The following is a 70,453-nucleotide window of genomic DNA, read 5'->3' on the forward strand; positions in this document are numbered from 1 at the left end:
CTTTATACTTCTAGATGATTCATTATGTTTAGTGTGCGTGTACTTCAGGTAAATGATTAATCAGAAATTTAAATTGGGCTCATCCACTGACCCGTGAGCAGTAAAACCATCGCTGTACAGCCAGGTTATTTAGCAGAGAGAGCTCAATGTGGGCTCACTCAGGCTGTCATATTTATAGCATAAAGTGGTTGACTCGTAGTCAAATTGCAGACAGTGGGAAAGGTCTGTATGAGACTTGTGCACCCACAAGTTGTCAGTGTTCAGTTGCTATTCTGCTTCCTTGTGGTTTTTCTAAAAGGACTTATTGGCCTGGCTGCACCTCAGGCCTTTACCTCCTTTAGAGCCTGGGCCAAACTGCTGCTGGTTTGGCTAGAGGGAATTGGAGTGAATCTGCCACAAGAGGAGAAAGAAAAGTTACAGTACTTCTTAACATGAACTGCAACGGCTGAAGATCAAGCAGGGGATAAGACAATGAAACCAGTTTTAAGGTGTCTCCATCTCGAGATAAGACTAAACCAGATATTGTTGCAGAGGACAGATGTTCCTGTGGTTATTACTAGTGCTCAAGATGAACAAATGACTGATATGTCAATACAAAAGTTCATGTGTGTGCTGCTTGCACTTTACCAGACAGTGGAGCTTCCCATGCATTGACAAGAAGAAGATACTGCCTTCACCTACTGCGGTATGAGAATATTGAATACCATGTGTGCATAAATGATGTCTGGAATGGACAGAAAACATTATATCACAGGATCTTCCCCTGCAGATCCCTGGGGGCACAGGGGAAGCAGTGCTGCCAGGGCACAGCTCAGGGCCCCTTCCCACAAGCTCAGCCTTGCACAGACACATCCCCTCCCTCCCCAGGGTTCTTGCACAGCCAAGGAAGCTCCCTGCACCAGGGTGTCTTGCACAGCACAGAGGTACAAGGCACTGTCAGAGACCTTGACTTCCTCCACCCGCAGGACGCTGTATTTCCCTGTGGTGTTCAGAGATGTGCTGAAACGGTCGCTGCGCTTGAGGCCAGATCCTACATGATATGAGATGAGCTGGGGAGCTTGGTCTTTCCTCTGCTGGTACCAGAGCAAACCTTGAAAGGTGGGGGTCTGGTATGTGCAGGTTGTGTGGAAGGTGTCTCTCTGCTTCACTGTGACTTGTCCTTCTTGCTGGGCGACAGTGATCTGCCCCATGGTGCCTGGAAGAAAGTGAAGGTCAGCAGCTCTGCAGGGAAGGGCTCTGGAAAGCAAACTAGGAATGGCTGCAAAACCCAGCTGGAGAAGGTTCCTTGTCCCTCGCCCTTCAGGAAAACCCTTATGCCTGGGGACAATGAGGTAGAGAGTAGTTCTGGGCAGGAGTTTGGAGCTCACAGGTGAGTGTGGATTCAGAGGAGAGCTGTGCTGTGTCCCTGCTCCTGCTCCTGCTGCCCAGAGGACCAGGGAATAGCCTGTCATGCCTGACCTTCATGTCCGGGGACCAGCACCCCTCCAGCAGGCTGAGCCATTCATGGAGCTATAGAAAAAAATTCATCTTTCTTCCCCACACTTCCCATGTCAGAGGGCTCCTGGCTCCCTGAGTGTATAGAATTCTGAGCTTGAAATAAAGGAAGCCTGACTGTGACAACAACTAGGAGAAAACTGGAAGCCATGGCTGATGTGCCAGCCAGGAGGCAGAATGGCACACCCTATTAATCTCAATTGCATGAGAGCTTTATAGTCCCTGGGGCAGCTTTGACTAATCTGCTAATTTCTGTTGAAAACAGAGAAATGTGAGAGTGTAGAGACAGCTGGGATCTCCCATGAAGACAGCATATGGATCGGAGGAGAGAGACAGACAGAGATGGATTGAAGGCAATAGAAAAGCAGGAGAAGAGGTCTGAGATCTCCTCTCCCCTTTTGAACAGTAAGAGCATCTTGAGAGAACCAGTGTAAAAATACAAATGTGAGCTGACGTGTCCCAATGTTTCCTGTAATTCAATAATATTTTCCCATATGGACATGATAAGGCTGGTGAGGGTTTCCACAGGAGAAGAAAGAACATGTTGAGGAAAATCCAGGACTTACCCAGAAGTTGCCCCAGAAAGGCAGTGAGGACAAGATACCCGAGGTGCATGCTGAGACCAACTTGCCTGTTGAGTGAGAGAGAGTCAGAAAAGCACCTCCCAGCCCTGAGATACCAGAGCTGCCGGAAACCACTCTGGTGGGGGAGCAAATGTAGAAGTGGGGAAGGGAAGTGATCTGTTCTTCCTGTGCCTGAAATGCTCCTTCTGGGTTTCTCCCTCCTCCAGCAGCAACACCTGTGGCTCCCTCAGCCAAAAGCTTTGGTCAGCATTTCTACAATGAGGGGCCCTGGTCACCCTGGGAGCCCCATCATGGGAAGGGGCTGTTCCCAGTCAGGTCACAGTGGAGTCCTCACGGCCCCAGTTGGAATCGTCTGCTCTTCTGCACAACCACTGCTGGGCCATTTGGGAGGTCAGAGTTTTCTTTCCCCATGGAGGTTTCACATCTTCCTCTGGGGTCCTCAGCTTTCTGCAGACACTGTTATTTCCTTTGGGAAGAGAAGTCTCTTCTGTTTCTCTCTCTTCTCCCATTTATTTCCTCAGCTACCTGGGAACAACACGTCTCCCTCAAATCCTCCAAACCAGGAGTTTAATTTGCTGTGGAGCAGCCCAGGGGTTCTGGCTGTGTCCTGTTCCTGCTGGGAAAACCCACAGTGTGAGAGGAACCTGGCTCCAGTGGAGGTGTTGGGTGCCACAAACCCAGAGGTGACAAGGACAACATACTCCTAGTATAGGGAGAAGGGTGAAGGATCATCAGGGAACAGGATGAGGGACCAGTGGGTCACTCCCTACTCCCAGGGAGCACATGGGGCACCCATCAGAGTGCTGCACTGTGAGGGCTGGGGATAGGGTAGCCCTGCACCCCAGAGCTGAAAGGGCATGTGAAGGGATGGGGGTACTGCAGGTGGGGACCCCTACTCCCATTCACTTTCTGGAATGATACCAGGCACCAGTAATGGCAGAGGTAACAAACTGTTCGTTACTGTTAAGTTAACCTGATCTGAGCAGGCACAGACCTGTGTCGTGCTGAGCTGTATAGATCACCTGACGAACTTGACAATGTTGCCACAAACACGTCCTTGTGTTGATCTGGGAGTGAAGCACGGGTCTTTCATATAAATGTCCTTTCACTCAACACTAGAAATTAGAAGTGGTGTATTTCCAAGAACGTCCCATGAAAACTGAAAATATGACAATACCAGCAAATCTTGGTGCATCAACTTAAATTCAGAAAGAACACCAAAAACCACTGAGATCCCTCCAGTCACCACTTCTTTGACTTCTCACACGTACATGTGTGATGTTGTCCCTCCAGTTGCTGACACAGAGACTGACAGACCCTGTGAGCAGAGGTCTCTTCTCCAGCTGCTGGTTGGAGACCTTGCCACACACAGCACAGTCCATCCAGTTACTGGCACCCAGATCTCTCTTTCACACCACTCTCCCCAACTACTGGCACTCAAACATGGGAAGAAGGATGGTTAAGAAAGGATTTAATAAGAAGGCAGGGGGACTGTAGTGGTCAGGCATAGGGCTCATCCCAACAAATGCACTGACCAGTCCCGCCTCAGGTGCAGGTACCGCCTTCTATATTCTTCCTGCTTTCTGTTCCGTCCGCTTGCTCCTTCCCAGTCTCCTCTTTCCCCCCACCTTTGACCCTTCCCCTACACATGCCTTAAGAAGTGTTCTCTAGTCCTGCAAAACCCCCTCAAACATCCAGAATCCTCATGTTCCTCTTGTCACTCCCTGTCACTTACAAAGCTCAGCCTGTCCCACTTCAAATCCACACCTGCAGTTTCCCAATGGCCCATCAATTAGGGACTGCAGAGCTGTAGTCTCCCTCCTTTCCACCCTTACCGCTTATTGTGAGATTAGTATCATTGTGTGCTTTGTTTATTGCTTTCCCTTTTCCTTGTTCTTCCCTTTGAAATGAAAAGGGACTTGATCAGCCAGCCTTAGTGAACCAGCTGCTCTCACATTCCACACGCCCTTACAGGGGCCTCTGCTGAACTTGCTCAGGTGAGTGAGTTTCTCAAAATGCTGGAAGTTTCCTGTTCCCAGAGCAAATAAGATCTCAGAAAGACACATCCCAGAAGTACAGCCATCAGCAGTTTTCTGTTGGGCAGAGAACCCACACGGACACAGAGACTCCACCCCAGCCCCCAGCAAAGCACTGGTGAGTCCCTAAGCTGGAGGAGACACATGAAGAGCAGGGAGACAATTCAAAGTGTTCAACAGAAACTCTTGTCCAGTGCCTGGCTGACAAGTCTTGTTCACATGTTGAGGCTTTCACTGATCCCCAGATGCAGGGCTAGGAGGACGCTTTATCTCTTTATGGATTTTTTGGCAAGGAGGTAAAACCACAGGAGGAGTCACATCTCCTACCAAGAGACCTCTTTTCCAACAGTGGTCATTGGTGCATGCTGAGAGAAGAGTAAGAGCGGGACAAGCAGCTGGGATACTTCTCCTGAATACTCACTGCTGTGTCCCACTCAGTTTCAGCAGCTCTGGGATGTTCCTGTGCCTGCCGTGGCAATGGACCCTCATGGCAAGGAAGACCAACAGCAGCCTGGGCTGCAGTAGGAAGGGCATCTCCAGCAGAACAGGGGACCTGATCCTTCCTCTCTACTCAGTGCTGGTGAGGCCAACTCTGGAGCTCTGGCTCCACTCCTGGGCTCCCCAGTACAAGAAAGATACTGGAGTGAGACCAGCCAAATGGTGCAGGGACTGGAGCATCTTTCCTATGAGGATATGCTGAGAAGGCTGGCAGTGTTCAGCCTGGGGAAGAGAGAGCTCAGGAAGGACATTGGCAATGTGTGTAAAAAGGTGATGGGAGGGAATGAAGAAGAGAGTCTTCTCAGTTGGGTGTCCTTTGGACTCCCCACCTCTGCCATGAGGAGGCTGTGTGGAGAGATCAACTACAGCTTTTTCCTCCTCCTGGAGATCACACCAAGTCCAACCAGCCCCCAGCAAGGGAGAACTGTCCATGGTGAACTTCTCCTGCCATCCAGAAGGGTGAGAAGACCATTATATAGACTTGTCAGTGTTTCTGACTACAGCAGTATCAGACCTCATTATGGGATGCAGTGGAAAAGCATTTGGTGATTACACAAGCCTGGGGATGTTTACCGGAAGGAGCTGAGAGCAGGAAAGGTAGTTTTGCCTGGAGCAAGTGTGGGAAGACAGAAGGAGGCAGTGAGAAGAGGGGTCAATACCATGTGAGCATGTGACAGATCTGTGTGCTGGACTGGCCATGTATACTGCTGTGCCTTATTTGTCCACCTGCCGGTAGTTCCCTGGAAACACAGTTAGGAAGTCCAGCTGTGACAGGGAGCGGGGCTGCTCCTTTATTCTGTGCCTCTGAAGCCTCTGACCATGGGCTGTGAACAGCTCTGTCAGCTACTCGAGCCACACAGAGCTCCTGGGGACCGGCTGGAGCCCACAGTCTCTTCCCAGAGGTCTCCTGCCAGCTCTTGCTCACCTCAGACCTCCAGCCACTCAGGGCAACGTAGCCAATGTCTTTCTGTCTCACTCTTCAAGTAGAAACCTGGCATCACTTGGGTCTGTGGTCAGTATGACCAGTGCAAGCTTTGCGCTGTCTCCTGGGCCTCAACTGCAAAGCTTCTGAATCCTGTCACACAAGCTCATGGTCTCAATAATGAGCCACTGTGGGGAGTGCTTGAAGGTGCCTGTGACCTTGACATCCCCTGTTCCTGGTTGGTATGTAGCTTGAACTCCTGAACTCCATGCAATGACCTTGTAACACTAGCAGGAAATATTTGAAATCTCCCTGAAAGCGTGTAGCTGGAGGACAGAGTTTTAAATTGCATATCTGGGATTTAACGAAGTAGCAACACATGAAACAGCTTCTGATTGTTCTTATCTAAGTCAAATTTTGCATTAGCACTTTAGCACGGGAGTCCCTGTGTTTACAGAGAAGAGGAAAGCACCTGCTCAGGGGTCCCTTGGCTGTGCTGGTGGGGAAAGCCAGGAGCCCAAGAAGAGGCCCCATCTGTTCCATGGGAGCAGTGGCCGGTCGGTGCGGCAGGAGCGAGGGCTGTGCGGCTGCCCGTGGGCAGGATGATCTCTGCTGCCCACCTCCCTGTGCAAAGCAGAAAGTCGCTGCTCCTCGCAGGGAGCCGGTGGGGCCGGTGGCTGCAATTGCTCTTTCCCGGGCACGGCCAGACACCGGCACCGCTCCGGTCGCGATTCCTCCTTGCTGTCACGGGGTATTTCTGTCTCCGTCCCGCTGGGGATGCCAACGGAAATGTCAACGGCAATGCCGGTGTTGATGCTGAAAGCGGTGCCGGTGCCGCTCGGGCGGGGCAACCGCCCCTGGGCCGGGCGGGGTGAGGCAGCCACGGCGGGCGGAGCGGCAGCACCCCCTGGCGGATCTGGCCGGGGCTATTCACTCGCTCCCCCCCACACTCGCCCGGCCCCGCCCGCGGCGGTTCGTGTCGGGCCGCAGCCCCGGCTCCTCTCCCCGTGTCTCCCACGGCGCAGTAATACACCGCCGCGTCCCCGCGCCGGGGCCGGGCGAGCCACAGGGCGCTGGACCGGCGGTCTGCCGCCACCGACAGCCACCCCGGCGGGTCCGACAGCGCTTTGGAGCCTCTAATACTGGTCACGAGGAATTCGGGACCTTGGCCCGGTAGCTGACGGTACCAGTAGATGTAGTCATATGATTGTATGTTGAGGTGTGAGCAGTTGATGCTGATTTTGGTGCCCTCGGAGGTCTCTGCCGACGGCTCCTGCTGCACCTGCGCTCTGCATGCAGTCACTGCATAGAAAGAAGGAAAAAAAATCTAAGATCGTCAAAGGTCTCCCAGCTTGGATTTTCCCCAAGAAATTGTTAGGTAGAATGGCAGTGAGAAGGCGTTGGACCAGAAAGGATGGAAAGATCTGCCCATGAACAGGGGTGGAGAGTGGTCATGCACTGGCTGTGTGTGGACTGAGAGAAGAAGTCTGGGGAGATTTTGGAATGGATGTACCCTGACACAGAAAGAAAGTCAGATTTATGGATAGATGGATGAAGAGGGCATGAGGAGAGAGGAGAATGGATGTTTGTTACAGTGAAGTATGGAGGGCTGAGTTCAGAAAAAAATAATATATGCTGAAAGCATAAGGGGATTAGATTATGCATTTGATTAATGGAGAGGTGCAGGAAAGCAAACTTGCTCCTACAAATATGAAGGAAGCAGAGGGAGAGAACACAAGGGTCTCAGAGAGTAGAAAGAGTGGTTACTGACAGAAGTGGCCTGGAGAGATAGGCAGAAAGAGGAGGGGAGAGATGAATGAAGGCAGGGAGAGTGGAGAGCAAGAATGAGTGTTACAATGAAAGTGGGCTGAAATCAGGTAAACAAGAACTGTTGAATTTACAGAGAAAATAGTGTGTGTATGGGAAGGCAGCTGTACCTGCAAGTGGTCTTGTAATCATAGAGACAACGGAAAAAGGGATACTACCCAGAGGCGACTCAAAAGAGCTGTTCAAGGGGAACGAGAGAGGACAGAGACATAAAAGGGAAGGAAGAGTTTGTGGTGAGTCCCAAGGGAATACACCAGGCAAAGCCCCGGCGCCCATCCAGCCCCACCAGCCCCACGCACCCAGGAGCACCGCGGCCAGTACCGCCAGCCCTGCGCCCCGGCACCGCCGCATCCCGCCGCTCCGCCGCCCGTGCCTCGCTGCCCCCCGCCAGCCCCGGCTCTCCTCTCCTCTCCTCTCCTCTCCTCTCCTCTCCTCTCCTCTCCTCTCCTCTCCTCTCCTCTCCTCTCCTCTCCCCTCCCCTCCCCTCCCCTCCCCTCCCCAACCAGCTCCGCCCCGGGGCTGAGTCCTGCGCCGCCGCTCGGGGTCTCGCCCGGGCTCACAGGGCTCCGGGGCTCTGCACGGCCACAACTTTGGCTCCCGGGAAATGGACTCTGCCCCTCCTCCAGCAAGGACTCCTCAATCAAGAAGACCGCATAGCACCAGTTGCAGCCTGGGGAACAACAGGGCCCTGACCCAGGAGATGGACCAGCTTCACAAAGCTGTCTCTGAGCTCAGGGGCTGGAAAGAGCAGTCACTGATTTCCTGTGGTTGGCAGTGAGGAGGCTGAGAGCCTCCCTTCAGCTGCCTCTGTGTAGACCTAGTACAATGCCTGAAAGTTGTGTTGTGACATAGGGCATGTTAGGACAAATGTGGGTGTGCAGGAGTCAGGGAGAACAGGGGTGAGGTGGGAGTTATACAGTGAGAATGTAGGTGATAAGGGACTTCTAGAGGTCACCTAGGTTGGCACCCTGGTTGAAGAGGTTCCTTTAGACCAGATTGTTCAAGACCACATTTGTTCCAGCCTTGAACACCTCCAAGGAGAGAGATTGCACAACATCACTGGGAATCCTGTTCCAGTTCTTTTTTCTTTTAGCCTATTGCTTAGTCACACTTCTTCAAGTCTCATTTACTGGTCCATTGCCTCTACTACTCTTGCTGAGCACTTCTGAGTCTTGGTCCATCTTCTCTCCATCTTCTGATGAAGCAGTTGTAGAGAGCAAGAAGGTCTTCCATGAGACATCTCCAAGATGGGCAGACCCAGTTCTCTCAGCCTCTCCTCAGTTGTGAGGTTTGGCAGCACACTAAGCCCCTTGGTGGCCTCTTTTGGACTCCCTTCTGTATGTCGATAACCTTCTTTGACTGGGAAGCCCCAGCCTGGCAGCAGTACTCCAGATGTTATCTCAAATGGACAGAGGGGCAGGGACAGTTTCCTGCACTTCCTGCCAACACTTTGGCTGTCAGACCTCAGGATGTGGTTGGTCGTCTTGGCTGCAAGGGCACACTGCTGTCTTGTGTTCAGCTAAGTGTCTCCTAAAAACACACATCATCTTCTGTGGATCTGCTTCTTAGCAGTGACACCCCAACATCTGTTACTGCATGGTCTGATTTCTACCCCAACACAAAACCTTCCCTTGCTCTTTTTGAGCTTCACAAGGTGCCAGACAGCCACATTCTTCATGTTAACTCAGCTTACCAGCCCCTTAATGAAGCCATTCATCATCTGCATGTACAGAAGAGAGTGTCAAAGGTCCTTTCAAACTGCAGGTACACACCTCCTCTGTCCTCCCCTTCTCCACAGTGTCGGTTACATCATGAGAAAGCAATGAGGTTGGCTCTTGGCTACACTAGATCTTCAGCTCAGAAGCAGCTCCAAAGAGAGGAGAATCAGCCCTGGCTCTCCCAGCAGAGCTCACTGGCACTGGTCTCACGGTTGTCACTAAAGGGAAGGAGGAAAGCTCTTGACTACACTGTCTCCAAGTTGGACCTTAACTCAGGCAAATATTCAGGAGGGGAGATGGGCTCACAAGCTTTATTCGCTATTCAGAGCCCTTCTTGGAAAGAGGGTCTCTTCTGTACGCCCCTGTGGGACAGCATCAGGCTTTGGAGGATGTGTGCTCAAATCCAAAGTCTCTTCCCTCCCGTGGGCAGTTGCTGGGCACTCAGACTGAGATTCCAGTGTGGGACATGATGGTGCTGGGGGCTGAAGTCCAAAGCAGTTATCAGTTCTTTGGCTATCCCTGTGGAAGCCACAGGGTCTGTCCTTCCACTCACAGCACAGTGACATTAGACTCCATGTTCTCTTCATTCGATAGCTGTCTCATCCAAGGTCATAGTCCCTGCGTGGCACAGCACCTGACCTGTGGGCTGCACAAGTACATTTGACATGGTCTTGGACACAAGCATGGGTTCTGTCCCATCCCAGACACATTCAACAGTACGTTGGAAGCACATCCACTCAGGGACGGCCAGCACATGGTTGTGCAGGATTCCTCAGTCTTTCTCCCTGCCCATAAAGCAATCTCCATCCTTCTCAGCTGTCTTGTAGCTGTGCCCTCACCTGGAGGGAGAGGTAGAGGCAACTGCCTGCCATGCTGAGGCACTTCAAATACTGTTACTTCTAGTTAAATGAAGGATCTAAACTAGAGTGAAACCATCATTGTGGCTGGAAATCAACAGTAGAGGAGGGAAAGTTTGAAGGGGCAGGAAAAGAAGGGCTCAGGAGGCAGGGGCTGCATTTCAGCGCCTCTTGCACGGTCAGATCTCTAGCAGTTTCATGCCATTGAAGTGCACTTGGGCTCCTTCTGACCCTGGGCACATGTTTCTCATGAACAAAACAATAGTGTCCCTGCTGTGAGCAGCACATTTCTTCCTGATGAAGGACACACAAGGATACACCCACTCAGGCTCATACACACAGGTATGGAATCATGCACAAATTTGTGCTCTCAAGTGAATTCACACAAACACAGCTGCTCACAATAGCACACTGGACAAGAACACATGTAGGAACACAGCAAACTGTAGACTCTATTGAGGACACCTGGGGGGAACCACAGCAGGGCTAGAGCATTCTGGGGAAGGACAAAGCCCCAGGCAAGCCCATGGCGTTGTTTGTGTACTCACAGACTGCACAGAGAGGAGACCAGTCAAAACAGTCAAATAATTTTTCATGAGGGCAGTGCTAGGCAGGATGCGTCAAAACCAGTAGCATAATGCACACACCTGGGGAGGGAAAAAGTGACCATTGGAGGTGAGCTGAGGAGGGAGGGAAAGAGATGGACATGGCACATCCTCATGCACAGGAGCATGTGGGGATCCAGCTGAGGATCCCTGGAGCTTCTTCCTGAGAGCTACACTTCAGCCCCAACAGAGTGTCCTGGGTGACTTCATATGCCTCCTTCAGACAAATCCAGCACTTGAGCTGAGTATTCTGCCTGCACTGCTTCATTACTGCCCTAGAAATCCTGGGGCTTTTCATCCCAGGGATTAGAATAAGCCTTCATTGGGGAATGGGCATAGCACAAACCTGAAAATGAAAAGGCAGCAGTGCAGGAAACCAAAGAACCACCCATCTCATTAGCTGTGATGGTTTGCGTTGAAGATGAGCTTGTCAGAAAATTGTTACCCCCGTGAAGGGTGCCTCTGGTCCTGCGGCAATGAAGGGCAGGTATAAAAGGCAGCCAAGTCTCTGCCTGCTCTCTCATCCACTTCTCTTGCCTCCTTCTACTTGGGTACCAGGTGAGTCTGAAGTCTCTTCTCCTTTTCCAAAGTCAGATCTCTCCTCAATACACCTCTTAGCTGATGTTGGCTTTGTTCACTTCTCGGCCCTGGAGCTCCTTGCCATGGGAGAGGCAAGTGTGGAGAATGTCTACTAAAGAGCCTGGAGCTTTTGGTTTATTCACTAGAAGAGAGGTTCCCTGCTCTTTCTAGAGGCCTAGCAGGCTGAATCAATGAAGACTCTGTGTCTCCTGGTACAGCCTCCATGTCCCCTTCCAGTAGTGGCCTTGGTTCCTTTGTGACAGTGTAACCATGCTGCTCTTCACCCACCCTTGTGCTTTGCTTTGGCCTTGCATCTCTCCCAGACGCACATCCAGAGCCTTAGAGCATGTCCTGCTATGACCCGTGACTGCCCTGCCAGCCGTGCAGCCCAACCCTGCTGGCCAACAGCTGCAATGAGCCCTGTGTCAGGCAGTGCTAAAGCTACTGGACATGGCCCTTGGGAAGGCTCCCCAGGAAGTACAGACATAGTGCTGGACAAAGAATGAATCTTTGGGACATTGATTTCACAAGAATTCTCCATCCTCAATTCCTCTTGCAAATGATGACAGGAAGAATCCAGTCTGTGTTGAGGTGAAAACATGGATTGTGTTTCCTTATCCATTTTTCTACTTTTCTCTCTTTCTCTCTCTCTTTCTCTCTCTCTTTCTCTTTCTTTCTTCCTTTCTCTTTCTCTCTTTCTTTCTCTCTTTCTCTCTCTCTCTTTCTCTCTTTCTCTCTTTCTCTCTTTCTCTCTTTCTCTCTTTCTCTCTCTCTTTCTCTCTTTCTCTCTTTCTTTCTCTCTTTCTTTCTCTTTCTTTCTCTCTTTCTTTCTCTCTTTCTTTCTTTCTCTCTTTCTCTCTTTCTCTCTCTCTTTCTCTCATTCTCTCTTTCTCTCTTTCTTTCTTTCTCTCTTTCTTTCTCTCTTTCTTTCTCTCTTTCTTCCTCTCTCTCTTTCTCTCTTTCTCTTTCTTTCTCTCTTTCTCTCTCTCTCTCCTTCTCTTTCTTTCTCTCTTTCTCTCTCTCTCTCCTTCTCTCTCTCTCTCACTTTCTCTCTTTCTCTCTTTCTCTTTCTTTCCTTCTTTCTTTCTCTCTTTCTTTCTCTCTTTCTCTCTTTCCTTCTTTCTTTCCTTCTTTCTCTTTTCTTCCTTTTCTTCTGCTCCCCTAGCTGCAAGGCTCTCCAAATCCAGCCTTCACTCTGTGGCAAAGACAGTCAGATGCTCTGTGTGAACTTCATAATGGCAAACGGGTGCAGACTCTCACTTGTCCCAGGTGATCCTTGCATCTAGGGCCCCAATTCCCTCTTTAGACTCTTTAAAGATTTCTGCATCCCAGCCTGGGCCTCTGAGTGGGACTTCCCTCCATGTGTGCCCTCCCAAGCTGCTCAGGGAAAATGGCTTTGCTCTTGGTAGGTAATAGGATGGGTGTATAAAGAGACCCTTCACTACTCCCAGAACAATGAGCTATTGAGACCCCCAGCGTTGGACTTTTTTGGGGCACTTTCCTGTGACAGTAGGCAAAACAACCCCAGCTACCCCACAGCAAGTGGCAATCAGTCCTTGCCTTGCAGTATCTTGGCCCAGACATACACCCAGAGTTCCTGCAAACAAGGAGCACAACCTCTGTTATCCTCAGCTGAGAAGCTATGACTCTGTGGGAGGCAATGGAGGCAAGACACCCTGCAGGCTCCTGGGCATGGGGCACCTCTTGCTCTGGTCACTGCTGTGCAAGGGAAGGGGGAGAGGACAAAAGATGTCCCCAAGGGACAGCAGGAGTGTGGATGTATGGTATATCCTCAGGGATGCCCCACGGCCTCACTTCCACTCTCTCCTCCCTCCTCCATTGATTGATTTAAAGCTATGGCCAGCACATATGGGCACCAGCGGCAGGGATTATTTCCCCCCATGCAGCCCTACCATCACCCCTACAGAATTTGGCAGGGCCCAGGACTGGGCAGGCACGCAAGGCTGACACCATTCACAAGTCAGTATCAGGATTAACCACACTGGGTCACACACCAGAGGCCCTGGGAGCCCAACACCCCCATGGGCCAGGACGGTCCAAGGACAGTGACCAGCACCCACAGGTCCATCACTGCTCTGTGGTGCCCGTTCATCCCCAAGAGTAGATGGAGCAGCTTTGATCAAGACAAGGACCCCTAAGGTCCTGCTATGTCAGGACCAGCTCTGCTCCTGAAGAGCTCTGTGCAGGAGCTGATCATCCTAGTTCCCTTGAGAAGTGCAGGTGGCAATGGAACACCTGCGAGCTGGCTGTGGCAGGCAACTTTCATTCACAACCAGCCCTCTTGTTTGGCTGATGCTACTGGGCACTGGTTTGACCAAAAGCACATCAGAGGCCTCAGCCAGGATCAGTGTGATGAACAGAACACATCCGTCCATCCACTCAGCCAGCCAGCCAAACAGTCATGCACCCATCCACATAGGGGACAGTGGATATTGCCCTTTCCCCAGCTGATAAGTTCAAACACTGGCAGAGATCCTTTTCCTCTGGAGGGACAGTTTCTAAAGTCCTTCATCAATATCACCTGTTCTTGCCTGACTGTCATGGTTTAACCCGAACCAGCAGTATAACCACGATAGCTACTTGCTCACTGCCCCACCTCCCCACCCCAAATAGGGTAGAGAATAAAAAGAGAAGGGAGAAACTCATGGACTGATTTAAACACAGTTTAATAAAATAACAATATAACATAATATACTGCTACTACTACTACTATATATAAAATGGAAATAGAAAATAAAGATACTCAATGTAATCCCTCGCGAACTCTGTCTGCACTGCACAGTCAGTCCCAGGAAGCAATACTCCGGTCCCGAACAGCCGATCCTGGAGACAAAAGAGAGAAAAAGGCAGAAAGGCCCAGAAGCCACTGTAAAATGGCAGGATGTCAAAAAGCTGAACTAAAGGAACTCATGAATAGCACTCCACCAAAACAGAGCAGAACCATAACAGGTCTTCAGCCCTGTCCATCCTGACTCCATCCCAAAGCCTAGCTGGAAGATCCCAACCATCCTTAAATATGAAGCACAATGTTAATGGCATAGAATATTCTTATTGATTAGTCTGGATGTCAGTCAAGGTCTGCCCCATCTATGCCCCCTTCCCAGCTGCCTCACAAAAGGAGAAAGAGTGCTCTGAAAATCCTTGGCTCCCAAATAACAATTAAAAACTTTAACTCTGTCCTGGGGTGTTATCTTCTTGTTCTTGAACTAAATCCAAACGACCATGCTGGCTACAAAAAAAGAAAGTTTTCTAATGGCATGAAGAAAATTAACTCTCTTTGAGTCAAACCAGCACACTGATTAATGATGAAGTGGGGTGACAGAGGTTTTCAGGTATTGATGTCATCACCCTTGCAAACAAGGTTGATGAAGGCTCTGTAAGCCAAGCTGTGCGGGCCTCAGTGACACAAAACATCTGTCCCCTGAGCATTCCCAATGCAAATCCCCAATTTTCAGCCATCCTTCCACATTTTACAGATGATGTCCCCACAGAAAGTTGGCTCTTCAGGATCCCACAACCTGCAGAGCTCAAAAGAGGGGTTCAGACACAGAGGACCCAACAGACCAAGCAAGGTTCCTTGCACATTCCTCCTGCTTGAGACCTGGGGCAGAGCCACTGACCCTCTCCATCTCTTTGCCCACAGGACACATTCTTGCCATGCCCAGAGACCAGGGCCTCACCTCCTTCCACACAAGACCTGCATCACTAGCATTGGGGTGAGTTGCCAGCATCTGGGCAATCCAGCTCCTCACCCTGCCTGGGACTCCCAGAGTCCTCCACTCTCTCCCTGCCTCACAAGCAGCCCCAGGGCACAAGCACCAGTCCTGCCCTGGGGATGCAGTGGAACCTGCAGACATGAGCCCAACTACAGAGTACATGCTGGGGTATCCCCCACTGGCACCCAGCTGCCCAGTGCCTCCAGCATCCCTGAGCCAGGCCGGGCTACAGCTCTGCTTCTGGAACACTTGCCCCAGCACAGGTGTGGTGGGTCGACAGAAACCACTTGGGTCCTTGGCACCAGAGGATCTGGTCCTGCCCAAACAAAAGCCTACATTCTGTGGGAGGAGAGAAAGTCCCCACAGCACACATAGGGAAATGACTGGGACCAGGAAGAAGGGAGGGGTGGGAGGAAGGTGTTTGAGATTGGTTCTTCTTTCTTATTATCTTACTCTCGTTTCATTGGTAATAAATTCAACCGATTTCCCCAGGTCGACTGTTCTGCCTGTGATAGAAATCGATGAGTGATCTCCATGTCCTTATATTGATCCATGAGCGTTTCTTTGTATTTTCTCCCCCTCTCCGGCTGATGGTGGCGGAGTGATAGAGCACCTTGGTGAACACCTGGCATCCAGCCAAGGTCAACCCAGACCCAACACACCATGCTCATGCCGGCCCAACATCATGGTAGAAATAGCCAACAATGTTCTTGGTACAGAAAAAATGCTTCAACAGCAGAGCCACCTGGGAGAAGATGACCACAAAGCCCACCGCCCATGCTCCCAGCACCAGCAGGAAGTAGACTTTCTTTGTCATGATACAGTGTTTTACAGAGTATTTGCATATTGTGATATGATAATCAAAGGACATGGCTGAGAGGATCATAAACTCAGTCATGCTCATGAAGATGTGGAAAAATGACAGCAGGAAACAGAAATGGTAGTCCTGGTGCCAGAAAAAGTCTCCAGCATTTCGGGGACAAGGGTGGTGGTGCAGGAGATCTCCAGGAAGGAAAATCTGCCAAGGAAGAACTACATCAGAACTACATTGTCAGGGGCTGCTCACTCCCCACAGTGACAAGGATGAGGCCATTCCCACCATTGTTGGGAGACCCATGGAGAACACAAACCATGTGCCACTTCAGGGTCACCCTGCTTCACTATATTTGTGCTTCATTCAGGGCAATGTACTGCTCTCTTTGGAACAGCTTTGCTCTGTCTGGAAGGAATCAGCTACCCAGGCTAGAGAGAGGAACCAGAGGTGTGCTGGGGTAAATCCTTTGTGTCTGTTGGTGCCAGAGGAATAAAAGCAACCACGGCTGCAAGGCAAGGCAAACACTTGAGCAGAGATGAAGGTCTGGCCCTGCTAGGGCTGAGGAGCAGGTGGCAGACCACACTAAAGAGAATGTGGCAGAGCTCTGACAAACATTTCTGGTTTGTTGGAATGGACCTTTGCCAGGTAAGGGCTGACTCCCATTGCAACTCTGGTAACTCCTGGGGGCATTGGTTTCTTCACTGCATCATTCCTAATTGCATCATTTGAATGCCCAAGGATCCTATGAGTGTTATGAAAAATGTAGGGTTGAGATCTTTGTGTGTGCCCTTGGGAAGGGAAAAAACACTGGATGGGAGCTGCTGGTGTGTTTTCACAAGGCAGACAAGCTCTGATGAGACACTTACTAAGCTGAGCATCTCTTTGGAGAATTTGGGATCAGTTTGTCTATGACACCATGAACTCCCTGTGCCGTGTCCTCATGTGAAGGACCTACAGCTGTCACTTTGCTTTCCTAAAAGGAAAAAAGAGCTCAGCATCCTTGGTGGGAGGACAGAGGCAAGAGGAGGACCAGGCTGCCATGGGATGGGTGGGAATCAGTGACCTCTGCGATGCATTTCTGAGACAACGCTGCAGGTATTTACAGACAGGGCAGAGGATGCCACATTTCCCAGAACGCTCTGAGCCGTTTCTGGGGAGGCAAGAGAGCCTTTTGGGAGACACCCTACTCCCCTCCCCGCCTTGCACAGACCGTCTCAGTCTCCACATGTAGCGCTGCGCAAGCGTGGCTCTTTGGTGCCTTCAGGAGCACAGACCCGCAGCATCCATCGATGAGAAGAGGTGCTGAGCACAGGCAGCGACTGCAAGGAGGACCCGGAGATGCCGGTGCCGATGTTGATGCTGAGGCAGGCGCCGGTGCCGGTCGGGCGGGGAAACCGCCCCGGGGCCGGGCGGGGCGAGGCGGCCGCGGCGGGGGGAGCGGCAGCGTCCGCCCACACCTGCCCGGCCCCGCCCGCGGCGGTTCGTGTCCGGCCGCAGCCCCGGCTCCTCTCCCCGTGTCTCCCACGGCGCAGTAATACACCGCCGCGTCCCCGCGCCGGGGCCGGGCAAGCCACAGGGCGCTGGACCGGCGGTCTGCCGCCACCGACAGCCGCCCCGGCGGGTCCGACAGCGCTTTGGAGCCTTTAATACCCCTCACGAGGAGTTCGGGACCTCGGCCCGGTAGCTGACGGTACCAGTAGATGTAGTCGTCTGTCTTTATGTTGGGGTGTGAGCAGTTGATGCCGATTTCGGTGCCCTCGGAGGTCTCTGCCGACGGCTCCTGCTGCACCTGCGCTCTGCCCGCAGCCACTGCCGAGGAAAAAGAAGATATATACCCGATAAACTGCACAGCCCTGCCTGCTGTTTCCCAGGACAAATCCCACAGAAGAAGTCAGGAACATAGAGAGATGATGAGGAGAAAAGTTTCCAGAAGTTGTCAACGTGCTGTAATAGAAATGTCCATTAATAGTTGGTGCAGAGATGAATGCATAAATGGTGGGTGGAAGGGTAGAATAATTAAAAAAAATAAAAAGGGCGGGCAAAGGAATGACAGAAATAAAGTATCAAGGTGAAGGAATGACTTCGTGAGTTATAAGGAAAGACACAGAAGAAAGAGAGGAAACGGGGAGTGCTGGACAAAAAATATAGCAATTAGTTTTCTAGAGGGAATGTGGGATGGACGGGAGGCTGGTTGAGGCCAGAGATCCGTGAAAAAGCCAGACGGGATGACAGCATCGAGGGACCTGCAGGGGACACCGCAGGCTCAGCCCCGTCCCCCATCCAGCCCCGTCAGCCCCGCGCACCCAGGAGCACCGCGGCCAGTCCCGCCAGCCCTGCGCCCCGGCACCGCCGCATCCCGCCGCTCCGCCGCCCGCGCCGCTCGGGGTCTCGCCCGGGCTCACAGGGCTCCGGAGGTCTGCACGGCCACAACTTTGGCTCCTGGGAAATGGACTCTGCCCCTCCTCCAGCAAGAAGAAGCCCGCACAGCGCCAGCTGCAGCCTGGGGCAGCTGCAGAGCCCTGACCCAGGAGATGGAGCAGCTTCACAGAGCTGTCTCCGAGCTCAGAGGCTGAAAACAGCAGCCACTGATTTCCTGCGGTTGGCAGTGAGGAGGCTGAGAGCCTCCCTTCAGCTGCCTCTGTGTAGTCCCAGCGCAATGACTGAAAGTTTCTTTGTGGCAGAGGGCATGTGAGGTCTAATGTGCCCATGGGTGTGCAGACGCCAGGGAGGACAGTGGAAGGGGAGACACAGATCCAGAATGTAGGTGAGAAGTGATCTGCAGAGGTCACCTACAACAGAATCCATTACCGGGCATTTCCCCTCTGTTTCCTGGACAGTTCAACAGACTAGATCCATCTTCTTGTTTTCCTCTGAACAAGTCATTGTGGAAAACAGGAAATTCTCCCCTGACACATCACTAAGATAAACAGATCCAGTTCTCTTAGCTTCTCATGTCAGGTTCGTCAGCCCCCTAATTTGTATGGTGGAGTTTATTGAACTTCCTTCAGGATGTCAATACCCTTCTTGGACCACAGACCACCAACCTGGATGCAGTACCCCAGATGTGATCTGTAACAGGACAGAGGGGCAGGATCATTTTCCAGCACCTGCTGTCAACAATTTGAGTAACACAGCTCAGGATGCAGTTGGTCCTGTTTGCTGCAAGGGCACACTGTTGTCTTATGTGCAGCTAAGTGTCTCCTAAAACCACACCTCATTTTCTCTGATCTGTTTCCCCTGGCATCCAGTCCCAGCCTGCATGACTGCAGGGACTGATCTCTCTGTCATATGCAAAACCTTGCCCTTTCTCTTTTTGGCATTCATGAGGTGCCAGTCAGCCCATTTCTTCAGCCTGTCCAGGTTCTTTGAACAAAAGCCGTGTCCCAAAGTTACTTCCCATTCCCCTTGCTGGTTGTTACCCACAGACTTCCTGTCATTCATGGCATTCATGAAAACTTCAAACGGTACTGGTGTTACTGCTGATCCTTAGTCTTAGATGTCACTGGTGTGTGTCAGCCAGCTGGGCTTTGCACTGTGGTCACAACTCTCTGAGCCTGGTAGTCCAGGCAATTTCTACCCAACTTATTATCCTTCCACTGAACACATTCATCTCATATTTTGTAATGGCAGTAGAGAAGCTGCCAAAGGTCTTGTTGTGCTCTAAATACATACATCTGCTCCCCTTCCTGTGTCCACAGTGCCTGTTACCACATGAGAAAGCAATGAGATTGGCCACCCTCAGATGCACTAGGGCCTCAGTTCAAAGCAGCCTCATGGAGAGGGGAATCAGCCCTGGCTGAGCTCTCCCAGCAGAACTCTCGCTGAGGTCACTAAAGGGAAGGGGGAAAGCCCTCAACTGCACTGCCTGCAAGCTGGATCTGAGCTCCAAACGACAGACATTCAAGAGGCTTAGAAAATGTACCCGGTGAGACACAGACCTTGTTAGAAAGAGGGACAGCAGCTGGCTAATGAGGATGCAGTCTCAAATTGAATGTCCCTTTCCTCCCAGGTTGCTGACCACTCAGACTGACATTCCGGTGTGGGATATAAAGGTGTTTGTGGGCTGAAGTCCAAATCAGTCAGCAGTACTTTGACTTTCCTTGTGGAAGCCACACAGTCTGTCCTTGTACTCATAGCGCAGTGACATCAGGCTCCATGTTCCCGTCATTCAATACCTGTTCAAAGCAAGTCCTCCATCCCTGCCTGACACAGCACCTGACCCATGAGCTGCACAAGTACATTAAGCATTGGCTGGGACAAAAGTGCAGGCTGGGTCCCATCCCAGACATTCAACAGTTCATTGGAAACAGATCCACTCAGTGTTGGCCAGCACAAGGTGGAGAGTGTCTCTGCCATGAGCAGCACGTTCCCTCCTAATGAGTGATACAAAATGACACACACACAGCCTCAAGCACATGAGTTCACAGTTATAGACAAATTTGTGCTCCCATACACATCAGCACAAAGCTGTCTGTGTACACATACACACAGGAAAAGAACACACATAGCAACACCATGAACCGTGGTATTAGCGAAGACCATGGACTCTGCTGAGTACTCCTGGGGACTGGGCAGTGTAAGGCAGGGTGGGGTCAAATCCAAACAGCACAGCACTCACAAAAAAAAGGGACCATTGTGCTGAGCTGAGGAGGGAAGGATAGATGAGGACTTGGCGCGTCCTCCTCACTTTTCTTTGATTGCTTCGGTTCCCCTTGGCAACAATGATTCCCCAGGCCCAGCCTGGTGAGAATCATCTGTCTCAGCTCCCTCAATGGGGCAAGCAGATGAACATCATGCACGAAGTGCATGTTTCTCTCTTTTGACTCATTAAATTTCTGCTGCATTCAAGCCTGGCTTCCAGGTGCTCATTCCCTCTGTGGACACTCCCCAGGCTACCAAAGGAGAAGCGTATTACTCTGGGGTGGAAGGGGGTGAGGGCACAAGAGGATCCTTCTCCATTGACAGAGGAATGGGAGGTTGGGACACTCCGTAGTGCTTCCTAATTGGAGCACCATCCCTTGGAGGTGAGGAAGTCATCTCTGGCTGCTCTGCTGCCAGTGACCATCAGGCCTTGCCTTGCTGTGTCTCTGCCCACAAACACCCAGAAAGGCAGGAGGTCCTGAGGGCTCAGCAGCCTCCTGAGCTGTTGAGGAAGAGTGTTCCCTCGCTATGGCCAGAGCTGTGCTGGGGTGAGAAGGGGTGGGTGTGGGGCTCTGGAAGATGATTTGCTCTGTAGAATGGCAAGAGCAGTAAACCTGGAAACAGCCTTTGGGATGGCCCATAGCTGCTGCTGCACCTTCCTCTCCCTCTCCATCACCACTGTCATCCGACAGGGAATTCTGCCTAGTGAAGCAGATTCAAAACCAATTGGAGGTCAAACTTTTTGAAAGGCATTTCACTTGGCTGTCAGAAATCTTTTCTCCCTCACTATATTATTAATAACCATCACCAAGAGCAGCACAGTTGCACTTCCTGACCCTACTGCACTTAACCTTGTAATAAGCAGAAGTTACCTCAAGTCCTTCCGAACATTGATACCATCTGCAATTGTCCTTGTAGAAGAGGGTATCTCTTTCACTCCAGTCTTACTGTTAATATCTTCATGAGAGCCTTTCTTATAGGCATCAGTCAGTACCGTTTCTTGTGTCCCAGCGCCAGTGTTTGCAGCCTGTGGGGAGTCTGGCTTGTCCCAGGCACACCGTGCTCTGCTGCTGTGTAAATCCATCACTGAGGCACCACTGCCTTTGCAGAGATACCTCTGGTCCCACTCCCCCATATCTCCCTTAAGGAGATCACTAAGGACAGCTGGGAGCATCGAAGCCTGGAGGAGTTTCTTCACTTGTAATGTGGGGATCCTTTGTGGCTGCAGCAATATGGATGTGTTCTAGATTTTACATTATCCCTGACCCACAGACACAGAGAGGCTCAATATCTGGGAAGGTCTTGGCAGGTTTGATTCTGCTGTGCTTTGTCTCTCTTTTCTAATGAGTAAACAGCTGACTGAAAGAGTGTCAAGGTCTTGAGCTCACTAAAGCTGATGGTGCCTGATTCACTACCTTAACTGTTGGGTCTGAGGACTTGCTGAGAGTCATCCTGAGAGCCTGAGAGCTGACACTGGGCGTCTTGGTTCTCAGTGGTGTGTGTGCATGTCCATGCCCATACAGGTTCCTCTGGCTGTGCTCTTGTGTGCATTTGCACATAGGTGTGTCTGTGTGTCCCTGGGGTAGTTCACATGCAAACATGAGTGTGCATAAATGTTGGGTGTGTCTGTTTTTAATCACATCTGTTCGTGAGTGTATATGTTTTAGCAAATGCACATGCCTTCATACAGGTGAGCATGGATGGGAGTGACATTGATCTGCATGTATGGAAGTGTGTGGGCATAGGTGTGTGTGGATATGCGATTTTACATGCATACATCTCAGTATATGTGCAAGCACATAGATCTGTTTGCATATATGTATGCATACAGCAGGATGTATATATGTAATCATGTGTGAATATCTGTGTGTACATGTTGGTATGGGGGGATAGCTGTGCCTGTGCCTGCACACGGGCTGCTTTGGAAATGTGCGTGCACACACCCTGTTATAAGTGCACACCCTTGAGTTATTCTTTGGGTGTGTGTAATCTCAGGTGTGTGGTCATGCCCATGTTTGTAGAATTTGTGTATGCACATATCTGTGTGTGTTTTTGCCTGTGTGTGTTCAGATCTCTGTGTGCGTATAGGTGTGCGTGTGTGTGCACCCGTGAGGGTATGTCAAAAGTCTTGTGAAAGTCAAGGTATGCCACAGCCAGTGCCCCTCCCCTTCCATATAGTGCCAGTCACCTCCTCATAGAAAGTATTGAGGGTGGTGAGGCATGATTTACCCTCAGAAATCCCATGTGAGATGCTCCCAGCTCCCTTCTGGCCTTTAATGAGTATAGACAAGATTTCTGGGAGTATTTGTTCCATCTTCCTTTCAGGGACTGAGTCCAGTCAGCTCCTTGAACACACTTGGATGCGTTTGAAAGTGAGCCCTTGAACATGTGCGTGTCCAAATGGTAGCAAGAGCTTCTCTGTTCCTTGTTCTACTGTGGGTGCTGCTTCATTCCCAGAGCAGTGGTGGGGAGGTTCAAGAGTGTGATAGGCCCGAGGAGAAGCCGTAAGAGAAAAAACTGAGGAGAATTAGGCATTGAGTACATCAGCCTTTTTCCTACCACTTGTCAGCAGGTCCCTTTCTGCACTAAGCAATGAGCCCTAATTGGCTGACCCTTCCTTTTGCTGCCAATAGGCTCAGAGATTCCTTTCTTGATTCCCTTCACCCTCCTTGCAGGTTTCCCCTCCAGCTGTACTTTTTCCTCCACATGGCAGAGGACCATCTTTGTGCTCTGATGAGGCTGTCCTTGAAGGGTAGCCAGTTCTGCTGGGACCCTCTGAGCTCCAGGACAGTTTCCCATGGCACCCTGCCAAGCAGGTGGGGCCCTGATGAGACTGAGACATGCTTTCCTGGAGTGGGGGAAGTAGTCATCCTGTTTGACTTGGCCAGTCCTCTCAGGATCTTGAGCTCCACAGTCTCCTGGTCACTGCAGGCAAGGCTACCCTTGAACTCTACATCATCCAATAGTTTTTCCTCATTTGTGAGTAACAGGTCCAACAGAACCTCTCCCCATGTCCATTCATGGAATGCCTGCATCAGAAAGTTGTCTTCCATATACCCCATCCATGTCCTGGTTTGTTGTGCCCATCCATTTCGGTCCTGCAGCAAAGATAGAGAGAGTAATAGTCACCCATGGGCACCTGCACCCCTGCACCCTGCTAGTGTGGGCACTGTCTGACCAGGGCTGGGGTGTGGGGTCCTCCTCACTCCTGCCTCCTGCTCTTGCTTTCTTGGTCTAGACTACCCAGTTGCACCTGAAATTTAGGAACTGAAGGGCTCCTGCTGTGGGTTCAGGTCACTGGCTGCCTGGTGTTTTCTTCCTGGGGACTGGGGTATGCAGCTCCCAAGGGGACAAGGATGGTTAAGTGTCACGGGCACACAATGTTACAGCTGCTTTGGACAATCTTGACACTTTTTAGAGTTGGTGTGACATTTGCTCCTGTTGGTCAATGAAAATGCAGCCTTTCTCTGGGCTGTGCTGTTGTGCTGGGGTAGGCCTTGTGTTTTCCCAGGTGACAGGGTGTGGGGCCCAGGCTGGTACAGGCAATGGGAGGTCACACATGTGACTATGTGAAGCTTGGAGTGGGACTGTCTGCACAGCAGAGACTGCTGCATGTGTCCTGCTGAGCCAGCAGAGTGAGGGACAGCACCTGGCCCTGCACAGGGAGTTTCTGCAGCAGCTGCTGTTTGTGGAGATGTTTCTCTTGAGGAGCCACCTCTGGGCCCAGGAAAAAAAGGACAGAAAAACCAGTTAGGGAAAGAGAGCAGTGCACATCATTCCTGATCCAGCAGATACAGGACACTTGCTACCAGAAGTGCCAGTTCATAATAGAACATGAGCAGAAGGAATTGACCAACTCCCACAAGAATTTTTAATATCCCCAGAGACATCCTGAGGCCATGTTCCAGTGGCAGAGATGAAACACCTGCTGATATGTGGCTGAGCCTTTTGCTGCCTCCCCAGCGAGAACAAGGGAATGAAGATCCATGGATGGCCCATGCTGGGAGCTGCCTAGGAGGAGCTTTTCTTTGTGTTTGTTTTGGTTTATTGTTATACTAAGAGAGAGCAGAAGGAAAAGGTCCAGCACCTCAACATCAACTGTCATGGCTGAAGTTCAAGAGGGAAAGAACATGATGCAATCGGTTTTAAGTTGTCTCCCTCTTGAGATAAGACAAAACCAGGTACTGCCGCAGGGGACAGATGTGCCTGTGGCTATTGCTAGTGGTCAAGATGAACAAATCACTAATATGTCAATGCAATGGCTCATGTGTGTGCTGCTTGCACTTTGCCAAACAGTGGAGCTTCCCATACATTGGCAAGAAGAAGATACTGTCTTGACGTAGTGTGGTATGAGAATATTGAATACCATGTGTGCATAAATGGTATCTGGAATGGACAGAAAACATTACATCACAGGATCTTCCCCTGCAGATCCCTGGGGGCACAGGGGAAGTAGTGCTGCCAGGGCACAGCTCAGGGCCCCTTCCCACAAGCTCAGCCTTGCACAGACACATCCCCTCCCTCCCCAGGGTTCTTGCACAGCCAAGGAAGCTCCCTGCACCAGGGTGTCTTGCACAGCACAGAGGTACAAGGCACTGTCAGAAACCTCGACTTCCTCCACCTGCAGGATGCTGTATTTCCCCGTGGTGTTCAGAGATGTGCTGAAACGGCCACTGCGCTTGAGGCCAGATCCTGCGTGATATGAGATCAGCTGAGGAGCTTGGCCTTTCCTCTGCTGGTACCAGAGTAAGCTTTGAAAGTACGAGGTCTGGTATGTGCAGGTTGTGTGGAAGGTGTCTCTCTGCTTCACTGTGACGTGTCCTTCTTGCTGAGTGACAGTGATCTGCCCCATGGTGCCTGGAAGAAAGTGAAGGTCAGCAGCTCTGCAGGGGAGGGCTCTGGAAAGCAAACTAGGAATGGCTGCAAAACCCAGTTGGAGAAGGCTTCTTGCCCCTTGTCGTGCAGCAAAATCCTGATGCCTGGGGACAGTGGAGAGTAGTTCTGAGCAGGAACTCCGAGCTGGACTCAGAGGAGAGCTGTGCTGTGTCCCTGCTCCTCCTCCCGGTTCCTACTCCTCAGAGGACCAGGGAACAGCCTGTCATGCTTGACCTTCATGTGCTGGGACCAGCACCCCTCCAGCAGGTTGAGAGGCCTGCAGAGGTATGACAAAAAGATTCATCCTGATTCCCTATCATCCCATATGTTCCTGGCTCCCTGAGTCAACACACAGCTTAGCTGAATGTTGGAAAGAGGGAGCCCTGCCTGTGTCAACAACCTGGAGAAAACTGGAGGTCATGGCAGACATGTACCAGCCCAGAGGTAGAATGGGACACCCTGTTAATGTCAATGGGATAAGAGCTTTAAAGTCTGTTGAAGGATCTGCTGTTAATAATTGAGATTGTAAAGGGAGAAAAGTGGGAGTGCAGAGAGAGCTGAGATCTATGGAGACAGCATGTAGGTCAGAAGAGAGAGGCAGAGAGAGATCGATTAAAGAGCAGAGAAGAGGCAGAAAAGGGATCTGAGGTATCTCTCCCTTCTCTTCTTGTTTCCAACAGTAAAAGAATAGAGAGAACTGGTGAAAAACCAGAAATGTGAGGTGACACTTCCTGGCATTTTGCTGGTATTCATGAGTAGTTCTCTGAATGATCTTGATAAGGTTCATGGGGGTTTCCTTGGGAGAAGAATAAGAATGACACATTTATAGAAAATCAGGACTTACCCAGCAATTGTCCCAGGAAGGCAATGAGGACGAGATATCCGAGGTGCATGCCGAGACCAGCCTGCTTGTTTGTTGAGTGAGAGCCAGAAAAGCACCTCCCAGCCCCGAGATACCAGAGCTGCCGGAAACCACTCTGGTGGGGGAGCAAATGTAGAAGTGGGGAAGGGAAGTGATCTGTTCTTCCTGTGCCTGAAATGCTCCTTCTGGGTTTCTCCCTCCTCCAGCAGCAACACCTGTGGCTCCCTCAGCATTTTGGACATTTAAAAAATGAGATGACCTGTGCCCTCTGGGGGCCTCATCATGGGAAGGGGCCGCTCCTGGTCTGCTCGCAGTGGAGTTCTCAGCTCTTGTCCTCATGGATGTGCTGGACCTACTCATGACTTAAAGAAAGGTTCCTAGAGATGTGGAGGGTCTCCAGGCTGACATGGCCTTTCCCTTTCTTGCTTAAAAAGGATTTAATAATAAGGCAAGGGGGACTGTAGTGGTCAGGCACAGGGCTCACCCCTAGAAGTGCACTGACCAACTCCCTGCTTCAGTGCCAGCTCTCACCTCAGATCTCCAGCCTCTTACGGTAGCTTAACCATTCTTTGTGTCTCACTCTTCAAGTAGGAACCTGGCATCTGTTAAGGCTGTGGTCAGTGTGACCAGTCCAAGCTTTTACCCTGTCTCCTGGGCCTCAACTACAGACCTTCTGAATCCTGTCACACAAGCTCATGGTCTCAACACTCAGCCACAGTTGGGAGTGCTTGATGGTGCCTGTGACCTTGACATCCCTTGTTCCTGGCTAGTGTGGAGCTTGAACTCCTGAACTGCATGCGATGACTTTGTAACACTGGCAGTAACATTTTGAAATCTCCCTGAAAGCTTGTATCTGGAGGACACAGTTTCAAAGTACATATCCAAGCTCCAACAAAGTAACGAAATGTGAAACCTCTTCTGGTTGTTGTTTTCTGAGTCAGATTTTGCATTAGCATCTTAGCACTGGAGTCCCTCTGTTTACGGAGCAGAGGAAAGCACCTGCTCAGAGATCCCTTGGTTGTGCTGGTGGGGAAAGAAAAAAGCCTGAGAAGAGGCCCCGTCTGTTCCAGAGGAGCAGTGGCCGGTCAGTGCGGCAGGAGCGAGGGCTGTGCGGCTGACCGTGGGCAGGATGATCTCTGCTGCCCACCTCCCTGTGCAAAGCAGAAAGTCACTACTGCTCACCGGGAGCCAGTGGGGCCAGCTGCTGCAATCTCTCCTTCCCAGGCACCACTGGACACCGGCACTGCTCCTGTCGTGATTCCTCCCCACTGTCCCAGGGTATTTCTGTGTGCGTCCTGGTGGAAGTGCAGGAGTGAGAGGGGGATGAGGGGCAGGAGAATGTTTTTGCCCAGTACGAGGGTCTGGAGACGTGTCTGTGGGCATCTCCCAGGCCTATGGGGCTCAGGGGCAGCTGTGGCACCTCGGCAGATCTGATGTCAGTGCCAGTTGGGCAACCGATGAGGTTTAACAGGGGCAAGTGTAGGGTCCTGCCCCTGGGGAGGAATAAAACCAGGCACCAGTGCAGGTTAGGGGCGGACCTGCTGGAAAGCAGCATTGCAGAGAAGGGCTTGGGAGTTCTGGTTGACAATAGGTTGACCATGAGTCAGCAATGTGCCCTTGTAGCCAAGAAGGCCAGCTGTATCCTGGGCTACATAAAGAGTGTGACCAGCAGGTTGAGGGAGGTGGTTATCCCCCTCTACTCTGCCCTGGTGAGGTAGCATCTGCAGTACTGCGTCCAGTTCGGGGCTCCCCAGTTTAAGGGGGATAAGGAATTACTGGAGAGAGTCCAGCGGCTGGCTACGAAGATGATTAGGAGCCTAGAGCATCTTTCTTATGAAGAGAGACTAAGAGAGCTGGGTCTGTTCAGCCTGGAGAAGAGAATGTTGAGAGGGGATCTTATCAGTGTTTATAATTATCTCAAGGGTGGATGTCAAGAGGATGAGACCAAACTCTTTTCAGTGGTGCCCAATGATAGGATGAGGGGCAACAGGCACAGGCTGAAGCACAGGAGGTTCCATCTGAATATGAGGTGAAACTTCTTTACTTTGAGGGTGACAGAGCCCTGGAACAGGCTGCCCAGAGATCTTGTGGAGTCTCCTTCTCTGGAGACATTCAAAACCCACCTGGATGCATTCCTGTGTGATGTACTCTGGTGAACCTGCTTTAGCAGGTGGGTTGGACTAGATGACCTCCAGAGGTCCCTTCCAACCCCGACCATTGTGTGATTTTGTGGGGTTAGGAGGTGCCGGCGGGCAGAGCGGCAGCGCCCCCTGGCGGATCAACCAGGACTGTGCCCCCGCCACACCCGCCCGACCCCGCCCGCGGCGGTTCGTGCCCGGCCGCAGCCCCGGCTCCTCTCCTCGTGTCTCCCACGGCGCAGTAATACACCGCCGCGTCCCCGCGCCGGGGTCGGGCGAGCCACAGGGTGCTGGACCGGAGATCTGCCGCCACCGAGAGCCGCCCCGGCGGGTCCGACAGCGCTTTGATTCCTTTTTGAACGAACGTGATGAATGCGGGGCCTCGGCCCCGTAGCTGACGGTACCAGACGATGTAGTCGTACGACTGTATGTTGGGGTGTGAGCAGTTGATGCTGATTTCGGTGCCCTCGGAGGTCTCTGCCGACAGGTCTTGTTGCACCTGGGCTCTGCCTCCAGCCACTGCAGAGAAAGGAGAAGGAAAGACCAAAGGTCATCAAAGATCACTCAGGTCTGATGGTGTTTCCCCTGAGAAATCATTAGGAACAGTGTCAGTGAGAGAGAGCAAGACTGGAACAATTTGGGAAAATGTACTCATTGACATGGCTAGCAAATTATACTGGTGTGGATCTGTTGAGCAAGGGCAGAAAGCTGGCATGGAATCTGAAATTGATGCATTGAGGGACAGAATAAAAGTCAGGTGCACAGATGGATGAATGGTGGAAGGGAAAGGCAACAGGAGATTTCGGTGCATTGCAGTGAAATATCAAGTGCTGAATTCAGAAGAAGAATAATTGCTGAATGAACAGAGGAATAACATGATGTATGGTGCAGTGCAGGAAAGCAAACTTATGCCTACAGTTGTAAGGAAAGAAGAGGGAGAGATGAGAGAGGTGTTTCAGAGAGTACGAAGAGGGGTTATGGATAGCAGATGCGTGGAGAGATGGGTCCAAACATGAGTGAGTCAATGGATGAAGAGAGGAAGAGTAGACAGGGAGAATAGGAAGAGGGGACGTGGAGGGGTGGGAAAGGATCATAAAAGATGTCAGAGAGGCAGGGAGAGGGAAAGGAAGGACACATTGAAGAAGAGGGAAGAGTTTGTGCTGAGGTCCCCTGGGAACACCCCAGGCTGAGACCCGGCCCCACCCAGCCCCGCGCACCCAGGAGCACCGCGGCCAGTCCCGCCAGCCCTGCGCCCCGGCACCACCGCATCCCGCCGCTCCGCCGCCCGCGCCTCGCTGCCCCCTGCCAGCCCCGGCTCTCTGCTCCGGCCGCGCCTCTTCCTCCTCTCCTCTCCTCTCCTCTCCTCTCCTCTCCTCTCCTCTCCTCTCCTCTCCTCTCCTCGCCTCGCCTCGCCTCGCCTCTCCTCGTCTCTCCTCTCCTCTCCTCTCCTCTCCTCTCCTCTCCTCTCCTCTCCTCTCCTCTCCTCTCCTCTCCTCTCCTCTCCTCTCCTCTCCTCTCCTCTCCTCTCCTCTCCTCTCCTCTCCTCTTCTCTCCTCTCCGCCACCAGCTCCGCCCCGAGGCTGACTCCTGCGCCGCCGCCGCTCGGGGTCTCGCCCGCCCTCACAGGGCTCCGGGGCTCTGGAACGGCCGCGACTTTGGCCCCTGGGAAATGGTCTCTACCGTCCTCCAGCAATGAAGAAGCCCGCACAGTGCCAGCTGCACCCTGGGACACCTGCAGCCCTGGCCCAGGAGAGGGAGCAGCTTCCCAGAGCTGTCCCCGAGCTCAGGGGCTGGAAACAGCAGCCACTGATTTCCTGTGGTTGGCAGTGAGGAGGCTGAGAGCCTCCCTTCAGCTGCCTCTGTGTAGTCCCAGCACAATGCCTGAAAGTTGTGTTGTGGCAGAGCAGCTGTGGGGACACGTGCCCATGGCTGTGCAGGTGTCAGTGTGAGTAGGTGAGCGGGGGAATTACGGAGTCAGAATGTAAGTTAGAAGAGACCTTCAGAGGTCATCTAGATCACCCCTCTGCTCAGAACAGATCTCATTCAGTCCATTCTTTAACACTTCTCATGATAGAAATTGCACAAACTCCTGGGCACTTTCCCTCTATCTTCTGGACACTTCCAGGGACTACTGCCATGTCCTTGTTTTCCTCTGCAAATGTAGTCATTGAAAGTAAGAAAATTTCCCCTGAGACATCTCCAAGAACAGATCCAGTTTTCTCATTCTCTTTTCATATGAATGTTCATCAGCCCCTGAAGATACATGGTTGCATTTGTTGAACTCACTCCATTCATGGATCAGGCAATCCCAACGTGGCAGCAGTACTCCAGATGAGACCTCAAATGGGACAGGGTCATATTCCTGCACCTGATGGCAATGCTTTCATTAATACAGCACAGGATGCAGTTGCTCCTTTTTGCTGCAAGGGCGCACTGCTGTCTCATGCTCCTTTGGGTCTCTCTTAAAACTTCACATCCTTCATGAGAAAGCAACGGGGTTCACCGTCAGAATCACTAGAGCCACAGCTCAGAAGCAGCTTCATGGAGAGGGGAATCAGCACTGGCTGAGCTCTCCCAGTAGAGCTACCTGTCACTGATCTCCCTGAGGTCAATAAAGGGAAGGGGGAAAGTCCACAATTGCACCTTCTACAAGTCAGATCTGAGATCCAGCTGATGGACGTTCACAAGGGGAGGCTTAGAAAATGCACCCACTGAGACACAAACCTGGTTAGAAAGAGGGACAGAGGCTGGCTTTTGGGCATTCGTTCCCCAATCCAATGTCGTGGGTTGTATTCAATCTCAGACACATTTAAGAATGCGTTGGAAGCAGATTCACTCAAGGATGGCCAGCACATGGTTGTGCAGGATTCCTCAGCCTTCCTCCTTGCCCACAAAGGAAACCTCATCCTTTTAAACTCTCTAGCACTGGGAGAGCAGCTGTGTCCTGGCCTGGAGATGCAGGGAGGGGAGACTGCCATCCATGCTGAGACACACCCACTGTTGTTACATTGAGTTAAACCAAGGATTCAAACGGGAGTGAAACCATCCTTGTTGTGGCCTGAAATAGGCAGCAGAGGAGCAAGAACTTTCAAGTGGTAGGAAAATGACATCTCAGGAGACAGGGGCTGCATTTCAGAGCCTCTTCCCTGGACAGATCTCCATCAGGGTGGTGCCATCACCACTCAGCTGCACTCAGGCTCCTTCTGACCCTGGGACCCTGCTGCTCTGTGGTGCTCATGGACAGAGTAGTGCAGAATGTCCCAGCCATGAGCAGAACATTCCTTCGTGATGTGTAAGACCCAAGCACACATGCACACACAAAGGTTTATGCTCCTTAGCATGGAATTATCCATAAATTTGTGCTCCCATATGCATCTTCACAAACCTGAGAGCTTGCAAGTACACGCAGTAAAAGAACACCCAGAGCAAACACCATGAGATATGGTGCTGGAGAAGTCCATGGACTCTGCTGAGGACCCCAGGTACTGGGCAGTGTTAGGCAAGATGGGGTCATAACCAAACAGCACAGCACACAGACCTGGGAAGGAAAAAAAATGAAGCATATTGGTGATCTGAGGAGGCCAGGAAAGATGAGGACCTGGCACATCCTCATGCATGTGAACCCATGGGCATCCAGCTGAGGAGGATTAAATTTTCCTGAGAATGGCAGTTCAAAGAGACCCAACAGAGTGTGCCAGGCTGACTTCATTTGTCTGTTCTAGACGCATCAAACTCTTCAGTTGAGTCTTCTGCCTGCATTGCTTCATTACTGCCTGAGAAATCCTTGGGCGTTTCATCCCAGAGATCATAAGAAACTCTCATTGTGGACTGGGCATGGAACAAACCGGGAAATGAAAAGGCAGCAGTGTTGGAAAGTAAAGCAAAGCCCATATCATTAGCTGTGATGGTTTGCATCCAAGATGAGCTTGTCAGAAAATTGTTACCTCTGCCATGGGTACCTCTGTTCCTGCAGCAATGAAGGGCAAGTATAAAAGGCAGCCCAAGACCTCGCTCTCTCATCCACTTCTCTTGCCTCCTTCTTCCTGGGAACCAGGTAAGTCTGAAGTTGCTTCTGATTCTCTTCCAACTTAACATCTGTCACTGATGGACATCTCTGCTCATATTGGCTATGTCCTGTCCTCGGGTTTGCATCTCTTTATCATGGGAGATGGAAGGAGTGAGAAGTTCTGCTTAGAGAGGGGCTGGGAGGTGGCAGAGGGGGCTTTCAGTTTTTTCACAAAGAGAGAGCCTCCCTGTGCTATGCGGCTCCTTGTAGGGTAGTGAAGATTGTGTGCCTCCTGGCACGTCTTCTGGCTCCCCACTCAGTAGTGGCCTTGGTTCCTTTGTGACAGGGGAACCAGGCAACTTTTTATCTGCTTTTATGCCCTGCTTTCTCCCTGCCCTCTCTCCCAGGTTCTCTCCACTCTCAAGACATGTCCTGCTATGACCAGTGCCTGCCCTGCCAGCCCTGCGGCCCAACCCCACTGGCCAACAGCTGCAATGAGCCCTGTGTCAGGCAGTGCCAGGACTCCAGAGTTGTCATTGAGCCCTCACCTGTGGTGGTGACCCTGCCCGGCCCCATCCTCAGCTCCTTCCCACAGAACACTGTTGTGGGCTCCTCCACCTCTGCTGCTGTTGGCAGAATCCTCAGCTGTGATGGGGTGCCCATCAACTCTGGCTGCTGTGACCTCTCTGGCATTTCCAGCCGCTACTTTGGCAGAAGGTACCTGCGCTGATAAAGATGCTGGGAAAGGCCCAGGGAGACACCTTGAGGAACTGAAAACATGGTGCTGGGCAAAGGATCAAGATGTTGGATGTGTTTTCAATAGAGCTGGATGGCTTTGCCTTTCTTTCCTTTTTTTTCTTTTTTTTGCTTTGTTCCCCTTGGCAACAAGGTTCCCCCAGGTCCAGCCTGGTGGGGATCAGCTCTCTTTTCTCCCTCTATGGGGCAGGCAGATGAACATCACGCATGAACTTCTTCATGAGCATGGACTGCAGACTTTCGGATTCCTGTGGGGATTCCTGCACTGTTGTCCTCCACTTGCAGTGACTTTGTTTCCCTCTTTAAATGCATTAAAGTTCTGCTGCATTCAAGCCTGGCCTCATGTGGTCCTTCGCTCTGTGGAAAATCTCCAAGCTGCCAAAGGAGAAGGGTGTTACTCTGGGGTGGAAGGGGGTGAGGGCACTGGGGAATCCTTCTCCATTGACAGAGGAATGGGAGGTTGGGACACTCTGCAGTGGCTCCTCTTTTGGGCACCATCCCTTGGAGCTGAGGAAGTCATCCCTGGCTGCTCTGCTGCCGGTGACCATCAGGCCTTGCCTTGCTGTGTCTCTGCCCACAAATGCCCAGAAAGGCAGGAGGTCCTGCGGGCTCAGCAACCCCCTGATATCTTGAGGAAGAGTTTTCCTCTTGCCATGGCCAGAGCTGTGCTGGGGCGAGAGGGGGTAGGTGTTGGGCTCTGGAAGATGATTTGCCTTGCAGAATGGCAAGAGCAGGAAAGCTTGGAACAGTCCTTGGGATGGCCCATTGCTGCTGCTGCACCTTCCTCTCCTCCATCACCCAATGTAGAGGCCATGGCCTGTGGTCATGGGCAAGCGTAGCAGGGAAAATTCACACACGCTGCTGAATGTGTCAAGGCTGAAATTGTTATTAAACATGTGGGAGGTGAGGACAACCATGACTGAAATGGTGACAGTGAGAGGGTGCATTTCTGAGGGAGATCGAATTGCTCTGACCACAGCATACAGGAGAATGTGAAGATCAGCAGACATGGGAGTACTGGTTGCACATGCCAAGACTGCTGCAAGTGGTCTGAGTTTGTGCTCAGGAGTTGGCTGACATTCTGAGGGGAAAGGTTTCTTTTACATTTAAATCTCATCCCTTTTGATCAGTGGAAATGGCTCTTGGCAGCCACTATGGTCTCATGTCCTGTTTCCTGCATGAATCACCAGTTGTCCTCCCGAAGGTGTACAAGTGGGAGGAGAGAAAACCCCATAGCACTGTCCTCCATCAGGGAATCATGCCAAATGAAGCAGATGTCAGAATGACTGAGTGCCAAAAGCTTCATAAGCACATTTCAGTTGAATATCAAATGTCTTTGCCTTAGTCATACTTTTAATAACTATCATCAGTGGCAGGACAGTTGCACTTCCTGACCCTACTGCACTTAACTTTGTAATGAGCACAAGGTACCCCAGGTCCTTTGCAATGATGATACCATCTATATTTGTCCTTGTAGAGGAGGGAGGGATGGCATTTCTCCTGACATGTGAGTGAGGCCTTGGGCCAAAGCACGGCCAGAGGGCTGCTACTGACTCTTGGTGTGATCCCTGCTTTGCCTGCCCAACAAAAATGATCTTGGAAAAGTAGGTAAAAGGGCAAAGGATCCATGTGGGTTTTAGAGTTTGAACTAAGGGCATTGTTCCCAGAGATTCTTCTTTAATAGTATATCCTGAGTTGGAAAGTACCTACAATGATCACCAAGGCAAACTTCTGTCCCTGTGTATGCAACCCCACAGTTCACACCATTTGTCTGAGGGCATTATCTAGTCTCTTCCTGAATACTGTCAGGATTGGTACCGTGACTTCCTCCCTAAGGAGCCTCTTACGGTGCTCCACTACCATCTGGGGGAAGAATCTTTTCCTAATATGCAACCTAAACCTCCCCTGGTCCATCTTCCTGCCATGCCCATGGGTCCTGTCATTGGTCACCAGAGAGAAGAACTCAGTGTCTGTCCCTCATCTTCCCCTTGTGAGGAAGCTGTAGACCACCATGAGTTCTCCCCTCAGTCTCCTCTTCTCCAGGCTGAACAAACCAAGTGACTTTAGCCACTCCTCGTACGGCTTCCCCTCCAAACCCTTCACCAACTTTGTAGCCCTTTTCTGGACACTATCCAGTAACTTTATAACCTTTTTATGCTGTGGCACCCAGAACTGCTCCCAGTGCCTCAGGTAAGGCTGCACAGCACAGAGCAGAGTGGGACAATCCCCTCCCTGCCTGGCTGGCGATGCTGTGCTGGATGCACCCAGGACACGGGTCCCTTTTAGCTGCCAGGGACACTGTTGGCTCATATTCAGCCTGCTGTTGACCAGAACCTCCAGATCCTTCTCTGCAGAGCTGATCTCCAGCATCTCGTCCCTCAGTCTGTATGTACAGTCAGGGTTACTGTGTCCCAGGTGCAAAACACTTGCTCTTGTTGAACTTCATGTGGTTGGTGATTTCTCAGTTCTCCAATTTGTCCAGATCCCTTTGCAGGGCCTCTCTGCCCTTGAGAGTGTCAACAGCTCACCTCAATTTTGTGTCACCAGCAAAGTTACTAAACAACCCCTCAAGTCCTGAATCTAAGTCATTTATAAAGACATAAAAGAGGACTGGCCCTAAGATGGATCCCTGTGGAACTCTGCTAGTGACTGGTCACCAGCCCAGCATAACCCCATTTGCTAGAACATTTTGAGCCCAGCCCATCATCCAATTGCTCACCCACTGCATTGTCTGTTTATCCATCTGTATGCTGGACACCTTGTACAGGAGGATACTGTGAGAGACAGTATCAAAGGCTTTACTGTAATTCAAAAAGATCACATTAACAGGCTTCCCTTGGTCAACTAAGTGGGTAACCTTGTAGAAAGAAATGAAGTCAGTCAAGCAGGACTTTCCCCTCAGGAACCCATGTTGGCTGTGACCAATGACTGCATTGTCATTCAGATGTTCTTCAATAACTCCCAGAATAACCTTTTCCATAATTTTGCCAGGCACATAGAATCACAGGATCATAGAATGGTTACGGTTGGAAGGGATGTCTGGAGATCACCTAGTCCAACCCTCCTGCTAAAGCAGTTTCACCTAGAACAGATCACATGGGATTGCATCCAGGCAGGTTTTGAATGTCTCCAGAGAAGGAGACTCCACAACCTCTCTGGGCAGCCAGATCCAGGGCTCTGTCACCCTCAAAGTAAAGAAGTTTCTCCTCATATTTAGATGGAACCTCCTGTGTTTCAATCTGTACCCATTGCTCCTCATCCTATCATTGGGCGCTACTGAAGAGAGTCTGGACAATCCTCTAGACACCACCCTGAGATATGTATAAGAATAAATAAGATACCCTCTCAGTCTTCTTTTCTCCAGAATGAACAGTCACAGCTCTTACAGTATTTCCTCATAAAAAAGATGCTCCAGACCCATCATCATTGTTGTGTCCCTCTGCTGGACTCTCTCTCCCTCCCCAGGGAGAACAGGGGATCGAGGGCCCATGGATGCCCCATGCTGGACCTGCTTCAATTGCACTTTTCTTTGTCTGCATGTGAGGGGTTTTATTGGCACCTCAACAGGAGAAAGATAAGGTCCAGCACCTCTTAAAAACACCTGCCATGACTGAAGATCAAGAGGGAAACAGCACGATGGAAATAGTAATAAGTGTCTCCTCAAGACAAGACAAACTCTGTTGCTGCCGGGGAGGGCAGATGTGCCTGTGGTTATTGCTAGTGGTCAAGATGAACAAATGACTACTATGTCAATGCAATGGGTCATGTGTGTGCTACTTGCACTTTGCCAAACAGTGGAGCTTCCCATGCATTGGCAAGAAGAAGATACTGCCTTGACGTAGTGTGGTATGGGAATATTGAAGACCACGTCTCCATAAATGGTATCTGGAATGGACAGAAAACATTACATCACAGGATCTTCCCCTGCAGATCCCTGGGGGCACAGGGGAAGCAGCGCTGCCAAGGCACAGCTCAGGGCCCCTTCCCACAAGCTCAGCCTTGCACAGACACATCCCCTCCCTCCCCAGGGTTCTTGCACAGCCAAGGAAGCTCCCTGCACCAAGGTGTCTTGCACAGCACAGAGGTACAAGGCACTGTCAGAAACCTCGACTTCCTCCACCTGCAGGATGCTGTATTTCCCCGTGGTGTTCAGAGATGTGCTGAAACGGTCGCTGCGCTTGAGGCCAGATCCTGCGTGATATGAGATCAGCTGGGGAGCTTGGTCTTTCCTCTGCTGGTACCAGAACAAGCCTCGAAAGTTGGAGGTCTGATATGTGCAGGTTGTGTGGAAGGTGTCTCTCTGCTTCACTGTGACGTGTCCTTCTTGCTGAGTGACAGTGATCTGCCCCATGGTGCCTGGAAGAAAGTGAAGGTCAGCAGCTCTGCAGGGGAGGGCTCTGGAAAGCAAACTAGGAATGGCTGCAAAACCCAGTTGGAGAAGGCTTCTTGCCCCTTGTCGTGCAGCAAAATCCTGATGCCTGGGGACAGTGGAGAGTAGTTCTGAGCAGGAACTCCGAGCTGGACTCAGAGGAGAGCTGTGCTGTGTCCGTGCTCCTCCTCCCGGTTCCTACTCCTCAGAGGACCAGGGAACAGCCTGTCATGCTTGACCTTCATGTGCTGGGACCAGCACCCCTCCAGCAGGTTGAGGGACCTGCAGAGGTATGACAAAAAGATTCATCCTGATTCCCGATCACTGTCATTTAAGAGGGCTCCCTGAGTCAATACACAGCTTAGTTGAATGTTGGAAAGAGGGAGCTCTGGCAGTGCTGACAAACAGGAGAAAACTGGAGATGACGGCAGACGTAGCAGCCAAAAGCAGAACGGGACACTCCATTAAAGTTGATGGGATGAGAGCTTTAAAGTCCATGTAACAGCTTTGACAGGATCTGCTAATTTTTGTTGGAAAGGGAGAAAAGTGGGAGTGCAGAGAGAGCTGAGATCTCCTATGGTGACAGCAGATGCATCAGAAAAGAGAGGAGCATAGAGAGACTGATCAAAGAGGAGAGAATCGGGAAAGAAGAGATCAGAGGTATCTCCTCCTCTCCTCTCCTCTCTTCCAACACTAAGAGAATCTTTAGAGAACTGGTGCAAAACCACAAATGTGAGGTGACATTACCTTGTGTTTTCCTGTTAATCATGAGCAGTTCTCTGCATGATCCTGATAAGGTGGGTGGTAGTTTCCTTGGGAGAAGAAGAAGGATGAATTTATAGAAAGCAAAGACTTACCCAGCAGTTGCCCCAGGAAGGCAGTGAGGACAAGATACCCAAGGTGCATGCCGAGAACAGCCTGCCTGTTTGTTGAGTGATAGAGTCAGAAAAGCACCTCCCAGCCCCGAGATACCAGAGCTGCCAGAAACCACTCTGGTGGGGGAGCAAATGTAGAAGTGGGGAAGAGAAGAGGTCTATACTTCCTGTGCGTGAAACTCTCATTCTGGGTTTCTTCCTCCTCCAGCAAGAACACATGTGGCTCACTCAGCTTTCTCAACAATTCCAAAATGAGATGCCCTGGTAACTGAGGGAACCCCATCATGGGAAGGGGCTGTTCCTGGTCTGCTCGCAGTGGAGTCATCACCTCATGTCCTCACAAATGATGTGCTGGACATAATTATGATGTCAAAGGAGGTTCCTAGAGATGCGGAGGGACTCCAGGCTGACACAGCCTTTCCCTTTCTTTCTTAAGAAAGGATTTAATAAGAAGGCAGGGGGGACTGTAGTGGCCTGGCACACGGGTCACCCCAACGATTGCACTAACCAACTCCTGCTTAGGTGCAGGTACCACCTTTTATTCTTCCTCCTCTCTATTGCCTCTCCTTGATCCTCCCCAGTCTCCTCTTTCCCCCCACCTTTGACCCTTCCCCTACACATGCCTTAAGAAGTTTTTTCTAGTCGCACAGGACCCCTCTCACACATGTGAATCCTTATGTTCTTCTTGTCATTTCCTGTCGCTTACAAAGCTCAGCTGGTCCCACTACAAAGCTACACCTGCAGTTTCCCAATGGCCCATAAATTAGAGGCCGCAGAGCTCTGGTGTCCCTTATCACTTACTGAGAGATTGCTGTCATTGTGTGCTTTGTTTATCACTTTCCCTTTGAAAAGAAAAGGGATTTGATCTGCCAGCCTTAGTGAACCAGCCGCTCTCACCTTCCACTTGCCCTTACAGTGGTCTCCACTGAAGTTCTTCAGGCAAGAAAGTTCTTTAAGAAGCTGAAAGTCTCCTGTCCCCAGAGAAAATTGAGTCTCTTGAGTCAAGGCCCTGGGGAGAAACTCCATGTTGAGTTCAGTCTTTGAAATGTCTCCCTGCAAGACTCATAGCAATGCTGTTGTGGCATTCACTTCTCAGAATGATTGAGAATCTACAAGCATAAAGGGAAAGGCAAAGCTTGGCCAAAGGAGCAGTCATTTTCAGATGTAAGGTAGGTGTAAAAAAGCACCCGGGTCACTTGAAATGTGTGGAATGAGATAATCTGTGCCCGTAGACTCCAACCTATGTATTGTTTGCCATACTAGATGTCCTGTGTTTCCTACAAGATCCTGAATCCTCTCCCATGGGTGTTTGTGTACAGCCCAACATAAGGACAGACCTGAATTTCACCTCCAGGTGGGATCCAAACCAGAGCTTTCCTATCCATCTAGGTGGCAATGGGGCTTCTCATCCCCCTTCCAGTACCTCACTGAGACACTTTTCTCCAGATGCCTCACTCTCTTTGCCTCTATGGCAGTTGCACATCCCCCTGAGATCTGGAGCCTTCGATGGGGCAGTTGATGGCTCTTTTAGCACCTTTTATGCTCCACTGTGCCTGTCCCTATGTACATACCTCGGGTGGTACCAAGGTGCTGATAGTCACATTCTCCCCTACCCTGTGGCAGGGTGATTTCACCTCCACCAGCTGGTGGGGCAGAAAGTGTGGGACACTCGGTCAATTGACAGGGTCGTTAGCAGAGGAGGTGCCCAGAGCAGCTGTGAAGCTTCTGGACCATGTTGTAATGCCCACAGCCTGATCTGACCAGACTATAAAACAGGGTTCCCGTCAAAGGCCCCCTTTGGAGTGGTCTTCTCGGAGCAGTGGGTCTGTGAACTGCAGCCCTCTCCTTAGACTGGGATGCTGTCAAAGGAGACTTCCTGGGATTGAGAGCACCTCACCTCCTCGTTTGTGTGAGTGGTTATTTACTGGATATATCCTTGAATAAGTCCTTGCCTAACCCAGGCAAGTGTGAGTCCTTGCCTAACCCGGGTGAGTGATTATTTCTTGTGGGTACCCTGGAGTCAGAGAGCTCTGGTTTTGTTTCTTGTGAGTGTGTGCATGCACACTGTGGATCCTTATTATTCTTATTTTGCTGTACCCCAATAATCTCTTCAACTGGTATCCAAACCTGTATTTTATGTTGTTGGGGTGCTAAGTAATGGTATAAACCCTGTTTCTAGAGTGTTTATTGGCTGCACTTTTCTGGCTAGAATAAAGTCTGTTTTGAAACTTGTCCACCTAAAACTGACTTCGGGATGCCTCTGTGACAGCCTCCTTCTCTTTCCCTCTGGCCCATGTCTCCTTTGGACATAGCCCCCACCCTCTCTCTTCCACAAAACCGGAGCTTTCTTTGTCACCTCAGAAGGCCTCACTGCAAACACCTGCTGTCAGGGTTTACTGAGTATAATGAGAGACATGTGCACAGAGGGGAAAAACAAACTCAGAAACACACATCCCAGAAATACAGCCAGCAGCTGTTTTCTGTTGGGCAGAGAACAACAGGGACACGGGGACTCCTCCTAGCAAAGCACTGGTGAGTCCTCAGAGCCAGAGGAGAGACATGAAGAGCAGAGCAACAGCTCAAATAGTAGAACAGAAACTCTTGTCCAGTGCCTGACTTGCTCACATGTTGAGACTTTCACTGATCCCCAGATGCAGAACTAGAATGACATTTACCTTCCCTCAGTGTTTTGGCGTTGGTTGTGGGTTTTTTTTGTTTGGTTGGTTGGTTGAGGGTTTTTTTTGTTTGTTTTATTTTTTCAAGCAGGTAAAAAACCAGGAGAAGTCATATCTCCTACCAAGCCTTCTCTTTTCCAACAGTGGTCATTGGTGCATGCTGAGGGAAGAGTAAGAGCCGGACAAGCAGCTAGGATACCTCTCCTGAATACTCACTGCTGTGTCCCACTCAGTTTCAGCAGCTCTGGGATGATCCTGTGTCTGCTGTGGCAATGGACCCTCGTGGCAAGGAAGACCAACAGCAGCCTGGGCTGCAGGGGGAGGAGAGTCAACCAGCAGGACAAGGGACCTGACCCTCTCTACTCAATACTGCTGAGGCGACCACTGAAGTGCTCACTCCACTCCTGGGCTCCCCAGTACAAGAAAGATACTGGAGTGAGACCAGACAAATGGTGCAGGGACTGGAGCGTCTTTCCTATGAGGATATACTGAGAGGGCTGGCAGTTTTCAGCCTGGGGAAGAGAGGGCTCAGGAAGGACATTGGCAATGTGTGTAAAAAGGTGACAGGAGGGAATGAAGAAGAGAGTCTTTTCAGTCAGGTGTGCTTGGGACTTGCCATCTCTGCCATGAGGAGGCTCTGTGGAGAGATCAACTACAGCTTTTTCCTCCTCCTGGGGAGCACAACCAGCCCCCAGCAAGGGAGAACTGCCCATAGGGAACTTCTCCTGTCATTCGGAAGGGTCAGGAGGAAGGATCAGTCTGTAGACTCAGTGGTCTGAGTCCATGTGGGGGTGCAGCTGGTGGTAATGACAATATCGATGCCGATGCGGGTGTTGATGCTGAAGCCGGTGCCGATCGGGCAGGGGAACCGCCTCAGGGCCGGGCGGGGTGAGGCGGCCCCTGCGGGCGGAGCGGCAGCGTCCCCTGGCGGGTCAACCAGGACTGTGCCCCCGGCCCCGCCCGCGGCGGTTCGTGTCCGGCCGCAGCCCCGGCTCCTCTCCCCGTGTCTCTCACGGCGCAGTAATACACCGCCGCGTTCCCGCGCCGGGGCCGGGCGAGCCACAGGACGCTGGACCGGCGGTCTGCCGCCACCGACAGCCGCCCCGGCGGGTCTGACAGCGCTTTGATTCCTTTGTGGCCGCTCACGAGGAGTTCGGGACCTTGGCCCGGGAGAAGACGGTACCAGAGGATGAAATCACTGATCTGTATGTTGGGATGTGAGCAGTTGATGCTGATTTCGGTGCCCTCGGCGGTCTCTGCCGACGGCTCCTGCTGCACCTGGGCTCTCCCCGTAGCCACTGCCATTGAGAAAAAGAAGAAAAAAATAATCAAAACCTCAAAGCCCTGCCTGCTAATTCCCGGAATAAATCCCTCAGAAGCAGTGACGAACTAAAAGAGAGGATGAGAAAGGTTTCTAGAAGATGTGCACACATGAGTAATGGAAGTGTCCATAATATTTGGTGGAGAGATGAATGCATGAACGATAGGTGGAAGGGTGGAATAACTGAAGAAAAGAAATGGGATAAAAGATTGATACATACAAAGTAGCAAGGGGAAAGAATGACTGCATGAGTTATAGGGAAATACACAGAGGCAAGAAAGGAAACAGGGAGAAATGGACGAAGAATAGAGCGATGAGTTGTCTAGAGGGAATGTGGGACGGAGGGGAGGTGGGTTCAGGGGCAGAAGTCCATGAAGAAGCCAGAGGGGACGACAGCTTAGAGGGACCTGCGGGGGACACCCCAGCTCAGCCTCGGCGTCCATCCAACCCCGCCAGCCCCGCGCACCCAGGAGCACGGCGGCCAGTCCCGCCAGCCCTGCGCCCCGGCACCGCCGCATCCCGCCGCTCCGCCGCCCGCGTCTCGCTGTCCCCCGCCAGCCCCGGCTTTCTGCTCCGGCCGCGCCTCCTCCTCCTCTCCTCTCGTCTCCTCTCCTCTCGTCTCCTCTCCTCTCGTCTCCTCTCCTCTCGTCTCCTCTCCTCTCCTCTCCTCCACCAGCTCCGCCCCGGGGCTGACTCCTGCGCCGGCGCTGCTCGGGGTCTCGCCCGCGCTCACAGGGCTCCGGGGCTCTGGAACGGCCACAATTTTGGCTCCTAGGAAATAGACTCTACCGTCCTCCAGCAAGGAGTCCGCACAGCGCCGACTGCAAGGCCCTGGCGCAGGAGATGGACCAGCTTCCCACACCTCTCTCCAAGCTCAGGGGCTGGAAACAGCAGCCACTGATTTCCTGTGGTTGGCAGTGAGGAGGCTGAGAGCCTCCCTTTAGCTGCCTCTGTGTAGCCCCAGCACAATGCCTGAAAGTTGTGTTGTGGCAGCAGGGGTGTGGCGACACGTGTCCATGGCCGTGCAGGTCAGTGTGAGTTAGGGGGAGGGGAAATTACGGAGTCAGAATGTAAGTTAGAAGGGACCTTCAGAGGTCATCTAGATCACTCCTCTGCTCAGAACAGACCCCATTAGATCCTGTTGCTCAAAGTCACATTCAGTCCTTTCTTTAACATCTCGCAGGATGAAAATTGCACAAAGTCTGTCTCCTGGGCACTTACATGGGCAATGTCTGTCTTCTTGTGCTCCTCCGAACAAGCAGTTATAGAAGGCAAGAAATTCTTCCTAGACATCTCTTGCACAAGATGAAGAGACTCATTTCTTTCACTGTCTCCTTGAATGTCATGTTTATCAGCTGCCTAACATGTACAGTGGCCTTTGTTCAATTTCCATATGTTGATACCCTTCCCTAACCAGGGAGCCCCAGTCTGGCAGCAGTACTCCAGATATGATCTCAAAAGGGCCAAATGGAAAGGGTTGTGCCGGCACCTGCCGGCAAAAGTTTAACACAGCTCAGGATGCAGCTGGTCCTTTTGCTGCAAGGGCACACTGCTGTCTCATAGTCAGATGGATCAGCCTTAAAACCCCACAACCTTTTCTGTGGATCTGCTTCCCAGGCAGCCAGTCCCAGCCTACATGACTGCATGAACTAGCTGGTTACTCCTCCACATGCAAAACTTTGCCCTTGCTGTTTTTGGCACCCATGAGTTTCCAGTCAGCCTGCTTCTTCAGACTGTTCAGGTCCTTTGACCAGGAGCCATGTCCAACCGTTATGGCCCATTCCCCTTGCCGGGTGTTACCCACAGACTCTCTGGGAGTTTCCCACTTCCCATGACTCATGGCATTCATTAAAACATCAAACAGTATTGGTTCTACTACTGGATCCCTACTACTACACCCCATCAATAAGTGTTGGGCAGCTGGGCTTTGCACTGTGGTCACAACCATCCGAGCTTGTTAGTCCAGGCAATTTTCTCCACACCTTATCATCCTTTCACTGCACCTGTTCATCTCATACTTGGTCATGAAAGAAGTAAGAAAGAAGCTGCCAAAGGTCTTGCTAAGTTCTAGGTGCACACATCCCCTGTCCTTCCCTTCTCCACAGTGTTTGGAACCTCTTGAAAAAGCGATGATGTTGGCTGCCCTCAGATGCACTAGAGCCTTAGCTCAGAAGCAGCTTCATGGAGAGGGGAATCAGCCCTGGCTGAGCTCTCCCAGCAGAGCTCCATGGCATTGATCTCACTGAGGTCACTAAAGGGAAGGGGGAAAGCCCTCAACTGAGCTCCAGCTGACAGGCAGTCAGGAGTGGAGGCTTCAAAAAAGTGCCCACTGGGAACAGACTTTGTTAGAAAGAGGGACAGCAGCTGGGTTTTGTGGACGTTTTCTTGAATTCCATGTCCCTTCCCTCCCATGGGCAGTTCCTGGGCACTCAAAGTGTAATGCAAGACATGATGGTCAGTGTGGGCTGCAGTCCAAAGCATCCACCTGTTCTTTGGCTTTCTCTGTGGAAGCTACACAGTCTGTCTTTCTACTCACAGCACAGCAACATCAGACTTCATGTTCCCTTCAGTCAGTAGCTGTCTGATCGAAGGCCATAATCCCTGCCTGACACAGGATCTGATCAATCTACTGCATATTGACACTGACTTGTACATGAGATGGGGCTCTATCCCATCTCAGACACATTCAACAGTGCATCGGAAGGAGATCCACTCAGGGATGACCAGCACATGGTCAACAGGATTCCTCAGCCTTCCTCCTTGCCCACAAAGCAAACCCCTCCTTTTGAGCTCTCTAGTGCTTGGGAGAGCCGCTGTTTCCTGGCCTGGAGATGCAGGGAGGGGAGACTGCCAGTCATGCTGAGACAAATCCAGTGTTGTTACACTGAATTGAACCAAGGATTCAAACTGGAGCGAAACCATCCTTGTTCTGACCTGAAATCAACAGCAGAGGATTGAGAGCTTTGGATGGGCAGGAAACGGAGGGCTCAGGAGACAGGGGCTGCATTTCTCTTCCCTGGGCAGATCTCTGGCAGGCTGGTGCAAACATCACTCAGCTGCACTCAGGCTCCCTCAGGCCCTGGGAACCTGCTGCTCTGTGGTGCTCATGGACAGAGCAGTGGAGAGCGTCTGCAATGAACCGCACATTCCCTCGTGATGATTGACAGACAAGGCCATATAGACTTAGACTCATGCACACCAGTGTGCAATTATACCCAAATTAGTGCTCCTGTGTCCATCTGCACAAACTTGGCTGCTTGCAAGCACACACAGGAAAAGAATACAAATAGCAACACCATGAACCATCGTGTTAAGAGAAGTTCATGGACTCTGCTGATGACTCCTGAGGACTGGGCAGTGTTAGGCAGGATGGTGTCAAATGCAAGCAACACAACACTCACAAAAAACATCAGGGTGAGCTGAGAAGTTAAGGAAAGATGAGACTTGTCACATCCTCATGCATGGGAGCCTAAGGGCATGCAGTCGATTATGGTTGCAACTTCTTCCTGAGACTGAACTTTCATGACTATCAAAGAACTCAGAGTGACCCAGAATGACATCATTTGCCTTCTCTTAGACCCATCCAAGCACCTGAACTGAGTCTTCTGTCTGCACTGCTGCATTCCTGCCTGAGAAATCCTGGGGCCTTTCATCTCAGGGATCAGAAGAAGCTTTCATTGGAGAATGAGCATGGCACAAACCTGGAAATGAAAAGGCAGCAGTGTTGGAAAGTAAAGCAAAGCCCATATCATTAGCTGTGATTGTTTGCATCCAAGATGAGCTTGTCAGAAAATTGTTACCTCTGCCAAGGGTACCTCTGTTCCTGCAGCAATGAAGGGCAAGTATAAAAGGCAGCCCAAGACCCCGCTCTCTCATCCACTTCTCTTGCCTCCTTCTTCCTGGGAACCAGGTAAGTCTGAAGTTGCTTCTGATTCTCTTCCAACTTAACATCTGTCACTGATGGACATCTCTGCTCATATTGGCTATGTCCTGTCCTCGGGTTTGCATCTCTTTATCATGGGAGATGGAAGGAGTGAGAAGTTCTGCTTAGAGAGGGGCTGGGAGGTGGCAGAGGGGGCTTTCAGTTTTTTCACAAAGAGAGAGCCTCCCTGTGCTATGCGGCTCCTTGTAGGGTAGTGAAGATTGTGTGCCTCCTGGCACGTCTTCTGGCTCCCCACTCAGTAGTGGCCTTGGTTCCTTTGTGACAGGGGAACCAGGCAACTTTTTATCTGCTTTTATGCCCTGCTTTCTCCCTGCCCTCTCTCCCAGGTTCTCTCCACTCTCAAGACATGTCCTGCTATGACCAGTGCCTGCCCTGCCAGCCCTGCGGCCCAACCCCACTGGCCAACAGCTGCAATGAGCCCTGTGTCAGGCAGTGCCAGGACTCCAGAGTTGTCATTGAGCCCTCACCTGTGGTGGTGACCCTGCCCGGCCCCATCCTCAGCTCCTTCCCACAGAACACTGTTGTGGGCTCCTCCACCTCTGCTGCTGTTGGCAGAATCCTCAGCTGTGATGGGGTGCCAATCAACTCTGGCTGCTGTGACCTCTCTGGCATTTCCAGCCGCTACTTTGGCAGAAGGTACCTGCGCTGATAAAGATGCTGGGAAAGGCCCAGGGAGACACCTTGAGGAACTGAAAACATGGTGCTGGGCAAAGGATCAAGATGTTGGATGTGTTTTCAATAGAGCTGGATGGCTTTGCCTTTCTTTCCTTTTTTTTCTTTTTTTTGCTTTGTTCCCCTTGGCAACAAGGTTCCCCCAGGTCCAGCCTGGTGGGGATCAGCTCTCTTTTCTCCCTCTATGGGGCAGGCAGATGAATATCACGCATGAATTTCTTCATGAGCATGGACTGCAGACTTTCGGATTCCTGTGGGGATTCCTGCACTGTTGTCCTCCACTTGCAGTGACTTTGTTTCCCTCTTTAAATGCATTAAAGTTCTGCTGCATTCAAGCCTGGCCTCATGTGGTCCTTCGCTCTGTGGAAAATCTCCAAGCTGCCAAAGGAGAAGGGTGTTACTCTGGGGTGGAAGGGGGTGAGGGCACTGGGGAATCCTTCTCCATTGACAGAGGAATGGGAGGTTGGGACACTCTGCAGTGGCTCCTCTTTTGGGCACCATCCCTTGGAGCTGAGGAAGTCATCCCTGGCTGCTCTGCTGCCAGTGACCATCAGGCCTTGCCTTGCTGTGTCTCTGCCCACAAATGCCCAGAAAGGCAGGAGGTCCTGAGGGCTCAGCAGCCCCCTGACATCTTGAGGAAGCGTTTTCCTCTTGCCATGGCCAGAGCTGTGCTGGGGCGAGATGGGGTAGGTGTTGGGCTCTGGAAGATGATTTGCCTTGCAGAATGGCAAGAGCAGGAAAGCTTGGAACAGTCCTTGGGATGGCCCATTGCTGCTGCTGCACCTTCCTCTCCACCCATCACACATGGCCAGCGGGCATGGGCAGGAGTCACCCACGCTGCTGAAGGTATGGAGGATGTGGGAGCTGATGGCATCCAGCACAGAAATGTGGACAGTGAAATGGTGCATTTCTGAGGGAGATCAAATTGCTCTGACACAGAGCATGCAGGAGAATGTGAAGATTAGCAGACATGAGGATTGTGGGGGCACATGGCAAGAGAGCTGCAGGTGGGCTCAGAGCTCTTGGCTGTTTCATTTGTCCCTCCAGAGGTTTTGTGCTCAGGAACTGGCTGCCATTCTGGGTGGAGAGGGTGCTTTTACATGTAAATCTCAGCCTCTTTGTTTGGTGGAAATGTCTCTTGGCAGCCACTACAGTCTCGTATATTTTTTTTCCACTGTACAGGTGGAAAGATGGAAATCTGTACACTCCTGTCCTTCATGCAAAGGGAATTTTGGCTCATGAAGCATATCTCAGAATGACTGAAAGCCAAAAGCTTCACAAGGGCATTTAACTTGCACGTCTGAAATCTTTTCTCCCTAGTAGTGCTCTTAATATCTGTCTTTCAAAACAGAATAGTTGCACTTCGTAACCTTATTGCACTAAACCTTGCAACAACTCCAAGGTATCTCAGGTCCTTCACAATGATGATACCATCTGTAATTGTCCTTGATGAAGAGGGAGGAATGACATTTTTCCTGACAGACGAGTAAGCCCTTCTGCCAAAGCACTGCTAGAGTGCTGCTACTGGCTCTTAGCATGACTCCCAGTTTGGCCGCTCAACTGAGGATATCTTGGATTGGTAGGAAAGGGACAGAGGATCCATGCAGGTTTAACACTTCAAACTGCAGGCATTGTTGCCTAAGGCTGTCTGGTTTTTAATGGTGATTTAAATCATGCTGTGGCTCTGCTTTGCAGAATGCAGGCACTGAGCTGTCTTACCCTGTGCTTCCTGTTTCATTGCTGTGGTCTGTTTCTATGGTCCAGATTTCTTCACCTACATGGGAGCTGCCTTGAGCCAGATAGAGCAGTGGCTGCTCTTTACATTATTCTTGATCCCCTGCCCAACCACTTAATGTAGACCCCAAGAAACAAGGATGTGAAAGCTGTGCTGAGCAGGTTCAAGAGCTGGTATTTGTCCTCATGATGTAAACAACTGGCAGGGTGCCACCACCCTCAGCCAAATATCACTGTACATCAAGGAGTTAGTGATCCAATTGACACATTACTGAGGAGTCTTTGTCCTCTGCTGTGCTGTGCTACATGCAGAGCTTGTCCTTCAGGACAGTGTTGCACTGCACAGATCCCTTGGCCAGAGGCAAAATTCGTCCAGCTGATTGTAATTGATGAGCCTGGAGGCAGCTCCTGCTCGGTGCCCGTGGTTACACTCTCTGGGTGTCCTTGCCTGTGTCTAAAACACAGTAAGAAGTTCTCATGCAAACACTTTTCCTATTTCATAGCAGAAATCATGAATAGAGATGTTTTATTTTATAACAATCTTGTAAAAGCTTGATGGACCAAAAGACACACTTCCATGAGCAGGATCTATGTGGTGTGGTATACTCTGATTGGAGCTACCTGTTTGACAGCACATATTATAGCTTAGGACTCCTGGCATCTGAAGGATGTAGGATCATCTCTACTGCCTTCTCTTTCTTCATAGTTGTGCTGGTTTGACTGAAAATAAATTAATTTTCTCCATGCAGTTAGAAACCTTTATTTTTCATAGTTAGCACAGTCATTATTTGGACTTAGTTTGAGAACAAGAGACAACACCCCAGCACAGAGTTAATGTTTTTAATTGCTCTGGTCTGAGAGCCAAGGACATTCTTAGTGCTCTGCCCACAGGTGTGAGGTATCGAGGAAGGGGGACATAGATGGGGCAGAGCTTGACTGACATCCAAACTGATCAATAAGAGTATTCCATGCCATTAACATCATGCTTCATATTTAAGGAGAGTCAGGTTCTTCCTGTCTCTCTCTCGGGCACTCTCTCTCTCTCTTTCTCAGGTATTTGCTCTCTTGAATTCTTCTTTGTTTTTTTATCAGAGCCAGGGGAGTTCAGTTTGGGACGTTTAGTTTGGCCTTTTGCTGTTTTGCAGAGGCCTCTGGGCTTTTTTGCCTTTTTCCTCTTTTCTCTCTTCAGGACCAGCTGTTTGGGACCAGGTGCTGCTTCCTAGGACTGGCTGCTTGGTGTGGACAGAGTTTGGGAGGAACTGCCTAGAGTATATTTTATTTCTATTTTATATATATATATTTACTAGTAGTGTATTAGTATTTTTTTATTTTATTAAACTGTGTTTATCTCAATCCAAGTTTCTCGCTTCCCTTTTGATTCTCTCTCCTATTTGGGGTGGGGTGGAGCTGGGGAAGGGGGTGAATGAGCAGCTATCGTGGTTGTATTGCTAGCTTGGGTTAAACCACGACAATAGTCTTAGTTGAAGAAATGGCATTTTAAACAATACTTTACAGAGTCTGTGGGTGTTTCTTATGGGAATCAAAACAAAACAGCAGCTCCTGGTGCAAAACACTTGGTGTAGTCAGCAGGTCCCAGTGGGAAATGCCTTTGTAGAGAAAGAATAGTGAAGAAGAGAGAGACCAAATGCCTGGTTGGCCCCACACACAGGCATGGGGGGCTGGCATAGGACATTTGGCCAGGTGGTTTTCCTGGTGAATTGAGAAAGTGAGGAGGAATTAGCTGAATGTCCCAGCCCACCTGAAGAATTAACTCATTTCAGGAAACACAGGGTAGAACAAGGAAAAAGTAAGGAAAATTCATGCTATGTTTGGCTGTTACTACTGTGCTTATAGTGAACATGAGGATGTTTGGAGCTGAAGCAGTGACTCTGTGTGAGATGCAGATGCAACATCTCAAAGGGGTCTGGGCACAAAATAATGAGGTGGAGCCACAGGGCAGAGGGTGCAGAGAGTGGCATTCTCCCTTCCCTGCAAACAAGCCCAGGGAAGGGACGTCCCCTCTTCAACATGGGGAGAGGGATGGGTACAGACTCAGGCATGGGTGGAAATAAACATGATCCTTATATTCTGCTTGTAACCCTGTGAGCCCAGCACAATAAACAACAGGTTATGGCTCTGCTGGATACCAGGGCAGAAGTAACCCTAATTCATGGAAATCTGCCCCATTACCCCAAGAATAAAATGATGAATGTTCACAAAAGCAGGGTGAGGGAGAGGTGGAAAAATTGTCTCAAAAAGTCTTTCTAACCTTGCAGTCAGGAAGGCGTCAACTGCTTGCATCTTGGGAGGGGCTCCAAGAGTACCCCGATATGTCACAAGCCACGATCCATTAGCAGGAAAGACTTAATATCCAGTGGGGAAACCATTCCTTTCATATCTGCTCAGCTTGCAGCAGGGAGGCTTGTGCCCCCTATATTGTGCAGGCCCCTCCCTCCAGGACTGTACCCTCAGGGCAGGACATGCTGACACTTCTCCAACTAGTGAAGGGTTGCTAGAAGCTGGGGTTGTCCAGTAGCTACATTTGCCTTTCAAGAAATCTGCTTGGCCTGTAAAGAAAAGTAGCTGGGTCCTGGCATTGGACCATAGGTTACTGGGTTTGCGGGGTGCCTGTCCCCATGGGGCTGTGGTTGCACCCCACAATGTCACCCTGCCAGAGCAGCCAGAGGTCACTGTTATGCATTTGCTGTGTTGCCCCGGGGTGTGGGCACAGCCTCTGCCTTCCCAGGGGAGTATGACCCAGCACTAGGAAGAGTACAGCCTGTCCCCAAGGTGTGACCTGTCCTGTCACGCTGGTGACAACCTGCTGAGTGCACCTACCCAGCACGATGTTGAGGAGACACATGGAAAACATTGTGGACACTGCACAAGGGCACAGCTGGGAAATGAGTCTGTAAAAAGCACAACAATCCAGCACTGCAGAATGGGAGTGCTCTACTTCTGTGCAGGCAAAGCCATGTCCCCATAAAATGAGTGCAGGAGAAACCAGCCTCAGCAAGCCTGACAGACAGGACAAACTGTCACCTGGAGCTGTTAAGCATGGCCTGGGCTCCGAAAGCCCCAGCACACAAACATCCCAGCCCTGAGCAGCCACACTGTGCCTAGTTCATAGACCTGGATGAGCCAGATATGTAAAGGGAGGGAGCTGTTGGGAGGCTGCAAACTTTCATCCAGTTCAGCAAGATGGGTGGGGAGAGCATTCAGCTAATGGGTGTATTCAGGGCAGAGGAGACACCCCACTTCAAGTTTCCCATGAAAATCATTCCTTTGTTTTATCTCATGTGGAACCATTATGTGGAGCCTTACATGGCTGCTTCTCCTCGCTTCACACCATGCAGAGCCAAGCATGAAGTGCTGGACGTTCCTGCCCTCCAACCACACACACCAAAGCTCCTCCTTGTCTTCTGCAGCACACAAGGAACAGGACTGTTCAGTGATCTCTGCACCATCGTTCTCTTACAGGGCATGGGACAAGGGGGACAGGGCATCTCTGATACTTCCAGCCATCACATCATTGCTGTTCTATGCTTGCTCTCTTTGCTGTGTCTGTGGTGGGTTGACCTTGGCTGGCTGCCATGTGCCCACCAAGCTGCTCTCTCATTCCCCCTCCATCAGCAGGATGTGGGGGAGAAAATGATGATGAAAAGCTCATGGGTCAAGATAAGTACAGGAAGATTACTTACCAATTACTGTCATGGATAATACAGGCTTAACTTGAGGAAATAAATTTGATTTACTGTCAAGAATAAACCAAAACTATAACCACTTCCTTCAGCCCCTCCCTTCTTCCCAGGCTCAACTTCACTCCTAAATCTTCTACTTTCTCCCTTCTAATAGTGCAGGCGGATGGGGAATGGGAGTTGCAGACAGTTCATAATGCTTCATCTCTGTTGCTCCTTCCTCCTCATGCTTTTCCCCTGCTTCAGGGTGGGTGCCACCTGCAGGAGACAGTCCTTTCCACACTCCTCCACTGTAGATCCTTCCAGTGGGCTGCTGTTCTTCATGGGCTGCTCTAGCATGGATCCTTTAAACAGGCTGCAGTCCTTCAGAAACAGACTGCTCCAGTGTGGTCCCCTGTGGGGTCACAGGTCCTGCTAGAAAACCTACTGCTGTGTGGGCTCCTTTCCAGGGACCACAGTTTCTGTCAGGAGCCTGCTCCAGGGCTGGTTCTCCACGAGCTTCAACTTTGTTCCGGGTATCTCCACCTGCTGTGGCATGAGGTTCTCCATGGGCTGCAGTATGGATATCCACTCCATCATGGTCATCCATGGGCTGCAAGGGGTCAAACGGTGTCACCATTGTCTTCTCCATGGCTGCAGGGAAAACTCTGCTCTAGTGCCTGGAGCACCTTCTGTTACTCCTTCTTCACTGAGCTGCGTGTCTGCATTGTTGTTTCTCTCAGTTTTTCTCACTCTTCTCTCCTGGCTGCTGCACACCAGGTTTTACCCATTTCTTACAGATGTTATCAAAAGCACTATCAGTGTCACTGATCTGGCCAGCAGAGAAAACGGCTGTCACTGATTCTGTCTGACACTGGGGGCAATTTCTGGCATCTTCTCACAGAAGCCATCCCTGCAGCCCCTTCATTACCAAAACCTTGCCAAGTTAACCAAATACACCCTTGTTACTCTTGTATTATTATGTGCAGAAGCTGTTTTGCATACAGGATCCTTGGCTGCAAGATAAAGTCAGACAGCTCCAGGTTAGCAGAAGAGGCTGCAGACAGCTCCCTCGTGCTGCAGGCAATTGCACCCCATGCACCCACATGCAAAACACAAGAAGAAAAAAGGGCAGCACATCAATTATAACTTGGGAAAAAAAGAAAAGAATGTGTGTACATTCACAGGGCAGCCAAAACATTTCTACAGCTGCTATGTAAATTAATGTTGCTCCCACATTTCTCTGCTTTTTGAAGAGAGGCTATTTACCTTGAAGTGAGTCTCGAGACAGGTTCACTACTACCTCCCTTCTGATGTCCCAGCCTCAGTGTCTGTAGCCTCAGGGGAGTCTGGCTTGTCCCAGACACACACCCTTCTGCTGCCACCTGGGACTGTCACTGTGGCACCACTCCCTGTGCAAGGGCAGGGGCTGGTCCCAGACCCTTGAGGAGACCAACAACGTCAGGCAGGAACCTCTAATACTGCAGGATTTTCTCTTCTCTGTAATGTGGGAATTCTTTGTGGGGCTGCACCAGTGGAAATGTTCTCTAGTTTTTATATTATCCACCACACACCTACTTGGGACATGGAGAGGCTCACTGTCTGGAGGGGCTGTGACAGCGTTGACTCTGCTCTGGTTTGTCTCTGTCTTACAGTGAGAAAGCAGCTGACTGAACCACTGCCAAGCCCTGGAGCTCACTAAAGCTGATGAGGCTGGCCAGTGACTGATTCATTGCCTTAACTGTAGGCTCTGAAGTACTTGCCTAGATTCATCTAGAGGGGCTGAGAGCTGGTGTTGGGAGACCTGGTTCTCTGTGGTGTGTGTGCATGATGGTGCTCAGGTACGTGTTCCTCTGGCAGTGCTCATGTGTGCATTCACATGTACATGTGTGCTTGTGATAACAGACATGCAAATGTGGATGTGCACAAGTGTTCTGTGTGTGTGTGTGTTTGGGTGTGTCCATGAGCATGTATGTGTTTTAGCACACACACATGCCTTCATGCAGGAGAGCATGGCTGTGTCTGACTGGTCTGCATATTGGTAATTGTGTGGACATAGGTGTCTGTAGATGTGTGCTTTTGTGTGTGTACAGCTGTGTACAGGAGCATGTGTGCAGAAACATATAAATGTGTAAGCATGTGTGTTTGAATATCTGTGTGTGCTTGTTGGTTTGGGAGGTGGCAGTGCATGTTGCTATGGACATGGGCTTCTTTGGAAACACACGTGCACACAATTCTGTATAGGTGCACACATCTGAGTTGCTCTTTAGGTACGTCTAAGCTCACATTTGTGGTTGTGCCCCTGTGTGTCAATTTGTGTGTGCACGAAAGGGGAAATTCCAATTGGAACTGCTCAGCAGTGGTAATTTGTGACCAAGGAATGTCAGAAATAGAAGGATCCCTTTAAGGGAGTGCAGTTTCCCTTGGAGAGGAGATCAGGAACAGCTGCAACACTGTCTTGCAGCAATCCTGGAATGTGAATGTTCAGTGTCCACCTCCGGGCAGCAGAGCAGGTGCTGGGGGATAGACCAAATGCTAGGCTGAGGTGCCTCATACCAGTGCTCACAGGGTTGGTGCTGGTGCCAGTGTACATAAGAAACTGGCTTGTGATATATCTTTGCAGACAGCCTGTAGAACTGCTTATGATGGTAGGACAGTGTCTAATACATTGATAATTTAGTGGGTCTTTTTTCATAGCTAAGCAAAAGCATGTGTTTAATTTGCCTCAAAGTACAGTATAACAGTTCCTCAACAGCACACATATTTGTGTGTGTGCATGCTGTGAGTGTGCACACCTCTATGTGCATGTGTGTGCATCAATTAGGGCACGTCAAATGTCTTGCTAAAGTCAAGATACACCCCAGACAGTGCCCTTCCCCTTCCCTACAGTGCCGGTCACCTGCCCACAGGAAGCAATGAGGATGGCGAGGCATGATTTGCTCTCAGAAAACCCATGTGAGCTGCTCCCAACTTCCTTCCGGCCTTTCATGAGTTTAGAAAAGGCTTCTGAGGGTATTTGCTCCATCTTCCTTCCAGGACTGAGTAGAGACTGTCCAGTCAGCTCCTTGAACACACTTGGGTGCATCCCAAGTGATCCCATGAACATGTGCATGTCCAAATAGTAGTAAGAGCTCTTGAGTTCTTTCTTCTTCTACTGTGGGTGCTGCTTCCTTTCCATAGGATCTGCAGGAATTTTCAGGGATGTTCTAGGCCTGAGGAGAAGCCATATGAGTAAAAACTGAGGAGAAATATGCATTGAGTCTTTCAGTCTTTTCCCTATCATTTCTCAGGAGATTTCCATCTATTTAGCCTTCCAAGCAACTCCATCTCATGGTTAAACCCTATATCCATGTCCAAGGTACTCAAGGACTGAGGGAGAGCCAGAAGAAAGTGTTTGTGTGGGTGAATGGGCTCAAGCTGGGCACGTTACTTTCATTAGTGGCATCTCCCCCTCACACCAAGTGCAGATCAGTCTCCTCTCAACCACATTGAAACAGGACTTGCAGAAGATGGTTCTGTCAAATCCAACACCTGTGTGGTGGCCCTGGACAGTGTAAACAGCCTTTCTTTGGATGTGAGAATTCTCAACTAATTCTAGATGACTAGACATCAAGACTTGTGCATGTGTTGTCTAAGTCTAGTCTATCTTGAGTGTCAACAGAAGAGAGATAGGTACATTTAAGTCATGGATTGCCTGACCTGCATGAGACAGGATGAACTTAGTCTTGACGGTGCCTATTTCTTTCCACTGATGATCAATGGAGCAAAGATGAGTGACTTGCCTGGAGACACCTGCTCTGGAGACAGAGGAGATCAATGTGCCCCTATTCATGTCTTGTCTGACTTTGCACTTAGATCTTTACTTAGATCTTCACTTCAAGGAAGACTCAAGACTTTGACCTTAACTACAGCTAGAAGCTTGGAAATGAGGTAGGTGCCTCCCTCACCTCATTCTCTCTGTGTCCATATTTGCCTTCAGTTATGTTCCACCCTGGAGGTTTCAAGACCATGTTAATAAACAGAACCAATTACTTGACATTACCAGTCTCTTGGGACATGACTATTTCAGACATCACCTGTGTGTCAGCAAGTGGCCACACTTCAGAGAATTGTGTTACTGTTCTTTAATTGGCCTGTGTGAAGAAAGAACATTACCCATCTCTGACAAACCCATGAGATGCCTCAGAGATCAAACTCCCTGGGGCACACAGAGGGAAAACAAAAACCTCCAGGAGATGTGGCCAGTTGGAGCTTCAGTGTGTTAATGAGGTGGGTGTGGGGATGTTCTTATGCTAGTGCTAACGACCTTGGTGACTCTGATGTATGTTCTCCCTATATGGAGCTAAACTGCAGAGACTTTACTCACTCTGTGTGCACGGAAGGTCCCCCTTTGTGGGAGTACAGTGGTGGCTGTGAGGGGGAAAGAAAATCGGGAGCACAGGCTGTCAATACCTACCAGGTGGATGGAGAGGAAACAACGTCAGGCAGTTGTGTACAGCTTGAAGTGAGTCAGCAAGGTGACAGCTGTTCATCCACGCTTCTTCTGACATCACTGCATTCACAGCTCCTCCCATATATCAACCTGTTTCCCATGTTCTCCCTCAGCCAAGGGGACCATGGCTTTATCTGGAGGATGGCACATGAAGAGATGTCATTTGGGTCATTTCCATTGACTTAACTGGTGAATGAACCTGCCCGAGATACATAGCATACACCTCCCATGCCTTGCATGTTTAAGGGGAGATACATTACACGGGATTTCTCTGCTCTTTAGCCACATGCGATTTCTGGTATGTAAATTCGTAAGCAGGAAGAAAGGAGAGAAAGGGATCCTTTAGATTATGTTTCAGCTCCATCCGCCTTAGAAACCCACCTGATTATGAGATCTGTTCTCCCCTAGAAAACTGATCAAAAATCATTCCTTTTCTGCAGGAAGGGCATAGATGAAACCCCTTTGTTCACCTGGCTTCTCAACAGAGCAATCTTGGGGGGATTTTGCCTTCAACCACTGAGACAGGGATATTTGTTCCCAAGCTGAGATGTGTAACTTATCCATCCAAGCTGCTTGCTAGACTCCTGCCTTAGTCCTCAGAGACAACCTGGCACATGAGGCAAGATGAGTCATGCCTCTCTCTCTTTCAGCTTGGTCAGCAGAAATCCTTCCCCTGACTCTGAGATGGCAAAATTACAGAGAGATGGGTCTTACCCCTAGTAGCTGTGCTGAGAAGCAGGTGTCAGTGGAGGTAATGCAGGTATTTGCAAAAGCTTCCTCTGCTGAGGCTTGGAAGAAAGCAAATATACAAGATCATGAGTAATGACTGTCCTGCTAACCTGCTGCCCTGTGCCAGCACCATCTCAGTTGGAAACTGTGGGAAAATAACAGAAGACTGGTGAGGAGGGTTGTAAGCACGCACAAGTGACTTGCATCTGGGGTGCAGAAAAACACGTATATCATATAAATGGTTGTTTAACCTTGTGTGTTGGACAAGTAGAACCTCTGTGTTTAGATAACATTGGCCTGTAATAGACTTAGAGACACCGTATTGAACATGCTTGAGATTTCTGCCCTGCTGTGGGAAAGATCAAAACACAGTGGTAAACCACATCTGTGTGAATCCCAGATAAACAGGCAAAACTAGCAGGTTCATGGATCCTTCAGCAAAGACAGAGCTCTGAGGTGCCTGTCTCCCTGGTTGTTTGCCTCTCCCTAGCTGCTGCTTTGGGGAAACAGTGGCTGGTGAGGTAATGAAAATAAAATTTCTCTCTGCATTTCATACATAATTTTGTTAGCTGTTCCTGCATCCTGCCTGTGCTGACTCACACAGAAACCCTTGTGATCAACTGAAGAGTTGAGAGAATTTCTTCCAGTGTCACATTGTCTTTACAGTTTTCTGTTCCCTCTGTGTCATTTGCTAAGATTGCATCTCAGTATTTCCTCTCTTGAAGAGTGCAGGTATGTTATTCCCTTTCTCTGCAACAACCTTTTGCACAGCTGGAGACCCCTAGCCTGCCCTCCACAGTTCCCTAAGTGAGATTTTCATCTCATTGAAGCAACTGCATTAACGGTGTTTTAAAGGAGATGCTTGTGCTTGATCTCATATATAATTTTATATGTCCATTTGATGGTGTAGGTCTAACCTCCAGGTTCAGATCTAATTGTCCAAACCTGTTTCTAAAGCAAGTGATTTCCCTGACAATTTAAATTAGGGTAGATGCTGTTTCCCTGTGCTATGCACCAACAACTTCGTCAGGGAAGATGGTTTTGTTTCACTACTAGTGGAATTTGAAGGACCAGCACAGGCATGAAAATGCTCACAGAAATGTTCCTGTCTTTGCAGATGAATGTTAACACTTGTAGACAGACTGAAAATGGGACAAGTGTGGAAGAATTCATCCTTCTCGGCTTCCCAGGCACTTGGCATTTGCAGGTGTCCCTAGTGGTGGTATTTGCACTGACGTACTCCCTGACAGTAACAGCCAATGCATCCATCATAGTCCTCATGTTGATGAACAGCAACCTCCATACCTCAATGTACTATTTCCTCTGTGATTTCTGGAGATCTGGTACACCACTGGTGTTGTTCCCAAAGCCATAAAAGTCATGCTTGGGGAGTAGCCAGACCTATTCTCTCACTACCTGCATCCTCCAGTTGTTCTTTCTTCTCTCTCTATTTTTTCCTGTTTGCACAGTCCGTGATAGCTACTTAGCCTTAGGCTACCCCTTTAGATACAGCTGCCTCATGAACAGTGTCCTCTCTGCTTGGCTGGTGCTCAGCTCCCGGCTGGGAGGTTTTCTGGCCACCTCTCTGCTGGCCTTTATGACATCCAGCCTGACATTGTGTGGGCCAGATGTCACCAAACATTTCCTCTGTGATATAGATTCCTGTATCCAGTTTATGAATGTAATTTTTCTATTTTTAATTAAAAATATACAAATCACTATGCTTCACCAGGCTGGCTGGTAGCAAGTGTCTCTCTACACTCGCTAGCAGGACGTTAGCACTTCCAAAGGGCACTTTGATTTTCATTTCAGAACAGTTGAATCATGTTCTCAAAGCTCTTCTTTCTGCAGAGTGACAATGAAGGGAATCCATGTCACCACTTCATAAGGAGGAGGCATCAACATGGCAGATACACCTTTATCAGCAGTGTGGGACTGATATCACCTGAGTGTAGAGCTCTACAAGTGAGATGATTGAGTCTGGACTGAATGTCTACTCCTCCCTTCTGGAAGAAGTGGAGCTCCTGAAGGTGATTCTCCTGTGTCCACCAGTCCTTGGCACTTGGCTCTTAGTCCTGAGCCAGGCCCAGGAACCAGTGCCCAAGGACAGGCTGATGCCCACCCTTGTCAGCTGTGCTCTCTTTCTCAGTGGCATTTGGGAAAATCCCTGGGACAGCCCAGTGAGGCTGGAGAAAAAGCCTGAGCCTGGATCTGTCCTGCTTGTCCTTCCTTGCTTTTGGGACCTGAGACACAATGGAGTGCAGGACACTGATGGCTGCCATCAGTTCCCCATTAACGCTGCCTAGGGTCCTCTGAGATAAATAGGGGCACATGAGGCCTTCAACAGGGCTGACAGAGCAGATGCATGTCACTTGGGAGAGGTGTGACACACTGGAACAGCAGTAGGACAACAACCAAAGTACCCTAGTGTTTCTCAGGCAAAGCGGATGGTGCTTCATGAGCAACAGACTCCAATTTACTACATGAGGTCTTGCTTGAAAATCAGCACTCTCCGGATGAGCTTCCACATGGAGTGCTGGGGTGGGATTGCCTGAGCATGGGTCTCCAGAACCAGTCCTGTTGTCTGTGGGAGGAAACAGGAAAACAGAGTTGTGGTTACCAGCTCTGGGACAGAGAAACCAGCATTGACTCAGGGACACAAGGGTTCCCTCCAGGCAAGCACTTCTGATTTCCCTTAGAAAGAGACATGAAAAAGAGTGGGACCACTCTCCAGCAGTGGATGAATGTGGGGAGGGTTTGAACAGAGAATCTTGTATAGCATCTGGCTGAAGGGTCACCACATGCTGTGCCCTTGTACTGTTCTTTTACGGCATTTCAGCTCTTCTCATTTCTTGTTAACCTTCTCTGTTTGCCCTCCAAGGTTTATGACAATTGCTACAGAGATTGGTAGTGTTGTATCCAATATATCTAGGAGAGAAGTTCTCATGTGCCACATCACTCTGTTTCCTTACATCTTTCCCTCTTTCAGGCTTCATATATATTAGCAGCACATTCAGGAATGCTCAGTACCTGAAAATTTAAGGTGAGTTCTTATGGCTCCTCCTATGTCCATTACTCCTGGCACCTCACAGATTATCTGCAACACTCATCTGCAGCCTCTGCTCTCCCTACAGAAACACTCCCAGATGCCCCAGGGACTTACATCTCTCCACTGCCACCATCAGCAACACAAACTCTTGACCTATTCTACCCAGCTTGAGAGTCGGATCTCACCAAATCCTGTCAGTTCCACCAGGGCTGCCAGGAAAATCAGGACCATGTCATGCGTGTTCTTCATGGGGTGCCCAGGGACCTGCCAGCATGAGGGACCAGATACTTGCAACTTCAGCTCTTCTGCCTCTGCCAGATCAAAGAGGCCTCCAAACCACAGCCCAGAAGGTGGAGCAAAATTCTCTCCCTGCTGCTCCAGGCAGCTTCTTTGTGTCTGTCCCCCTATCTCCACCACAAGAAGACTCCCCAGAGAGATAACAGACTCATGGATGAGGTACTGTCTATCAAAGGGACAGGCATCCCTGGTGAAATTCTTCTGACAACAGCCACCTAGGCAGCTGCACAGGCCTGCACCCAGCTCTGCAAGAGATGGAGAAGGCACCCCTGCTTTGTGCACCCCATGCCCACCCTGTCCCTGGGACTATCTGGATGGAGGGAGGACCAGGCACACACTGAAGTGCCTGGGCCCAGGTCTCACATACTCTCTCCCTTCTCCTCTGGTCACAGAGAAGGAACCTAAAGAGAAACATCGCTGTAAAGAGCATCTTCTGCAGAAACCAGCCACAGGGGGACAGACATAATCCTACACCCTGGCAGGGGGAGGACAGGGCAACACACTGTCCATTGTACAGGCAGTCCTTCTGTGACCCTTGACCTCCCCACATTACCCACAACCTCCAGCTGCTTGTCCCACTCTGAGCCCCTGAACCCCAATACCCAGGCAAGCAAAAGGGCTGCTTGATTTTAATGTCTTCTGGCATCTGATGCCTGGAGCAGGGCTTCTCTGCCACTTCTCACCCCGAGCCCTTTGCTCACACAGTTGGCAGGGACTGCAGAAAACTGGTTATTAGCACAGTAGTTTCCATTCACAACCCTGCTGCCACAAGGCCTTCAGGGTCCTGTTGTTCAGTCAAGGCTATGGCAGAAGGACACTGGGCTTTGCTCACCAATGACTGGAAACCTGCCAGAAGTTCCCTTGTAAAACAACTATAGCTGCTACAACAGTTCCCAGCTGAGGCAGAGGACAGGGCTGAACCTTCCCTCTCTGCCTTTGAAGCCTGTGGACATGGACTTTCAGAGCTGCGTCAGCTCCTATAGCCACATGGGCCTTCCTGGGGACTGGCTGGGCCCAGGTCCCCATGTCCAGAAGCCTCTTCCCAGCTCTTTCTCACCTCAGCCCCTCAGCCCTTTAGGGCAATTTAGCAGGTCTCTTTGTGGCTCACTCCTGAGGTCTGAACTTGAGCATCAGATGTGTCTTTCAACAAGTGACCAGTTCAAGCTTCTCTCCTATCTCCTGGGCTTCATTTCAACACCAAAGGCTCTCAGTCTGAGGTTGAGGGGAATCCTGTGCAACAAGCTCTATGTCCTGAACACCGAACACTGTGGGATACACTTGCAGGTGTCTGTGACAATCCGTATCTCCTCATGTTGGTGCCGAAGTAGAACTGCCGGCTCTACAGCAGGAGTGTCAAACTCATTTTTACCAGGGGCCACATCAGCCTCGTGGTTGCCTTCAAAGGGCCGAATGTAATTTTAGGACTGTATAAATGTAATTTTAGGACTGTATAAACAGGATGACTTTCTGACACCAAAAGGAGCATCTCTGAAGTGGGTTGTCGAGCTGGAGGATTCAATCTGTAATTATGTATCTGAGCCTATTTACAAAGTTACCAGCAAGGAAGCAGTTCTGGGTGTGGTGTCAAAGCAAAGGCTTGTTTGAGCGTTGAATCAGTTCAGTTCTGGAAGCGATTCTCAGGAGGCCCTGTCCGCTGAGCAGCAGCAATGGGCAGTTGATGCCACAGGAGCGAGAGCTGTGCAGCTGCCCGTGGGCAGGATGATCTCTGCTGCCCACCTCCCTGTGCAGAGCAGAAAGTCGCTGCTCCTCGCCGGGAGCCGGCGGGGCCGGCGGCTGCAATCACTCCTTCCCGGGCACCACCGGACACCGGAACCGTTCCGGTCGCGATTCCTTCCCCCTGTCGCGTCCCAGTGGGAGTGAAGCTGGTGCCGATGTCAATATCGATGCCGGTGTTGACGCTTAAGCCGGTGTTGGTGCCGATCGGGCGGGGGAACCGCACCGGGGCCGGGCGGGGCGAGGCGGCCACGGCGGGCGGAGCGGCAGCGTCCCCTGGCGGGTCAACCAGGACTGTGCCCCCGCCCCCGCCACACCCGCCCGGCCCCGCCCGCGGCGGTTCGTGTCCGGCCGCAGCCCCGGCTCCTCTCCCCGTGTCTCTCACGGCGCAGTAATACACCGCCGCGTCCCCGCGCCGGGGCCGGGCGAGCCACAGGACGCTGGACCGGCGGTCTGCCGCCACCGACAGCCGCCCCGGCGGGTCCTGCACTGGTTTTGTGCCTCGGACAGCAGTTGCCACCAGCTCGGGTCGTTGGTCCCTGATCTGACGATACCAATACGTAAAGTCTGCATCAATTTTGGGGTGCGAGCATGTGATGTTGATGCCGATGCACTCGGTGGTCTCTACTGAGGATTCCTGCTGCACCTGGGCTCTACCCAAAGTCACTGCCGAGAAGAAAAAGAACAAATCAAGTCCTCAAAACCTGCTTTCTGCCCAGCCCCGCCTGCTGTTTCCCAGGACAAATCCAATAGAAGCAGACAGGAAGAAATAGAGATGGTGAGGAGATGAGTTTCCAGACGACGTCAACATGTGCACTAATGGGAGTGTCCATTAATAATGGTGGAAAGACAAACGCATGAATGATAGGTGGAAGGGGGAAAACATTGAAGAAAAACATGAGACAAAAAAAGAAAGAAAGGAGGAAAGAAAGGAGGAAAGAAAGGAGGAAAGAAAGGAGGAAAGAAAGGAGGAAAGAAAGGAGGAAAGAAAGGAGGAAAGAAAGGAGGAAAGAAAGGAGGAAAGAAAGGAGGAAAGAAAGGAGGGAAAGAAAGGAGGAAAGAAAGGAGGAAAGAAAGGAGGAAAGAAAGGAGGAAAGAAAGGAGGAAAGAAAGGAGGAAAGAAAGGAGGAAAGAAAGGAGGAAAGAAAGGAGGAAAGAAAGGAGGAAAGAAAGGAGGAAAGAAAGGAGGAAAGAAAGGAGGAAAGAAAGGAGGAAAGAAAGGAGGGAAAGAAAGGAGGAAAGAAAGGAGGAAAGAAAGTTAAGACTACATAAGTTATAAGGAAAGATATGGAGAAAAGGAAGGACACATAGATGGTTTTACAAAGAATAGAACGAAGAGTTTTATGAGAGAACATGGGATGGAGCAGATGGAGGGATGGACGGGAGAGTGGTTCGAGACCAGAGATCCATGAGGAAGCCAGAGGGGACGACAGCATCGAGGGATCTGCGGGGGCCACCCCAGGATCAGCCCTGTGCCCCACCCAGCCCCGCCAGCCCCGCGCACCCAGGAGCACGGCGGCCAGTCCCGCCAGCCCTGCGCCCCGGCACATCCTGCTGCTCCGCCGCCCGCGCCTGGCTGCCCCCCGCCAGCCCCGGCTCTCTGCTCCTCCCGCGCCTCCTCTTCCTCCTCCTCTCCTCTCCTCTCCTCTCCTCTGCTGTCCTCCACCAGCTCCGCCCCGGGGCTGAGCCCTGCACCGGCGCCGCTCGGGGTCTCGCCCACTCTCACAGGACTCCGGGGCTCTGCACGGCCACAAGTTTGTCCCATGGGAAATGGACTCTTCCTCTGCTCCAGCAAGGACCCCCCAACAGGAATAAGCCCGGCACAGCGCCAGCTGCAGCCTGGGACAGCTGCAGGGCCCTGACCCAGGGGATGGACCAACTTCCCACACCTGTCTCCAAGCTCAGGGGCTGGAAACAACAGCCACTGATTTCCTGCAGTTGGCAGCGAGGAGGCTGAGAGCCTCCTCTCAGCTGCCTCTGAGTAGTCCCAGCACAATGACTGAAAGTTGTGCTGTGGCAGAGGGGATATGAGGATTGTTGTGTGCATGGGTGGGAAGGGGTCAGGGAGGGTGGGAAGGGGTCGGAGGGCGGGGGGGGGGCGGAATTACCGAGTCAGAATGTAGGTTGGAAGGGACCCCTAGAGGTCATCTGGATCACCCCTGTTCTCAGAACAGATCCCATTAGATCATGTTGCTCAAAATCACATTCAGTCCATTCGTGAATATCTGTCAGGATGGAAAATGCACAACCTTCTGGGCATTTTTGCTCTATCTTCTGGGAACTTCCATCTTCTTCTATTCCGCTGAAAGAGTATTCGTAGAAACCAAGAATGTGTCCTGTGATACTTGCAAGATGAACAGATCTAGTACTCTCAGCCTCTCCTTGCATGTCATGCTCATCAGCCCCCTAATTTACATGGTGGCCTTTGTTGAACTCAGTTCAGTGTGTCAATAACCTTCTTGGACCAGGGGGCCTCAGCCTTGATGCGGTACTCCAGATGTGATCTCAGATGTGCCAGAGGAGCAGGATGATTTTCCTGGACCTACTCGCAACAATTTGAGTCACACAGCTCAGGACGCAATTGGTCCTGTTTGCTGCAAGAGCACACTGCTGTCTCACATTCAGCTGAGTCTCTTTTAAAACCCCACATCATGTTCTGTGGATCTGTGTCCCAGGCAGCCAGTCCCAGTCTGTATGACTGCATTGGCTCTTTTCCTCATATGCAAAACCTCGCCCTTGTTCTTTTTGGCATTCATGAAGTTCCAGTAAGCCAATATCTCTAGCCTGTTCTGGTCCTTTGAACAGGTGCCATGTCTGATAGTTACAGCCCATTTTCCTTGCTGGGTGTTTTCTACAGACTTGCTGGGAGTTCCCCACATCTCATAGCATTCATTAAATATTAAACAGCATTGGTCCTATTACTGATTCCTGCTATTAGACACCACTAATGTGTTTCAACCAGTTGGGCTTTGCACCAAGATCACAACTCTGTGAGCCTTGTGGTCCAGCCAAGTTTCCACTCAACTTGTCATCCACTTACTGAATCCAGTCATCTCATATTTAGTCATGAAGTACGAGACAGGCTACCAAATGTCTTGCTAAGTTCTAGGTGCACACATCCCCTGTCCTTCCCTTCTCCACAGTGTTTGGAACCTCTTGAAAAAGCGATGATGTTGGCTGCCCTCAGATGCACTAGAGCCTTAGCTCAGAAGCAGCTTCATGGAGAGGGGAATCAGCCCTGGCTGAGCTCTCCCAGCAGAGCTCCATGGCATTGATCTCACTGAGGTCACTAAAGGGAAGGGGGAAAGCCCTCAACTGAGCTCCAGCTGACAGGCAGTCAGGAGTGGAGGCTTCAAAAAAGTGCCTACTGGGAACAGACCTTGTTAGAAAAAGGGAGAGAAGCTGGGTTTTGTGAACATTTTCTTGAATTCCATGTCCCTTCCCTCCCATGGGCAGTTCCTGGGCACTCAAAGTGTAATGCAAGACATGATGGTCAGTGTGGGCTGCAGTCCAAAGCATCCACCTGAAAGCCCTCAACTGCACTGCCTGCAAGTCAGATCTGTGCTCCAGCTGACAGACATTCAGGAGGAGAGGTTTAGAAAATGTAGCCACTGAGCAGAAACCTTGTTAGAAAGGGGGACAGTGGCTGGCTTATGAGGATTCGTTCCCATATCCAATGTGGTGATCTCTGTTCCACCCCAGACACATTCAAGAGTGCATTGGAAGCAGATCCACCCAGACATAGCGAGCACATGGTTGGTTCTCCTTGCCCATAGAGCAAACCCCATCCTTTTGTATTCTCCAAGGAAACCATCCTTGTTGTGGCCTGAAATAGGCAGCAGAAGAGTGGGAACTTTGGAATGGCAGGAAAAGGAGGGCTCAGGAGACAGGAACTGCATTTCAGGGCCTCTCCCCTGGACAGATCTCCAGCAGGCTGGTGCCATCAGCACTCAGCTTCACTCAGCCTCCTTCTGACCCTGGGAACCTGCTGCTCTGTGGTCATTGAGATAGCAGTAAAAAGTGTCTCTGCCATGAACAGCACATTCCCTCATGATGTGTAAAATACAAGAACACACACATAGGCAGAGTCATGCACACCAGTTTGCAATTATAGAAAAATTTGCGCTCCCGCACACATCTGCGCAAACCTGGCTGCTTACAAGCACACAGAGGAAAAGAACACCCATAGCAACACCATGAACCATGGTCCTGGAGAAGTTCATGGACTGTGCTGAGGACCCTTGAGGACTGGGCAGTGTTGGGCAGGATGGCATCAAGACCAAACAGCATAGCACACACACCTGGGAAGGAAAAAACTAGGGAGCATAAGGGGGAGCTGAGGAGGACAGGAAAGACAAGGATGTGGCACATTGTCATGCTTGGGAGTTCAGGGGCATCCAGCTGAGAACAATCGGAGCTTCTTCCTGACAATGGTGTTTCAAAGACCCCCAAGAGAGTATCCCAGGCTGACTTCATATGCCTGCTCTAGACCCATCCAGCACTTCAGTTGAGTCTTCTGCCTGCACTGCTGCATTCCTGCCCTAGAAATCCTAGGGCCTTTCATCCCAGGGATCAGAAGAAGCTTTCATTGGGGAATGGGCATGGCACAAACCTGGAAATGAAAAGGCAGCAGTGTTGGAAAGTAAAGCACGGCCCATATCATTAGCTGTGGTGATTTGCATTGAAGATGAACTTGTCAGAAAATTGTTACCTCTCCCAAGGGTGCCTCTGGTCCTGTGGCAGGGAAGAGCAGGTATAAAAGGCAGCTCAAGTCCCTTCTCTCTTATCCACTTCTCTTGCCTACTTCTGACTGCAACCAGGTGAGTATTCTCCTCTTCCAACTTGACATGTCTTGTTGATGGACATTTCTGCTCATATGGTTATGTTCTGTCCTGGGGCCTGAATCTTCTTGTAATGACAGAAGGGAATGTGGGGAACATATGCTTCGAGACAGGCTGGGACATGACAGAGGGGGTTTTTGGTTTACACACCATCAGATGGACTCCCTGTGCCAGGCTGCTCTTTGTAGGGTGATGAAGATGGTATGGCTCCCGGGACTTCTTCCAGCTCCCGACTCCCTTGTGGCCTTGGCTCCTTTGTGATAGGGTAACCAGTTTGCTCCTCACATACCTTCATGCTCTGCTTCCTCCCTGATTCTCTCCCAGGTTCTCCTCCACTCTCAAGACATGTCCTGCTATGACCAGTGCCTGCCCTGCCGGCCCTGTGGCCCAACTCCACTGGCCAACAGCTGCAATGAGCCCTGTGTCAGGCAGTGCCAGGACTCCAGAGTTGTCATTGAACCTCCTGCTGTGGTGGTGACCCTGCCTGGCCCCATCCTCAGCTCCTTCCCACAGAACACAGTTGTGGGCTCCTCCACCTCTGCTGCTGTTGGCAGAATCCTCAGCTGTGATGGAGTCCCCATCAACTCTGGCTGCTGTGACCTCTCTGGTATTTCCAGCCGCTACTTTGGCAGAAGGTACCTGCGCTGATAAAGATGCTGGGAAAGGCCCAGGGAGACACCTTGAGGAACTGAAAACATAGTGCTGGGCAAAGGATCAAGATTTTGGATGTGTTTTCAAGTATAGCTGAATGGCTTTGCCTAGCTTTTTCTTTGATTGCTTTGGTTCTTCTTGGCAACGAGGTTCCCCCAGGGCCATTCTGGTGGTGATCATCTGTCTCCTCTCCCTTTGGACAGGCAGATGAATATTATGCATGAACTTCTTCATGACCATGGATGGCAAACTTTTGGATTCTTCTGGGGATTCCTGCACTGCTGTCCTCCACTTGCACTGACTGTGTTTCCCTCTTTTGACTCATTAAAATTCTGCTGCATTCAAGCCTGGCCTCATGTGGTCCTTCCCTCTGTGGATACTCCCCAAGTTACTGTCGTGGTTTGATTGCGTGGTGACAATAAAACCATGGCAGATGTATTGTTAACCTCCTCTCCCTCCCCTTCCCCCTTCAGCTCCTCCCTCTCCCCCCTTCCCACTAAGGACAGACGACTGGGAGGGAAAGAAGGACAGAGAGAAGAGAGTTGGAAAAATTAAATATGTTTTACTAATGCTACCAATAAAAATAGAGAAAATAATACAAAATATACAAAACCAATCTTTAAAGTCCTGGCAACTGCTCCGGCAGATGTAGGGCCAGCACCCGAAGTCCTGGACTGGATTTTGCAGCCAACCGGAACTGGATTCAGTCTGTCACTAGGCCTCAGTTTGCAGGGACAACTCGCAAGGTCCTCTCCCAATGTCGGCCATGAGCAAAAGGGATGAAATCCTCCTGATCTCCCACTTTTATATGAAGTATGACGTGAATGGGATGGAATACTTTAATTGGTCAATTTTCAGTTCACCTCCTGCTTGCACATCTCGTGAGATGCATCATTATCAATGCCCTTGCATTCCATTGCTATGTCTACCAAAACATGTACCTAACTTTCAGGAAAACTGCAGTTAGGAAGAAGACTTTAGCTGACAGCGAAATTCACTAAAAGAGAAACTTGTTTTTAACAAAACCGGGACAGTTACCAAAGGAGAACGGTGTTACTTTGGGATGAAAGGGGGTGAGGGCACAAGAGGATCCTTCTCCATTGACAGAGGAATGGGAGGTTGGGACACTCAACAGTGACTCCTCTTTTGGGCACCATGCTTTGAGAATAGCACTGAGGGTGGACCAAGTGAGCTTGTGTGGAGTAATAGGAAGGTAGAGCATTTATCAGTATGATGTTTAAGTAGCCAGCTAAGAAGAATAGAGCGAACAGTCTTGCAGTGTATTCTACGTTGAAGCCTGAGACTAGTTAGGATTCCCCTTGTGTAAGGTTGAATGAAGAACAGTTTGTTTCAGCAAGCATGGACATGTATCATATTACTGTAATGGGTCAGGAGAAGAAGATGAGGTATAATGGCTCTTGGGTAATGGCGAAGGTGTTTAGAGTGCAGGTTTTGCTACACTTTGGATGGGCAGATGGTTTCTTTAATAAATAGTTTTACTCCATCTGCTACTGGTTGTAGTAGCCCAAAGGGTCCTACAATGTTTGGACCTTTTTGGATTTGCCTGTAGATTAGGACCTTCCATTTCACTACTGTTAAGAAGGCTACAGTGATTAGAATTGGTACAGTGTATGATTGGGATATGGTAAGGTAAATTAGGGCAGGAATTTGAGTCATAGATGAGTGAGGAAAGTGAGGGAGAGGACTTGAACATCTGAGTAAAGGGCTTAAGCATGCTTGTAGTATTGGCCTCACATTTCCAGTCCTTTCGTGAACCCTTAATAACAACTGCACCATTATGATGTCCTGATCCAAAACTGATGTTGCAAATCCCCACATCAAGATGGGCTCTTGGAGAGGATTGCATTGTTCTCCCTGGGAAAGCTTAGTCCATTGATCAATTATATTTGATCTAGTTGCTATTAGAACACTGAGGGGTTGCTCTTGGTTAAGAGGTGTGGTCTTATGTTTGGAAGGTCTGTTTTTCTTCCAGGCCACCCCAACCAAGAAATGCAGGCCAGTGTTTTGATGTGTCGTGAGCCTGGTAGGTTTAACTTCATTGTGCAATGCCCACTGATTTTTAAGTTCCACAGTGTCTTCTCATCTTATGTGTTTATTCCTGCTTTTGCACAGGAAGATCAATTTCAGTGATTAAGAGACAGTTAAGAGCCATTCATGTAAGTCTTGATTTATGGGACAATTGATTGCATAACCTTCACATGGTTAGGATACCATCACCATTAAACACAATGTCACTGGGCAGGCATCACTTTCAATACTTGGTTTAGCTGAAGGCTATGTTTTTGGTAAACAGTTGAGCCTTGGGCTTGCCTAGTTCCTTTCACAGATTTTAATCTTTCTAGCAGGCACTCCCAAGCTGGGATAAGAGGGCAGGTTTAATATCTAATCTTGTTAGAGCTGAGAATTGGCTGGAGCCCACAGTCT

At 50.5% G+C, this 70,453-nt stretch overlaps 2 protein-coding genes and 2 gene segments (V, D, J or C); 2 read left to right on the top strand and 2 right to left on the bottom strand.

The window, feature by feature from the left end:
* Positions 1-13,923: 13,923 nt before the first annotated feature.
* Positions 13,924-18,026, bottom strand: LOC135998290 (T cell receptor alpha variable 4-like). The segment is given in 3 exon segments: positions 13,924-13,964; positions 17,067-17,480; positions 17,975-18,026. Coding segments are annotated over 3 exon segments (507 nt in total).
* Positions 18,027-32,162: 14,136 nt separating this feature from the next.
* On the top strand, positions 32,163-32,923 carry LOC135997991 (feather keratin Cos2-3-like). Its single transcript, XM_065651003.1, has 2 exons — positions 32,163-32,241; positions 32,601-32,923. The coding sequence occupies exons 1-2, from the start codon at positions 32,163-32,165 to the stop codon at positions 32,921-32,923; spliced, it is 402 nt and encodes a 133-aa protein (XP_065507075.1).
* Positions 32,924-41,741: 8,818 nt separating this feature from the next.
* LOC135998291 (T cell receptor alpha variable 4-like) lies at positions 41,742-42,707 on the bottom strand. The segment is given in 2 exon segments: positions 41,742-42,166; positions 42,656-42,707. Coding segments are annotated over 2 exon segments (477 nt in total).
* Positions 42,708-46,020: 3,313 nt separating this feature from the next.
* LOC135998184 (feather keratin Cos2-3-like) lies at positions 46,021-46,781 on the top strand. The gene is made up of 2 exons (XM_065651318.1): positions 46,021-46,099; positions 46,459-46,781. Exons 1-2 carry the CDS (start codon positions 46,021-46,023, stop codon positions 46,779-46,781), a joined length of 402 nt encoding a protein of 133 aa, XP_065507390.1.
* Positions 46,782-70,453: the final 23,672 nt, after the last annotated feature.

This window comes from Caloenas nicobarica, chromosome 24 (assembly GCF_036013445.1).
Source record: "Caloenas nicobarica isolate bCalNic1 chromosome 24, bCalNic1.hap1, whole genome shotgun sequence".
In the NCBI taxonomy this organism is placed as follows: Eukaryota; Metazoa; Chordata; class Aves; order Columbiformes; family Columbidae; genus Caloenas; species Caloenas nicobarica.

Bases quoted from the DNA above. Each gene is read 5' to 3' on its own strand.
- LOC135997991 (XM_065651003.1), top strand. From the start codon at position 32,163: ATGAAGGGCAAGTATAAAAGGCAGCCCAAGACCTCGCTCTCTCATCCA. The intron at 32,242-32,600 runs GTAAGTCTGAAG...CCTCTCTCCCAG, and splicing joins TCCTTCTTCCTGGGAACCAG to GTTCTCTCCACTCTCAAGAC.
- LOC135998184 (XM_065651318.1), top strand. From the start codon at position 46,021: ATGAAGGGCAAGTATAAAAGGCAGCCCAAGACCCCGCTCTCTCATCCA. The intron at 46,100-46,458 runs GTAAGTCTGAAG...CCTCTCTCCCAG, and splicing joins TCCTTCTTCCTGGGAACCAG to GTTCTCTCCACTCTCAAGAC.